The 72089-nt window shown below is 37.3% G+C and overlaps 2 protein-coding genes across 2 annotated transcripts; both read right to left on the reverse strand.

Annotated features, from left to right (window-relative positions):
• Positions 1–766: 766 nt before the first annotated feature.
• LOC126809808 (uncharacterized) lies at positions 767–24550 on the reverse strand. Its single transcript, XM_050534600.2, has 13 exons — positions 23974–24550; positions 21567–21635; positions 20851–21020; positions 13456–13600; positions 12486–12536; positions 11970–12068; positions 10887–11036; positions 9915–10031; positions 8595–8669; positions 7440–7466; positions 4483–4627; positions 3746–3858; positions 767–2880 (listed from the first exon to the last, which is right to left on the reverse strand). The coding sequence occupies exons 2-13, from the start codon at positions 21627–21629 to the stop codon at positions 2167–2169; spliced, it is 1869 nt and encodes a 622-aa protein (XP_050390557.1). The 5' UTR covers positions 21630–21635; positions 23974–24550; the 3' UTR covers positions 767–2166.
• A 15335-nt stretch (positions 24551–39885) lies between these two features.
• LOC126809811 (serine/threonine-protein phosphatase 6 regulatory ankyrin repeat subunit A-like) lies at positions 39886–45337 on the reverse strand. The gene is made up of 3 exons (XM_056098880.1): positions 44925–45337; positions 42638–42723; positions 39886–40909 (listed from the first exon to the last, which is right to left on the reverse strand). Exon 3 carries the CDS (start codon positions 40831–40833, stop codon positions 39886–39888), a length of 948 nt encoding a protein of 315 aa, XP_055954855.1. The 5' UTR covers positions 40834–40909; positions 42638–42723; positions 44925–45337.
• Positions 45338–72089: the final 26752 nt, after the last annotated feature.

The following is a 72089-nucleotide window of genomic DNA, read 5'->3' on the forward strand; positions in this document are numbered from 1 at the left end:
ATCGCGCGATAGTTGCAGCCGATATCCTGTGCGAAAACATATGGTGGATGGAACTGGTGTTTTTCAGATGCCAGAAGCATTTTCTACACAGATCATTAGTGCTTGTGTTATTATTCATTTCAGCATTCCTAGGAAATGAAATAAAATGAAATGAAATGGGGTTTAACGTCCTACTGTTCTGCTCCGAACTGGGCTAATGAAGACGGGCTTAAGCCATACAGTGTGCTATGAGGGAAGGTTAGCCCGGACAGCGGCACTACGGCCTACTCTTATATCGAATTCCAAATGTCAAGGGATCTTTTACGTGCAAGCCAATGTGTACACGGGACCTCGGGTTTTCGTCCCATCCGAACGACTAGAGAGCTGTCCTAGTCCTGCATCACTGACAAAATGCAAACCACGCCGGAAAATCGGGATGAACTTTCTCGGCCAATGCAGGGATCGGACACCCGACCTCCAGGTTAGCGGCATTCCTAGGAACAGCCATTACGAGTTGTATACCGACCCAGGTGATCCCTGTATTATTTGATTAGGTTAGTGCGGGGTTCGTGCCAGTCACCATGTAATGCCTATTTCGTCTTTGTTCCTTTTATAGGAAATATTGTGCGGCAGTGTCATGGTCTATTGCTTTAAATTTATTTGTTAACATAGTCGCGTGTTGATGGTTTGTGTTCAAGCAAAGAATACACCAAATAAGCATATTAATTTAACCTAACCAATATGTAATAATTTATTTGTTTATAGACACATAACAAACATTAGCAGTATAACCAGATGATTGACATATGTCACTCACAAACAACAATAAATACACGGAGTCTGTACTTCAATCCTTAACAACGGTAACTAAGGAACAACAATAATTATACAATAAACAACAAATAAAGTCAGTGGTCTCGTTCTAAGGAAGCAGATTTAGACCATAATTACGGATGTCACACACAACAATAAGTTACACTGGGTCCTTTTCCCTAATTTAAAAAACAAATTAAGACAGTGGTCTTGTTTTCCATACCAATATTTCTTTCCCGTATGTGCATTGGAGTGCACGTAAAAGAACCCTTGACAGTTGGAATTTAAAATAGGAGTAGGTAGTAGCGAGGCTATCCGGGCAAAATTTCACATATAGCACACTACATGGCGTTTGCTCGTTTTCTTTTTAGCCCAGTGGGTACAGAAAAGTAGGACGTTAAACCCCTTTTCTTTTCATTTCACATAAATTTATTATTAAAATTCCAGTGCGTAACAACGGTAACTAAGGAAGTAGACTTAGACCCATTTAAACATCTAGTGCGTAACAACTGTAACTATGGAAGTAGATTTGGACTCATTTAAACTTCCACAAATAATTGACATAAATACACAAATGAATTTACAATAATAAACAAGTAATATTTGGTATTAAAATAAATTAAAAAAAAATATCTTTGATTTTGCTGCATTCATTTAAGATTATCACATAAATGTTTGGACGGATTGCTCGACATTGCACATCATGGCAGATGAAACTGAGGGGGTGGTAGATTGTCAACTCTTCAGAATGTTCCGAATGCACGGAATTGCAATCATATCGCACGGGACTGGGTCCTGACACAGTTCTATCATATCTGGAAACAGGTGTGGGCGTGGTGTTTGGAGAATTGTGAAGTAATCAAAGGTTTCAGCTATGATGTTTGGTCGAGATAGCCATCGCATGCCTTGTCGCCTGAAATTCTCGTGTTTACCTAATTGGCATGTTCTGTAACATTCAATCGGAATATACACCGAATATATTTTATAATAAAGAATACACGTTTATGTTTGAAAGGGGATCGTCTATTTAACGTCCCGGAATTTAATTCTCTTAATCACTCGGGACTTTTGGCCCACTAATGACAAGCAAACGACACTATCTTAACCAATCGCCATAGGTTAATTATCTGATTCTGCTCACACAACACTGTAACAGGACTCAATTCCTTTAATTCAGAACGTTCCGGATGGACAGATGAGCACCATTATAGTGTTCCAAGCACTCACAACGACGGTGCTACGAAAGTTCCACAGATGATGAGATTAGGATGAATCATCAAAGATTTTCTTTTAATGAAAAAGATGAGTAAGTACAATTAATGTAATTGTTATTAAAATAAATATCTTTAATTTTGCTGCGTTCACTCTCGATCATCACACAAACGTTATCGTACCAGAAGGAATATAATCTGGTTCTCTGGATGACCGAGTCTTCGGTTTTGCTTCATGCTGATCGAGCATTTTATCAAAATCATTTAATAGCTTAATCGCCTCACTGTTGCATTTCGCCATTGTTCCATTTGGTGTTACATCCGGTGAATAATCTGGTTCCGGTTCAGGCGGAGTTCGTGGGGAGCGATCGGCACCATCCGGTTGTCCAACCCGTTCGGTAAGAATGACAGGGTACCTATTGGGTTTTCCATCGCTGGCCCCTGATCCATCGCCTCTGATTTCAGAAGTTGGTCTTTCGATTGTGTTGAGAGAGGGCATCGATAAATGGGATTTTAAAACCCAGTTGCCATTTAAACTTCCTAGCGTTTTAACCGATGCACGTCGTTTCTGCACTTCAAGGCCACACGGGTCTATTAGTTCTTTAGTTCTCACTGTCGACGGGTGTGTGTTTAAAGTTTCATAAATGTTTTCATTATCCGGAACCCTGTTCTTGCGCAGTAATACCATACCTTCGGAATGGCGACGGATTTGATCAAGATTAAGGAGGGTGTTGTCTTTGGAACTGTCGCTGAAACAGTCATCGGTATTTTTATACACATGCGCAATATAAAGTTCTTGGTCGGTATTATAATCTGACGTCATATCATCATCGTCGTCATCATCATTACTGTTACGTCTACTGTCATTTAAAGCTTGCTGAAATGAAACATTAAAAACATGTGATTATTCATGGAAAAGGCGTATAAATGAGAGAGAGGGGGTGATGTGGTTTAATGCCCACTCGACGCAAACTAGGTCATTTCGAGACTGACATATGGGTCAATTTTATTTCAATAATTCACTTGCTCGGAGGAGTTTTTAGCAGTGGGAGGAAATCAGAGGACCCGGAGAAAACCCACGGGGTTGGACAGGCGACCCTACTCCTTGTCACGTACAACCTTGGAATTGAAACCACACCATTTGACTCATCAACGACAGACCTTATGATACACCGCGCACATGCTACCCCCCTCCCCCCCGTTAATAAATGGATTATCATAAAGTTTTCTTGCTTTAAAAAACCCCCAAAAAACATGTTCCCGAAGAGTTTTACAGCATCTAGACGTTGCTAAACTGGTCTTCAATTCGCGAACTTATAGCTACGTTATCTCCCTTTAACACAGACACCCGAATGATAGCGTCCAATCAGAGGTTGTGACACACTCAAATCAAACATGGCGGAAACCTTGACATTTAAACGAACCTTGAACTTTGCAACTCGATTATCACAGGTAGACATTTTAGCTGGAATGTGCGAGACTTGGTATTCGCAATGATGGAGGAATCCGATAGGCTCCACAGCTGGGTCAGTATCCAATCGAAATTAGTGGCGAAATATGCAGTGTATTACGCGGAGGGCTTGATCGTACGGAGTTAAAGCGAGATCACGCCTATTGAAGATGGAGCCAGGCAAGCAGGAGGCAACCTATACTTCTTCCCGTCTTATATTAAAAACCAAATTGAACACCAAAATGTCAGAAGGCAATGGATACTAATAGATTTGATTAAAAGTATAACTCACCATGATGTCATTTTTGGCTTCCTGTTTCTGTTGATGAATCAAAGACATCAGCAGCTGGAGGGAATTGGCAGGAATTTCGGTGAAATTTGGAACGGGAGGTAATTCTCGTGAAGCTGAAAATATTATACATGTACAATGAGTCACTTATTGAACGATGTTTAAAGTCTTGCGTGGGTACTCAGAGTTTTTATTCACTGTTGTGTCAATGGCCTCCTAAAGTTACCACATGTGTGTTCTGCACATCGGGTCTATTTGTAATTAAGATTTAGGCCTATAGATTCTAGAACGAGGCACAAAGACACGGTAACTTACAGCAGGTTATGACGATCGATTATGAACAGATTTCGCAAGGGGATCATAGTAAAGTCCTACAGCAAGTCCTATGGTCTATAGAAGTTGTGTGAGGTTCTCGATCATGTCATGATTTATATTCAAAAAACGACCTGCGATCAAACTGGAAGATGACATCGCAGACAAAACACACGACCAGAATTGACAACAATAGGTTGCACGACAAGATAGTAGGTAGCCTCAGGTTGACATGTCTAGGACATTCAACAATGCGAGGAGTTTACTCGGATCCCGACATCAACTACAGTACAGTGTGCGTCACATATAGTCTTGTTGGAACAGAGCTGCAGGGGGAAATTTTACTACAGCGAAGTAGAATGTTTGGCATTAGGATAATGTCATGTTTTATTATACAAGAAACAGATATTATAAGAAATATTTATTACCATTAGGATATGGCTTTGGTGGTATAACCTGGTTGTCTTGGTAAGTATTTGGTGGTATAACCTGGTCGTCTTGGTGAGTATTTGGTGTCAATCTTGAATCCTGATCACTAAATCTAGGCCGTTCTTCTTTAGACCAAACATCAGGCTGGAATTAATGTAACGTATTTAGTTATAAGTGTGACGTATTTAGTTAAAAGTGTGACGTATTTAGTTATAAGTATGACGTATTTAGTTATAAGTATGACGTATTTAGTTACAAGTATGATGTATTTAGTTAGAAGTGTGTCGTATTTGGTCATTAATGTGACGTATTTTAGTTATACATCTGACGTATTTAGTTATACATGTGAGGTATTTAGTTATAAGTGTGATGTATTTAGTTAAAAGTGTGTCGTATTTCGTTATAAATGTGACGTATTTAGTTTAAGTATGGCGTATTTAGTTTAGATTGTGTTGTGTTTAGATATAAGTGTGATGTAAGAGTGACGTATTTAGTTATAAGTGTATATAAGAAGTACAGTGATCCTAACAAGTAGTCAGCAGACTCGACCCTATGGTAAAATGAAGCTTGTGGATATTCCAGACCCCATTTGAAAAGTTCGATCAGGTCCCCCAAAACAAATTAAAGTATGAAATCCAATGAAGTAGATTTTTGAAGCAGGCCAGTTTAATAACCAGTGAATTATTCAAATCCCGAGACGTTACCCACCATTGTAAAAATACGGTATCACGCTTTACCAAGACCATTCCCCACATCTCCTGTGACATGAAGTTGGCTTTAACGTCATACTTTTCGACACCAACCGGGCGAATGAAGACGAAAATGCTCAATACATGAAATGAAATGGGGTTTAACGTCCTACTGTTCTGCTCCTATACTGGACTAATGAAGACGGGCATACGCCATACAGTGTGCTATGAGGGAAATTTTGCCCGGGCAGCGGCACTATCGCCTACTCTTATATCGAATTCCAACTGCCAAGGGATCTTTTACGTGCATACCAGTGTATACACAGGACCTCGGTTTTTCGTCTCATCCGAAGGACTAGACAGCTGTCCTTGTCAGGCCCTCCGTTCTGCACCACTGACAAGGGGAAACCACGTCGGAAAATCAAGATGAACTTTCTCGGCCAATGCAGGGATCGAACACCCGACCTCCAGGCTAGCGAGCCAGCGTCTTAACCTCCTAGCCACCGTAGCTCCCAAAATGCTCAATACAGTGAGCTATGTAGGAAATGTTGCCTGGGCCGATCTCATGTAATTCATGGCTAGACATTTAAACTTGACTATCGTTATACGTTTATCCGACTCACCATACATTCCACCACCTTGACAAAATCCCCTAAAACAACTTGAGTCCGAAGCAATCGGCAATATTAGTGAAAGTAATGTATAATAATATAGAGAGTTCTGTAAGTTTATTCACGAAATCTTAAACTAAGTTACAACCGAAATTTTAAGAAATACTGCAACTTCTTTGGATATATGCAAATTGATTTTACTGGTCAGCCAATCGAATTGCAGTATTTCTTAAAATTTCGATTGTATTTTAGTTTAAGTTTTCGTGAATAAGGGCCCAGTACGTTTCATAATCGTTTGAATATATTACTATGGATCTATATTACCGTACTAATTACTAGATACGACTAGTTAATCGATATATCAATATTATTATTCAAGTGGTTCGTTTATCCAGGTTCATTTAAACAATAATCATACATATACTGTATCTAATAATCTTATTAAATCGTTATAATAGTCACACGCACCAAGCAGCACTAACATCATATATACCATATCTGATTAAATCGTGTATAGAAGTCACGCGCTACCAAGCAGCACTAACATCATATAAATACCGTATCTGATTAAATCGTGTATAGAAGTCACACGCTACGAAGCAGAACTAAAATCATATGAATGGAAGCTTTTATATTTCATTTATTGATGTAAATATTTAATGAATAATAACCATATTTATTAATTCCATATAATGATTAACGCCGGTCAAACCAGGGGCGTAGTGACCCATTATTTTGCAAGAGGAACATGTTCCGGCCCGGGCCTCCCAAAAAACAATTGTTATATGCGTGTGCGGGGGGAGGGGCGGGTGGGCGTCCCTCCCAGTGACACCGGGTAATATTGGGCCGTGTGGAACATGCTAGAGTCGATTTGTAGCATATCTGACCCACGTAATATGTTTGACACTGGTTGAATATTATGATTATAATGTTGAAAACCGCATTGAAATGGCATGATTTGGTGCCATTTGGGATGGGGCGCGAAAACTCGAGGGGCCGCAAAAACTTTAAACCATGACGCAAAGCTCGTCATTGCGTCCCTCTCACTTAGCCCCTGGTCGATGAAAACTGGCCTAAAAGAATACCCTTGTACAAAATATGAAACATATAGGAACTTACAACTTAACACGAACCAACTACCACCCAATCTACTACCACCCAACTCACTACAACCCAACCAACCTACTACCATCCAACCAACCTACTATCACCCAACCTACTACCACCCAACTTACTACTACTCAACCTACTACCACCCAACCAACCTACTACCACCCAACTTACTACCACCCAACTAACCTACTACCACCCAACCTACTACCACCCAACCAACCTAGTACCACCCAACTTACTACCACTCAACCAACCTACTACCACCCAACCAACCTACTACCACCCAACTTACTACCACTCAACCAACCTACTACCACCCAACCAACCTACTACCACCCAACCTACTACCACCCAACCAACCTACTATCACCCAACCTACTACCACCCAACTTACTACCACTCAACCAACCTACTACCACCCAACTTACTACCACTCAACCAACCTACTACCACCCAATCTACTACCACCCAACCAGCTTACTAGCACTCAACACTACTAACCCGTTACCACCCAACACTAATTAAATCAGAAAATCACCTTACCTTGGGTTTCTTCAGTAAACTATCGACCTAAAACATGTGAAACAGGTAAAACATTTATATAGGATATGTAATGATACTTGTACATCACACGTCATATATTTGAAGAGTCCAGGGGAAGAACGACCTAAGTCACATTTTTGTCTTTTTGCATAAAAAGCAAAACAGACTTTTGGACGAGAATGCTTGATGCGAACAGAACAACGAGTGGGTTTAATTACAACTTTAAATTGATGTTTAATACGAATCATAATTACCAGTTCAACAACTGACTTCCACTTTTCAGCCAAATTATGTTTAAAATAAAGGGTACGATGGACGTATTTGTCCGGGAGGCCATTTCAGAAGGGCCTTGGTTGGATGTGACTCCGATCATTTTTACCTGAAATTGATTGTTCCACAGAAAGCTTATACAATTTGCCACCAGATGGCACCATTAACTGAGGTTCAGTTGAAAAAGTGACTTAGATCGTTCTTCTCCGGGTTACTTCATGTGATTTCGTTCTAATTAAAGTGCTGAATTGAGTTTATCATAGAAAATATAATTACAACGTGTTAGTCTCAGAAAATCCATTCAGGATAACTGCACAACACATTAATGACAGAACAAACGATAGAGTTGTTGGTGATGTTACAATTAGATGCACATTCTCACGGCAGATATAAAAATAAACATCCTGATGAACTTATATTAAACGAAAAGTGAAAGAATTCGTGCAGTCATTAGACACGTTAATAGTAAGTGCAGGGAGACAGCACCACATATCACAATTACACAAGACAAACCCACGGAGCTGACACAATATACACAGACACTTTAAACAAAAATCCCACATATTTATACCACTTCCCTTTAGGTCTTATAATTAGCATGGCGTCACTTTGAATGCCTTATCGTCATAGTATAACAATATGGCGTCATTTTAAATGCCATATCGTACCAATATGGCGTCATTTTAAACACCGCATCGTCACAGTATAGCAATAGCCGCCATTTTAAAAGCCATTTCGTCACAGAATAGCAATATGACGTCACTCTGAATGCCATATCGTCACAGTATAGTAATATGGCGTATCATAAGAGTATAATAATTAAAGTATAATTAAAGACTAGAGTTGTATGTCAGCCTTCCACTGTGATATATTTTATAAACTTACATCTATATATCTAAACTTCCATTCTTCTACTTCTCGTCTCAAATCATCAAATTCTAAACCATCGCCTCTTGTAAACTAATAATACAAAACATAATAATATAAACCCCGCCCCTCGCCTCTTGTAAACTAATCACACAAAACATTATAATAAAAAAACATGTCCATATTGTTTAACAACGGGTCTATTGAAATGGATAAAATGGAATATATAACATTTAAACGGATGACAATTTTTGACAAATAAATTGTAAAAATGGTAACCGGAGAACTCAGAGAATACCCATGAGATAAGCCAGACCACTCGACGTTTTGTCACGTGTTAGAGTCGGATCGAAACCGCGGCATTTGTATCAATAACAGGCCTTATGATCCAAAGCGCATGCGTCAGTCTATACTTTTATTACACATTAGGTATTTTTGCGGAGTCTTAAATTTTTGAACCATGAATGGGTCCATAGACTAAAACTCATCAACATGGAACTTGGTTTGCCCTTTCTTTGGACAATTGCACATCCATTGACACCCATGACGTCACGGTTCCAAGATGGCTGGCCCCTGGTTGATAGTACAGTCGTATTTATTATACTGTTAATTTGACGTAAATAAAGAACTGTGCAAAGTTAACTAGTGTTTTTCTGATGGACATTCGTATACTTTACTGCACTTCTGTCTGATAAACTAATTTATCACCCAATAATACATTCTACAGTAGATATCGCTTGTGTGATATATTTCATAATCTACTGCGATATCTCCTTAGGATGGTCAGTTGAAAAGGAACTACTTTTTTTTATTTTCAAAGAACAGTTCATTTCTTATTAAAAGTGACTTTTTTTTTTATTAAAAATGTGAACTATTGTTATTCAATTGACTTTGATGGACACACTGGGTCAATATAAAGGACTTTGCAATGGTTGAATTCCTGTCAAAAAATGATGTATCACTACGCCGTAATGTTCAGTAAAAGTGAAATCTACAGCAAAGAATTATATTTATCTATTTGTGCATGTAAGAAGGGATTGGGTGATAAATAAAATCTCCTACTCGTCTTTTTTGATATCAAAAAATATCAACACTCGTTGATAAAGTAAAAAAACTCGAGCCTCGTTTTTTGTTACTTTATCAACTTGTGTTGATATTTTTTGATATCAAAAAAGACTGGTAGGAGATTCTCTATATATTATGATAATGGACGAGTCAACCAATGCTTGTGGGCGAGTTGCCTAGCTTCCTATATGTGGACGAGTCAACCGACCGATGCTTGTGGACGAGTTGCTGCCTAGCTTCCTATATGTGTACTATGATAAACAAGTTACCTACCTTAGACAAAATATCAATATCAAGTCCCGCCATTTCTAGCTCTTGTTGTAGATACACTTTAAGATTACCCGATCCACTAGCTGCTATTAACGTGTTTAAAAACCTCATTGCTGATACCTTAAATAGTGTGGACAAATAAAAACCTTATTGCTGATACCTTAAATGGTGTGGACAAATAAAAACCTCATTGCTGATACCTTAAATAGTGTGGACAAATAAAAACCTCATTGCTGATACCTTAAATAGTGTGGACAAATAAAAACCTCATTGCTGATACCTTAAATAGTGTGGACAAATAAAAACCTCATTGCTGATACCTTAAATAGTGTGGACAAATAAAAACCTTATTGCTGATACCTTAAATAGTGTGGACAAATAAAAACCTCATTGCTGATACCTTAAATAGTGTGGATAAATAAAAACCTCATTGCTGATACCTTAAATAGTGTGGACAAATAAAAACCTTATTGCTGATATCTTAAATAGTGTGGATAAATAAAAACCTCATTGCTGATACCTTAAATAGTGTGGACAAATAAAAACCTTATTGCTGATATCTTAAATAGTGTGGATAAATAAAAACCTCATTGCTGATACCTTAAATAGTGTGGATAAATAAAAACCTTATTGCTGATACCTTAAATAGTGTGGACAAATAAAAACCTCATTGCTGATACCTTAAATAGTGTGGATAAATAAAACCTCATTGCAACAGGAGATTCCTAGGCCACCATGCAATATGATTTCCGGGTAGCAAAAAACACGATATGGTTTTCAATGGCCGTTTCCGGAACGTAGTGAAAACTAGTTTGGTGTAACAAGGGCTTTAAATAGTGCGGAAGAACAAAAATCTCTATAGAAATATAGATTCATTTATAATATGAGCCGATTCTCACTGACAAACAATGATGGGCGTGTTTAAAAATCCCATTGCGTTTTAATAAATATAACATCGAATAGTGTAATGATTACCTGAAAGACGATCTGACCATAGCCATGTGTAAACAACATGCTAATCAGGAGTTTAAATCGTACAGATTCACCAAACTTTAATCTCATATAGGTAAAGGTCTCAAATACACGATCAAAGCCATCTGGAACACTCAGCGATAGGGTCATTATCTGAAATAGATAGATATACTCGATCAATTCCAGCTGGGACACTCAGAGTTAGGGTCATTATCTGAAATAGATAGATAAACACGATCAGACCCAGCATGAACACTCAAAGATGGTGTCGTCATCTGAAATATAAGGTGAAGCCACAAAAAAAAACAACAACAAAACAGAATCCATAATTTTATTTATTAAATCCTACAAAGGTCCAACAAATTTCCTCTTTGGGGATTTTGCAAGGATAATGTGTACAAGAACAAGCCTCAAACGATTGGTGAATTGAAGGCAGCAATCACAGCAAAAATCAGGGAAATCCACAAAGAGTTCTTGATAATTTTGCGCAACTTATGAAAGTTTGCCTCCAATGCTGCGGAGGCCACTTGGAGTATATTTTAGAAAGAACATGACTTGTATGCAAAGCCACCAAGATAACTGAAACTTTGGGATATGATCGTATTCAGACTTTGCTGGACCTTTGTAGGATTTAAAAAAACGTATGGGTTCTGTTGGTTTTTGTTTTAGAAAATTTCGAATTCAGCTTCTAATATAGATTCATAGAGTTTTAATTATATCAAAAACGAAATTTAAATTAATTTAAAATTCAATATTGCATACAAAATAGAATTAAATAATTAAGTTTTAAAAGTGTCCCCAATACAATCGAGACTACAATACTGAAAGGAAATGCTCGATTGTCAGGCCAGAACCTCCTGTATTGACCGAGTTGCAATCGAGTGACGCGGAATTCAGTTCTGTCATAGTTCAGTCAGTCCCGACAGATGGGGTGGTGTGAGTAGAATCGTAACGTAATTAAACTCTACGAATACGTTTCAGCTGTCGTGGTTCGTTGAGATATTTTCTTATTCAGTCGACGTATGTGTGGTATCCCGAAATACCCCTTTTCACTCGATTGTCAATCAAGTACCCCCAATTATTTACCTCAAGGGTGACAACTCTTGATTTAATGGTATTACTTAATAAACTTGATGATATAATCTGCAGATGATCCATTTCTCCAACCAAGATTCCTACAGCAGACTGAAAATGATAAAGAATTAAAAGTAATAACCACATAATTCTACCAAAAACACACAAAAATGTTCATATTGACCCGAAATGGGTAAAATGTAGAAAAACTGGATTTAATTTCCAACACAAAATAACATGCTGGGTTATTTAGTATCAGGACGACAGGCGACCCTACCTTTTCTTCCATCAAAGTCTAGGATCAAATAAAATGAAATGGGGTTTCCAACCTCGTGGGTTATCTCCGGGTCCCCCGGTTTGCTCCAACTGTTAAGCGTAAACGCATTATTGAAATTAAATTAAACAACGTGTTAGTCCCAAAATGACCTACTTTGTTTCGAGTGGACGTTAAACCCCCTCCCCCTCTCATCATGTAATCATTTTAGCGAAGATTAACAGAGGTTGAAATAACACTTGTAACGAACTGACCTGACATCGTAAAGTAAACTTTATACACAGTAGACAATCATGTTCATCAGCCTGAAATAAGAAACAAGGCCGAATCAAGGAAAGAACCTGGAAATAATGAACACATCAGACTGGGATACAAAACCCGCTAAACATTTATATGACCAGAAAGAAGAATGGGTTAGGAAAAATGACAGATGTAGAAATTTAAATAAATAAGAACATGATAACACACATTGATAAGAAAAAGGTGTACAGGTAGGTAGATTGGGAATAACAATACATTAGAAATGCCGAAAAGGTAAGAATAATTCACAGGTAGGAGAGAGAATGGATCAGAAAAGACAATCGGTAGAACACATATCTCTTCCTGTGTTACGTACGTAACTAACGTACGAAAATTAAATGGTAGCTGGCTATTTTGCTCAGTAATCCCAGCCAGAATTTGGCTATTATTTTAAAATTGCGTTAAAGTTTTAAATTTTTGTTTAGAACTGAAATAAATTAACTTTTAGTCAATCTCCACGCTAAAAACATTAACAGAATTGATTGTGTATATCTGAAATAGACACGACCGAAGCACAAAATAGTGCCAATATGCCGACGTCAAATCTAGAGTTGTAGATGATGTTATTTTTGTGAAAAATCATTGGAAGAAGCGATAAGACGTTCTGTACGGATTATACAGTCCTAAAGGCTGCAAGAAGGCTATTGTTGACAATGTAACATTGTGTCTTGTAATGTTGATAATGATCATAATGATGGTGTTTACATTTGTTTGTTGATGTGACCTCATGACCTGTGACGTTTAGATAACGTCATATGGATATCATGGCTATTCACTGTGTCAGAGTCACTTCTCTGCAGGTAGGGTGAGTCTGTCGTTCAGATTGCCTGTGTTAATCTGTACAGACAAGTTATCTTTTAATAAAATAAAAAAATGTAAAAACAGTTACATAATATAAAGTGAATTATAAAATTAAGGCCGTACCAACTGTCTCTTAAATTCTTCTAAGCGAGATTCTTTACTTGCTACAGAAGCAGATTTCTGACGTGACGTATTTTGTAGTTGACGTAATAACTTTATGAGTAGATGCAGTCCGTTGTTTGGCGTCTTGATAAATTCACTGACGAAACTGAAATGATCAAATTAATCGCAACTGACTTAATGTTTCGGGAATTTGTAATTACTTTTTATATTCGAAAAATGGGACACTATAGAATCCAAAGAGTTATCGGGCTCAAATAGTCATTAGAAAAATTTAATGGACCTTAGGTATAGGAATATATTTAAAAATAGCCCAACCACAAATATTGAAGATGTATCAGGAGTTACGGAGAGTTCCATCCACCCGCTACCACTATGAAACTCCCCATGCTGCAAGCGGTCGACAGTCGAAACTATCCGCGACATACACTATCAATGACAGGCAACATTAACGGAAATGATATAGAACGTAATAGAAAATACGGTTCAAGTCTATTTATTCATTGATTTTTGGATAATCTTTGTTGGAATTAATAAATAAAATGGCAGGCATGAAATATAAAGATGTATATCATAATTGATCATAAAATCAATTTATAGACAGGGTTATTCTTTGGGTGCATTATTGTCATCAACTTATCCTAACATAGAATACTCTATCATTTATGTTTGATTACAGGGGAGGAGATGGAGGAGGGGTGAGGGGTGGGAGGGGTGAGGGGTGGGAGGGGAGGGGAAATGGGAGGGGGATGGGGGGGGAAGAGGGTGGTTGAAAGAGTAACGCGCTTGTGTATTAACCAGGTGGTTTGGACCCAGCGTGGTTTCCCCATTGGGACAAAAAACCAAGGTCCCGTGTACGCATTGACGTGCGCATAAAAGAACCCTAACCCCAACCCTTGCGCGTAGGGGTTTCAATAGCAGTGGGAAGAAACCGGAGGACCGGATAAAACCCACGAGATTGGACAGGCGACCCTACTCCTTGTCACTTACACCCGGGGCACACTGTATGGCGTATGCCTATCTTAAGTAGGACGTCAAGGTCAAACCCCAATTCATTCATTAATTCATTCATTTATTCATTTATTCAGTCATTGATAGACAGAAAGATGTAGAGATAACTAATTAATACAAATGATCATGGTACAATAATTACTTCCTATATGACTGGGGAATTAAATTATTTATCGTGTATAGTAATTATCCGTGATGGATTGATCGGATGTATAGACCAATAACCATTTAAAATACCGAGCCCTAACCCTGACACAATACACCGAATAACCCGATTACTATACACATGGAATACTATTCACGCGCTACGTCGTACGTTTAGTCTAGGGGGGTTGGATGGCCGAATGGTTAGCACGTGCGTGCTGTATCATAAGGCCTGTCATTAAGTCAACTGGCGTGGTTTCGAATCCCTGGTCGTACGTAACAAGGTGTAGGGTCGCCTGTCCAACCTCGTGGGTTTTCTCCGGGCCCTCCGGTTTCCTCCCACTGCTAAAGACCCCTAAAATTAAACCATATGTTAGTCCCGAAATGACCTAGTTTGTGTCGAGTGGACGTTAAACCCCATTTCCCCCTCTCTCTCTCTCTCTCTCTCTCTCTCTCGTTTAGTCTAGGCTTCTCTACCCACTGGTCTGTATTGAATGGAAAGGTCGCCCAGTACATGTTATAAACAGTAATTGAATTCCATAGAATTGTGACTGTTCAATTACTAAATGCCATTGAAGCAATTTATCTGATGGAACTAGCCATATAATTGACTCTTATAACCTAGACGATTTAATGATTTTTTTTTGATTGCTATTAACCACTTTGAATCGGGTTACATGAAATGGGGTTTATCGCCCAACTGTTCTGCTCCGACTGGGCTAATGAAGACGGACATACACCATACAGTGTGCTATGAGGGCAATTTTGTATCGAGTGGACGTTAAACACCATTTGTCTTTCTCTGTGGTAATTGTATACGACCACGAGATAAGGTGAGTTAAGAGACAGTATAACAATGATATTCTATAGATAACTTTAACACAAGTTTGTTAATTATTCATCACCATATTGTATCTATAGACTCAATGGAAGTATAATGAAGGATGTCGACAACAATACAGTTCAAAAACAATCTTAGTATACAACGAGATAACGTGGAATAAAGAGACAATGCTCATATAACAATGCTGATTATCCATTTTAATTATTTATCGCCATATTGTTTGTATTGTTTTAAAACGGTCTTATAATTATTTAGAGGACTACACAATACACTTCAAAAACAACGTTAGTCTAGGCAAGATTTCAAACACAGCACAAGGTATTAACCCTGTTGGTCCAGACCATTTGAACGTTAAACCTCATTTCTTTTATCTGCAGTCGAATGGGACGAAAAACCGGGAGCCTGTGTACATACTGGTGTGCACGTACAAGATCCCTTGGCTGTTGGAATTCAATATAAGAGTAGGCCGTAGTGCCGCTGTCCGGGCAAATTTTCCCCCATAGCACACTGTATGGCGTATGCCCGTCTTCATTAGCCCAGTCAGAACAGAACCGTAGAACGTTAAACTCCATTTCATTTCATTTCATTTTTAACGTCAGCATTTTTAATACTGTGGTCTTCATCGAACAGTTTTAAAAATGCTGAGTATGTAATGGGCTATCTTGGAAATTGTGCGTCGACAACAGCACCACCACCTACTCTTATTCCAATTTCTGGCAGGGAATCTTTAACGTACACACCAACCACTACAAGGATGGATCTCTCGAACGACTAGATGCCCACACCGGGATCGAACCCTACCCTTCTTGATTAGCTAGCCTGCGTTACATCCACAAATGCACATGCCCCAGCGACAATCTTAAAATTAAGAAAAATAGTTGCTATTTATCGTTTCAACAATATCCCGGTTTAATGAATATCGATAAAACACGTGTCATTGTATTTCTATCACTGAAAGGAAATGAGGATTCATCAACATAGGTATGAAATTGGGTTTAACGTCCAATTGTTTTGGTCCGACTGGGTTAATGAAGTCGGGCATACGCCATCCATTTTTACCCGGGCAGCGGCGCTACGGTCAAGGTTTCATTTACATGCACGCCTACCTGTACACACAGCCTCTAGTTTTGATCCCTTCCGAACAACTAGAGACTGTTCGAACCTCAACTGTCAAGGGTTCCTTAACGTGTACGCCTATCTGTACACACGGTGTTCCTTGCTAGGCCGCCGTCCTGCACCACTGACAAGGGGGAACCACATCGGAAAACCTCGAACATCGAACCCAGGACCTTCAAGTTAGCATTCCAGCGCCTTGGCCACTGAGTCAACGCGTTTTACTCTCTCAGCCACCGTGGCTCCTTGTAAACTTAGCCTATGCTGCTTATTTAAACATACATTATACAAGAGCTAAATCTGTCTATTGCAGGTCTTTCTTTAGCCCTTAAATGTTATATAAACTATTAATTAGACATTAATTAACATGACAAGACCATAATCAACTCTAGATGGCATCGAATTTCCCCGATATTAAATAGATTAGAACAGTTCAGCCTTATTTTGATTTAAGTTAAAAATGAAGGAGGAGACTTAGCTTTGAACAACCAATACGGTGGTTGAAATTATTGCACACGTCTTGTCAAACCTTCCAAGATTAATATCTTCGCTCGCAATAGAGTAATTTGAATGAATTTTTCAAATTATTTATTTTACATTATCTATTTTTTCATATAAACATATTTTATTCACTATAATTGAATGGGAAATTAGGGAAACATTATCTATTTTCGAACTATTATAGCAAGAATGGCTAGCTCTTTATTTAAATCTTACATAATGTATCTTTAAATATGCCGTAAGTGATTTCCGCGACAATATAATAATTATCTTCCAAAACAATAGTACACATACTGGCTACCAGGTAAACAGGATTCCAAAAATAGATAATACATCGATTTTACTTCCTTCATACTGTGTGTCTTATGTAAATATCTTTTATTCATTCCTAAAAAAAATAACCTTTTCTATTTTATATTTGCACTGGTTTTATTCTGTATAGATTACCTTAAAAACAATGGTTTATTGCTGTTATCACCATGGTAAACATGGCCGGCTTATTGATTAAAATTTTCATGTCATCTTCACCTATCTATGACATTTTTTACAAGCTCGTAAAATTGTTGAATAAGACGGGAAACATCAATTAAATATTCGTAATAATTTTAATATGGTAATATATTTTAAAAGAAAAAAAGAGGAGTCAGATCGGCGAATGAATCGGTGTTTTTTTTATTACAATGTGGCAGAGTACCGGTACTTTGTTTTGATTCTCTTTTTTGGGGTTAAACAATAGAAATACATAGGTGAGTTCGTTTTGCCAAATTGGCAAACAGCTAAATTCCCAAAATTGGTCTTTTGGATCGAGATTGAAGGCTTCTTTAAAAGTCTGGGGCCTGTTTCACGAAATTTTACCTAAGATAAAATCCTAATTTTAGTAATTTGATTGGATAATATTAGATTGATTTTAGTGCTTAGCCAATCAAACTTGAAGTATCTACTAAAATTTGGATTTTATCTTTAGTTAAGATTTCGAGAAACAGGGCCCTGATGTACACAGATCGGCACATGAGTACTTTGTTTAGATTCTCTTTTCTAGGTTAAAAGATAGAAATATATAGGTGGGTTCGTTTTGCATAATTGCCAAAAGCCTTCAATCTTTTTGATCGAGATTGAAGGCTTCTTTAAAAGTCTGATTTACCGAAACGAAACAGTATCCGATTAAGGTCAAAATCGTTTGATGGAATGTAAGTCTAAAATCTCAGAAATTTCTTGGTACAAAACGATTATTGATATGACAATCCAAAACCACATCCTTGGTATTACGGGAATTAACGATCAATATTTCTAACTAGAAGGGGAAATTAAAAAAAGGTGATTAGGCGACATACGCACCCATCAGAATTAGGTGAAACATTAAAAAAAAAAAAAAAAAAAATATGAATATATTCTATTTCGTTCCAGTTATTCAGAACGTACATTTCTGAATTTTAACTTAGCTTTTAATTTCGATAGAAAAGACGCATTCTTGGCATTTGGTCGTTTGGGCATATAGGGCAAAACGAACCTACCGAAATCAATGTTATACATCTACAGAATCAAAGGTCTAACCGGTTGTAGTGGAAGTTCGCGTCAGAGGTCATACGAGCGGCTTTTTACTCTATGACGCCAGACATTTGATTAACCAATCAGCGTTGATGTTTCTAGTGTGTTACTAACAGATGGATGCACCTCACGCTAAAAACTCGCCGTAACGAACCGTTTCATTGGCTAATCCCTCACATCATCCAGAACGCGTGTTATAAAACAACTCTTCCAGATCCTAGTCGTATTAAAGACAAGTAAAACGAAATTTTGAACTATAAAAACGAAACGAAATAGGATCTGTGTTTTAATCAGATTGTAGAATCAAAGATCTGATGAGTGGATGTTTATTAATGAAGTATGGGGGGAAGGGGGGTCTTTTGCTCTGTGCATTTTCTATGGATAAATTAAGGCACCTCTCACAATGCCTGTATATGATTAGATTATTGTATGAATTTAAACGACCACTTTTACAATTATGATATAGCAAACAACAATCACGTGCGTTTAAAATTTAATGAGAAATATTACAGAGTACCACTTGATGATTGTTCTATTTTGTAATGAAACAGACCATACAAGCCTGTATTGGTTCTCTAGTTCAACATGTATATTTGTTCACGAGAGAGAGAGAGAGAGAGAGAGAGAGAGAGGGGGGGATGGGATTTAACGTCCACTCGACCCTACTTCTTGTCACGTACAACCAGGGAATTAAAACCACGCCAAAGACTGACCTTATGATACATCCAATCCCCATAATATGTTAAGAATTCGGCATTTTCTTTGGCTGAGAATTACAATTAATTAAAGATACATTATGTAAGATTTAGATAAAGAACTCGCCATTCTTGTTATAATAGTTCGAAAATAGATGATGTCATTCAAATTCTCTATTGCAAGCGAAGATATTAGCCTTTGAAGGTTTGACAGACGTGTGCAATAATTTCAACCACCGTACTAGTTGATCGAAGCTAAGTCTCGGTCCTCCATATTTGATTAAATCAAAGTATCGCTGAACCATTCTAATCTATTTAATATCGGAGAAATCTGATGCCATCGAGAGTTGATTAAGGCCTGGATCAGTTAATTAATGTCTAATTAATACTTTAGAAAACATTACAGGCCTAACGAAAGACCTACAATAGGCAGATTTAGCTCTTGCATAATGCGTTCCACATATATTTTAGATTAGGATTTTGTATTGTTTTACGACAAATGACCGTATCGATAGAATGTTTAAACCGATTCCGGTCCAAGTCTATTTACTCATTGATTTTTGGATAAGCTTTGTTGGAATTAATAAATAAAATGGCAGGCATGAAATATAAAGATGTACATTATAATTGATCATAAACTCAATTTATAGACAGGGTTATTCGTCGGGTGCATTAATGTCATCAACTAATCCTAACATAGGATACTCTATCATTTATGTTTGATTACAGGGGGAATGGTAGGAGGGTGGGGGAGTAATGCGCTTGCTTACTAACCAGGTGGTTTGGCACCGGCGTGGTTTATTCTTTGGGTGCATTAATGTCACGAATTGCTTCCTTACATATAAAAATAAAATTATAAAATAAAATTCCCGTGAACGTAGAAGTATTGTACGGGGATCTATACAGGCATACCCTGCCTCTTATACTTCACCCGTCATTAATTATACGAACGTTAATTGTTATTGTGCCCCCGCCTATTTACGAACAATGTTTTTTTCCCACTACAACACTGCTTTTTGTTTAAGAGCTTGATCTGTATTGTGTTCCGTGGTATTAGTATTATATTTTTTTGCGCGGGGTTGGGGGTCTTTTTTCGATTTTCAACTATCACCTGATCCTTTACACTGACCTTTTTCGTCCCATCCGAACGACTAGACGCCTAGTCTTAAAATGATTGTGTTGACAAGGCCCCTTTCTATTTGTCCCAGACCATTTCGTTAAAGCCTACAATTGTCATCTGACCAGACGAAATGAAATGCAATGGGGTTTAACATCCTACAGTTCTGCCCCGAACTGGGCTAATGGAGACGGGCATACGCCATACAGTGTGCGATGAGGGAAATTGTGCCAGGGCAGCGGCACTACGGTCTATATCTTATATCGAATACCAACTACCGAGGGTTCTTTTACGTGCACGCCAATGTGTCCTGCACATATACTAAGGGGGGAACCACGCCGAGAAATCAAGATAACCTTTCTCGGCCAACACCGGGATCGAACACGCGACCCCACTGAGCCACCGCGGCACCAAACTACATAAATTACCTTTCATAGGACATCTTCAAGTCGAGTTTCAGCTTTCGAAGAAGATATGACAGCGGATGAATTCCATCTTTTAATTTTTTGGTTTTTTGTTTGTGACCCTTTTCATTCTCAACATGTTTCTTTAAATATGTTATATAATGACCAACAGCAAATAATGGTGCCCGGGTTTGCTGAAAAATATAAAAATATAAAAACACAACACAATTTATATGGAATACAATCACTGGTTTATACACATATAGCACGACGTTTCGACAAGTATTCTCTTATCGTGCTCAATCACTAAATGCCACTCTAGGATTATAAATAAAATATAAATAAAAAAAAATATAAATATGAATGAAAAAATAAATAAAATACGTTAAAATGATCTAAGTAAAGTTTTAGACATTTTCTGATTTAGAAAAAAAATAAAATATTTAGGCCCAAAAATCATCTAAAAGGATCAATTTTAATTAAAGTTTTTATAAATGTGTATTTTTCAGATATGCCGAATTACATAATAACAATGAGTGCATTAATATAATACATAATATTGACTTTTAGGATATATAGATCTGTATGTTAATAAGATTTTATTAGAACGTTATGACTTGTAACTGTAAAAGTATTTTATTGATTTTAAACTGACAATAAGAGATTCCAAATTGAGGAGTCTGTTAGACGTTTTGAACCGATGAGCGCGATGAGCTTTCTGAATTAACAGAAAAACTTACCTCACTGAAGATGATTTTCCATTTTTCGTCCATCGACATTAACTCGGAATTATTGATCTCCATTATTTTCTGAAATTATTATTGCTATTATTATTATTTCAGTCTCCTCCTATCTGTATTGGTATATCGACCTGGGCGCAGCCGTGGCTCGGAGAGTAAGACGCTGACCCAATCCTGGTATTGGCCGATAAAGTTCATCTGGAATTTACGGCGTAGTTCCCAGTGCTGCAGGACGAAGGGCCTGACAGGCCACAGCCTATAGTCATTAGGATGGGACGAAAAAACGAGGTCCGTGTACACATTGGCGTGCACGTAAAAGAACCCTTTGGCAGTTGGAATTCGATATTCGAGTAGGCCGTATTATCACTGCCGGGGCAAGATGTCCCTCATAGCACTGTATGGCGTCTGCCCGAATTCATTAGCCCAGTCGGAGTAGAAAAGTAGGACGTTAAACCCTATTTCATTTTATTTTATATGGATGTGAATACAAACCGGAAGTCCTTCGGCCTTTTAATGGTTATTTTTGTGGTAGGAACAAGTAGGCTGTTTTTGTGAAATGTTGAGAATTTGTACAGCTATGACACATCTTATTGTAGACATTGATGCTTTCTTCGATTCGCTTATTGATAGTTTTATACAATACAATAAACTTAACGCCTGGTGGTTTTTACATTACGTGAAATCATGGTACATCTACATTGTTCATTGATAATATTAATTAAATTTCATCTGCTTTCGGGGTTTGTGATTATTAAAACCAGATCAAATCATTGTGGTAAAGATATCCATTAATAATTTGTGTTAATTACAGTTAAAGTGGTCTGTCATATTGTAAGTTGTCTTCGTATTGCCCTTATCAACCTTGATCACTTTTATAATTACATTATTTTAATTAGCTTAGGACTTTTTAAGGGTAAGTAGAAGGGTGTCTCTGGATGGTCTAGGGTTTACATGTATATATTGTCTCATTATATTTTATCATTTCTTCCTAATAACTTCTAGTTTGCGTCGAGTGGACGTTAAACCCCATTTCTCTCTCTCTCTCTCTCTCTCATAATAAATAAAGAATTCTAGTAGAAACCTCGCCCAATAAAAAGTAGTAATTGTACTCCATAGAATTGTGACCTGTATAACTCCTACTTATATTTCCTACGTATAATATTTCACATAATTGTCAACAGAAATGGAATGGGGTTTAAAGTTTAATGTTCGCCCCCCCCCCCCTCCCCCCTGTGAAAAGGTTGTCGACCATAAAAACAATAGATATACTTTGTCCGTCAATTTTACAACACCCCTGAGAAAACTTCCCACCGCCCTCGTTGCTCTGAGCTAGTTACGGCCCTGAGATGGGGTAGTTAGATAGAGCTATAGTATGGACTAATATTTAACCATGGCAATAATATGTAAGTACGTGAATTATGTATTGCACATCTGTTGAAATATTAATGTAAACCCTCAGTGTCAGTAATAATTATATAATACTAGACGATGACCCAGTGGTGCCCGGGTTGTGTCCGTAACTCCGAGACCAACGCCACATAGTCTATATTACTACCCGGTCCGAGCTATCCCTAAACACCAAATTCCAGCTCCGGGGCAGTCCTAGTGTAGCCGCAAACCCTGAACAAACAAACAAAAGACAGTCACAAATATTATTATAGATAATACGTCGGGGTTCTAGAAACTTAATATATTAAGTCAAATAGCCTAATGCAATAAAACATGCAAAAGTAATCCGGAAAATGTGGGTTTTTATATATGTACGAGAAGCGGAAAATACAACAATTCTGTCTCAAAACATATTGGTTTCCCTGGCAAAGGAAGATAAGTCACCAGCTGTATTGAATTATGTGAACAGAACCTGTTTAAAGCATCTGAATAATTTACATATTGTTTTAAAAAAGCAGCTGTTGAACAGATACTTTAATAGGACTAATAAATGCTGCATTTTGTCTTCAAACTAAGCTCAACAGAAATTTGATTCCATTGTTTCTAATCTTAATTTGGCCTGATTGTTGCTGACTGTCATTAAACGCCATTTTATTGCCGTTTTTATTTAAAGGATAGTTTGATAAAGCGTAACCCTTTCTTACCATTAATAAAATAAATCACATAAACTAGCTAATTTTAGTTTTATCCATTCGGTTTCTTGCACTAACTGTAATTTAAAATTACCTTCACACTTTTCTAAAATAAATAATGATAATTCGAAGAACTAAAACTCATATTACCCATGTGATGTCAGATTGTTTAGTTTTAATCCTAAGAATGAACACATCACTATATATCGCACACTTATGGAATACAAGTTGCCCAGGAGTTTATTTCATCACAGACTCATCAATGCCGGTTTTGTTTTGTCATGTTATGTGCAGTGTAATCCAAAGAAAAAATACAAAGTCATTACCTCATATAAACTACCAAAGAATCGTCAGTGTCGATTTAGTTTTGTCATCCTTTGTGCAGTTTTAATCCTAAGAACAAATACATAACCATCATTCCATGTCAACAACTATCGACTCATCCATGTCAGTTTTATTTGTAGATTTCATCATCAATATGGATTGACAGTTATCGCCATCGATACCCGCTACAAGATTATATCGAATCGTTCAGGGAGATCAAGAGAAACAAACCAGGAAATGAAAACCCTAATTGGATGCTTACGACATTTAATCTCACTGGTATGCCTGTTTTTCTTGTTATTGGGCTAAGTGTGACTTCCCCGTATTTACAACTTCAGAAACATAGTTAAACAAAGATAGTTTATTATCGAAGAATGGTGAAGCACAAAAGACAACAGTCATGTTTCTGTTATCCAAGAAAATGTCAGCATTATCCAAAGCTTGAAGTGCACAAAACACACAATAGTTATGCTTCATCGTTGTCTTTTATTTCAGACATGTTAAACTAATATTCAACCAGTTCATATGAAGATGTGTCGTCAATCTCACATGATATAAATAAAATAAAACTCATCAGTTGAGACAACCCACTTGATCAGGCCCGATTGTCTTGTGTGAAAACTATTTTTAAAGGCCGGTATAGTCAGCACTGACAGACCCTGACGCTTTGCTATAGCGATATCAACACAACTTCTAGTTCTTCAGATAGCACATCGACACATTTCCCAATGATGAAATAAATTACTTTCAATAAACTGCAACTGTTATGACAACTGATAAAACAAAAATTAAAATTCCTCGTAAATTATTACAGAGATAAAATCACATCATCCAGTTCCTCTGACAGTAGGTCTGGCAATTAGTCCGTGACGGAAATGCCAATTGAAAGAAACACAGCCAATAAACGACAAGTGTCGTGTGTGTGATTGATATACAATATGATAAAACAGTTAGAAGCATGGCTTAACATGTAGATGATCAATAAAAATAATAATGCTAGAGTATTGATTGCTTCCTCGTTTATAGGGAGTCACGATCTCAACCTATAAGTAGCTTTATTCTCTACAGCAGTCAACCAGTTTAGTCTTTTATTGAACGGGGACCAGTCCCAGAAAACACGCAGTCCACGTGGATATTTATACTGAGCGCTAACGCGACAACGACCGCGTCCACTGGACCTGCAACTTTGATCTCGCACTGTGATCGACTTGTAAAAATCATTCGAGCAAGTCATTAGTTTGTGTTTCTGGTGAATAACTCCGTTCGTTACATGGACATCGAGGTCATGATAGTATTTAGTCTAGGATTTTTTATTGAGAGAGAAAGAGAGAAGGGAGGGGGGGGGTAACGTCCACTCAACACAAATTAGGTCATTTCGGGTAGGGGTCTTTAGCAGTGGGAAGAAACCGGAGGACCCGGAGAAAACCCACGAGGTTTGACAGGCGACCCTACTCATTGTCACGTACAACCGGAGAATCTAAACCACACCACCGTTATATATAATACTTAGATAAAGAGCTTGTCGTTCTTGCTAAATCAGTTCAAACAGATAATGAAAAATTAACATATTGAGAATTTCAGTCAAATTACTTTAGTCTCAGCTACGATATGAGCGTTTGAATTTTTGACAAGATGTGGCGTAGTCTCGAATGTCAATTACCATTGTTACGGTAATACACAAAGTCTCGGTTATTCATTTTAACGTCAAATTATGAAATGAAATGGGGTTTAACATCCTACTGTTCTGCTCCAACTGGGCTAAGGAAGACGAACATACCCCAAACAGTGTGCTTTGAGGAGACGTTTGCCCGGGCAGCGGCGCTAAGGTCGACTCTTATTTCGAATTCCAACTGTCAAGGGATCTTTTACGTGCACATCAATGTGTCCCCTCTCGGGCCCTCCGTCCTTCACCACTGACAAGGGGGGGGGGGGGGAACCACGCTGGAAAATCCCAATGAACTTTCTCAGCCAACGCAGGGATCCAACACGGAACCTTCAGGTTAGCGAGCCAACGTCTTGCTCACTGAGACATCATCAAATGACGCGGGGGTTCTAATTCAATTAATATCCGATGGCCTAGATTAGAGGCTTGCCATGTACATAATGCATTTTAGATCTAGCCCTCCTTTTAGTATTATTATTATAGTCATGTCACCATCAACAATTTTAACAAGGACCCCAGGACCCTGGCATATGTAATCTGTACTTCTGTTTGAGAACTTCTTCCTGTTTCCGTTTGCAAATTCATGATGAAAATAATACGAATTTATAGTTCGTATTCACCAGAGAAACAACGTACTGCTAAATGAACTCCATTTATATGGTACGTAGCTAATGCAACGCATTACGATTAAATTGCCCCTATTGATCCACGATCGGAGTCTAGATACGTTCGGATACGATCAACGTGATTGCTACGACTGACATCAATATATGATAAGATCTGATAGGCTCACCACGATTACTCCACGTTTAAAACTACAATTTCAATCGTAGCACAAATCGTGATAGTGGGAACCTACCATTATCTAAGTTTTTGAGTCAGTGAAATCATAAGTCAAGTGCACTTATCTCCCTTGTAGCATATTAATAAATGCTTTGTGGTTAAAAATGTCAATTATGAAACGGGAGACACAGTAGCTAACCATGTGATTCTAGGCCCGATCCCGGTGTCCACCGATAGTTCCTAACAAGAAACATTGTCTAGTCTTTTAGATCGTATAAAAAAACCCATATAGGTCTCGTGTACAGGTTGGCGTGCGCGTCAAAGATGCCTTGACAGTGAAAATTCGAAATATGAGTAAACGGTATCGCCGCTGTCCGGGTAAAATATCCCTCATAGTGCACTTCATAGCGTATGCCCGTCTTCGTTGGCGCTACTCGACAGAAACTGCGCTATGTCAGAACTAACACATGGTGCTAGTTATTTTAATAGATCGTTTGTGCGTATGCGGAGGCGAGAGTGTAACGTTGAAACCGGACAAAACCGAAGAGGCTGGACAGACGAGCCTACTCCTTTTGTTAGTCCGTACAAACTTGGGATCGAAACGACGCCATTTCATTTAATGGAGGATCTTATATAAATAAAATGGGGTTTAAAGTCCTACGCCATACAGTGTGCTATGAGGTAAATTTGCGCTGTCAGCGTCTCTATGGCCTACCCTTATATCGAATTCCAACTGTCAAGGGATCTTTTACGTGCACGCCAATGCATACACGGGACCTCGATTTTTCGTCTCGCCCGAATGACTAGACAACTGTCCTTGTCAGGCTCTCTGTGCTGCATCACTGACAAGAGGGGAATCACGCCGGAAATTCTGGACGAACTTTCTCGACCAATGCAGGGATCGAGCACACGACCTCCAGACTAGCGAGCCAGCGTCTTACCCACGCATATAAAGTGCATGCGTCAGCCTATCGACAACTCAGCAGATTAGAAACTTTACATGGTTAATGTAACTTTGATTTGCGTGACTTATACGTTGTATCAGTTCATTTCTAATACTTCGGAATATCTGATGTATATCATAATCACCATAGTATCATTCTCTACAATGGACATATATCGTGTCGTGTTACATTTTTCATCTGAAAACTGTCCTTGATGAAATAAATTTTCTTAAAGTGAAGGTATGCTAAATTTTATTGAAATTTTACTAAATTTTGTGATTGGAATACTGATCTTAAAGGGAAATTATGCTGGAATACCTAAACTCACTTAAAATGATAATAGTAGGACGTTAAGCCTTATTTTATTCCATTTTATTTTCTTAAAGTGACACTCTACATCGAGGCCAAAAATTATCTATTATCTAAAGAAAGTTTTAAGTCCTTCCTTTGAAATTGTGACGTTATATCCAAATGGAAGTCCGGCAATTGCCGTAGGAATACGCATGCCAAATGTCAAATGGATCGAAGTGGAATTGGCGGAGCCTTAGACCTTTTACGAATACCCCCCCCCCCCCATGAACAACAAGATGAGTGGACAAAAAAGATCTCAATAAGGAAATTGGTAATGATCGTGTTGAGGCTACTGACGATAACACTCTATCGGTATAACTATAATTATATAATGTCCACGTCACGTACATCTAACACTTTAATTATATAATGTCCAGGCTACGTACATGTAACACTATAATTTACTTTGAACTGTCTCTGACACAATAAATTGATATATTCTTAACTGTCTTATTCCAAGGCCACGTGCACGTATTTACAATATGTTGGCCTCCCTTTAAAGCGAGAATTTTTAAATTTCCTAAGAAAGTCAAAACATAATTATTTCTATGTCTTTTGCTCAATTGGTTATCAAATCACTATTATACGATCATGGGCATTATTTCCCACCCTTAAAAATCTATGACACAGGAAATAACACAATTACCTCCCCTGTTTTGCTATTTACAACATGGGTCAGCCATTTTCCAACGTTGGAATTTGAAGTTAAAAATGATATTTTTGCCAATTTCTCAGCTGGCAATAGCGAATTATAGGATTAATAGGATTATTCTTTAACAAGGTAGGACTGTTTATGGATACCTATTTTAAGGCTTTATTTTAATACATTTTAAAAATATAGCTTGAAAATTTGCAATTGCAACTTTAACCATCTAATGTCCAGGTAACGTGCATGTAACATCATAAATTAAGTTGAACTGCGTGTTATCGTATTTACAATATGTCGGTTTCTCTTTAACCAGGTAATGTCCAGGTAACGTGCATGTAACACTACAATATAAGTTGAACTGCGTGTTATCGTATTAACAATGGTCGATTACCTGCTATTGTACGGGTAATCAAACAACAATCATTCATTCACTTCAATAATCAATGTCAGTCAAGCTAATTAAATAATCGTTTGTTACTGGAATGGTCATAAAGGAAGCTAATTCTAATTATTTAAATGTCCCACTCCTTTCCTATTATAGGATACTTACAGTTGAACAATCACAATTTAATTATCCTATATAAAAGAGAGAGAGAGAGAGAGAGAGAGAGAGGGGAGGGAGGGGGGGTAACGTCCACTCGACACAAACTAGGTCATTTCGGGACTAACATGGTTCAATTTTATTTCAATAATTTGCTTGCGCGTAGGGGTCTTTAGCAGTGGGAGGAAACCGGAGGACCCGGAGAAAACACACGAGTTTGGACAGGCGACCCTACTCCTTGTCACGTACAAGCGGGTAATCTAAACCACGCCAGTTGACTCCATGGCAGACCTTATGATACAGCGCGCACGTGCTAACCATTCGGTCATCCAGTCCCCCACATATGAACAATAAGACGTTAAACGCCATTTCATTTTATATTTACATACCTGTATAGCATCATGAATATCGTGTTTTATCATAGAGTTGTCGTCCGTTATATTCTCATTACTACCATGATACAGGTTAATTAAAGATAGATTGTCCATGGTTTGTGTTGTATCAACAATAGGTGCATCTTTTGAGGGTTCTTTAGTGTCCAGGAGATTACCTACATCAATGTCATTATTATCACAAGGTTCGCAGTTTACTTGTTCTAATGGCGTATATTTCCTAGTGGATTCGATTGAGGACAATCCTGAACTTGCCTCTACCATGAAATTATCAGTGTCTTCAACATCAATCCCACGTTCTTGCCCGTATGTCCTTTCTAGAAAGTCGTGGACTCTCCTCCTTGACATAACATTTCTGGATACTGACGTAGAATCATCGGACATTTCTCCAGCGAGTCCTGAAACCCAAGATTCACCCCGGACAAGTCTGGGTTGCTGCTCATGGTCATTTACTGGCTCTAGGGAGCAAAGATCACTACATCGAGTTCCACTGGATTGAGATGATTTGGAAATGGCGTCACCCTGTTCTTCGTGGACTAGTTCTTTATATACGTGGTTATCCTGAACACTGTGGTCAATGGACGTATATACATGCACTTGGGTTTGTGTATGTTCCGCCATTTCTTGCCAACTGTCAACAATAATCTATCACACTCAGTTCTGTTAACATCGTTGTCTGGTGACAAAACTTCTAAACCCACACAATATCACCAGCGTATATTATCTGAACAATCTAAAGTGGTTTCAACACTGAACTCTTTCCATATTCTCTTATAGTAGGTGCAGGAGGACCACACTACACACAAATCAAACGATAAGACAAACCTCCGGACAAGACATACACAGATTTTGCAAGCAATGGACAATAAATTTCAAATCAAGTGAATTGATCCGGGGCCAGCCGTAAGCGTCCACAGCGGACCTTTAATACTACAGTCTTATGTTATCTGAACACAAAACTTGCAACATCCATTTATAAACGTTTTATAATATAAGTTTCATAATATTTTACATAAATGGATTTCGTTTCTATATTTCATTTAAATCCAAACACGGCACATATAAAGCCGCAGTCGCGCCTCACAACTAAGGTTAATCCAGTTAACACATGACTTGCAACATCTATATATAAACGTTTTATATTATATGAATCATAATATTTTACCCAAATGGATTTCGTGCCTATATTTCATTTAAATCCGCAGTCGCGTCTCACAACTAATGTTAATCCAATGATATTATTGAAAACATGGAAATCGAAGGTACATTGAATTTCGGTTGTCTTATTATAAATTATCTCACAACTTGACTGCACGGAGATTTAACTGTATTATATTGAAATCCATGCAATGTTTCACAAAATGCACTCCGATTGAAAATGTGCATTTAATGTATGCCGGCAATTAGATTTAGATAGAATGACCTCACATAAACATCCTTGTAACAGTATGACCAAAGACACAGTTTCGTATTAAAATGTTCGTGGTCATCTGCCGTTTCTATTTGTATAATTAACAATTAGTGTAATTGTTACCTGGATTATATATTTCATACAATAATATATAATTGCCTTGATAAGGGTTTATCGTACCGTAGTAAAAGGGTACGATTGTCTAATGTAACGATTTAGTAATTGACCCGTTTAACACTATACATTCAGGTCGATCTATGAAGGCATTGTCATGGGGTTTAGCCCTCGCGAATAAATCCGATTATATCAGCCAGATTATACTGTTTATTTCTCACAAAATTATTTGCTATTAAATCCTTTATACAGCTCCATTTCACATACGTGTTCAGGGGTTGTTTTACAATGTTACAATTAAAAGAATACAAATAAAATAGAATTGAATATACATAATAACAGTAATTAAACGATTCTAAATTATACAGTTATATTTGGTTCTAACTTACATAAAATAGAAATTTGTCAGAAGGCCAAATTCAAATTTGAAAAGAAAAATAAATAAAACGTTAATACGTAGGCTTTCCAATGGAAGCAATTATTGCTTGGAAAGAAACAAAATGAAACAGGATTTCTATTTTTTTGCATCAACCGCCAACCCGGTGTTGGTCCAGAAAGTTTCTAGATATTTTCCAGCATGTTATGGCTGGCAAGGCAAAGTTTCTAGTAGTTGTACGAGATTGAAACCGAAGATCCGTGTATATTATTGCCAGCGCGTTTAAGAGACCCTGTTAGGCTTAGGTGCAGTCATAATTGTGAGGCGGGAAGTATGCAGAAATGAATTAGGAAAATCGTGTACAAAAATGATGTCGGACCCCATGCCCTTGACCGGGCTTCGCAAAATACGAGATGGTCCACTACCACCTGCAATTTATAACTAAATGATTGCAACTTGTATGGCGCTTGGTGCAGGGTGTAACGCTTATGTATGTTAGGGGCCAGGAATGGCACGTGAGCAAGGGATTTTAAATTGAAGTCTATCGGGAGGAGTCTTGGGCCAGTGGTCCACGTTTGACGATATTTGACTGGATAACAAACTACATAAAAATAACAAACGTCCGGTTACGCATATGCAATGGGACTTTTTAGCTCAGGCCAAGGAAGAGGTGCGCTTATTTCCGAAACAAATCTTATAATTCTTGCATTATTATAAACAAACATAAATCGTAATGACGATTTAGGATTAACAAGTCAACCGTGAGGCTGATGTCCCCCGCCAAATTGAAAAAAGTAATTTTTTAATTGATTATTGAAACTATAGGAACTGCGCAGTATCGAACTTAGTCATGGTAATGATATACGTCAAGTTTCATCATTTTCACTCAATTAGAATCAAAGTTGTCGAGCTCCCTTAGTCAAGATATTGATGTAATAATAGAGGCACCAAGATATTGTTGTACTGAAACTATACACAAAGCTTCGCCACTGTTACTCAATTGGAATCAAAGTTACCATATCCCAAAGCATCGACACCGAAAATGTTAATTATTGAACTTAGTCAAGGGACGGATATAATATTATTATTTTTATTATTATTATTATTGTGTATTTATATAGCGCATCGTTCACCCAAGTGTCCAGATATTCTTTGCAGACTTAAAGAAGATACACAACAAATCAATAAAATACATGTAAATAGTCAAAGGCAAAAAAAATACATAAAATTACTGAAACGAAATGTAAATATAAAAACAACCAAGTTAAGAATTTGGATAAAAAGACTGTATCACAGTTCATAAAAGGCTTTGATAAATGCAAAAAGTCTTGAGTTGTGCTTTAAAAATTGAAAGTGATGCATAGTTTCTTAGACTAAACAATTTAGAAGCCTTTATTGAGAAAGATTTCTTCCCATCCGATACTTGTTTTGCAGTTCTTTCTATTAGCAAGGGGTTATCGTTACTTGAGCAGAGATGGCGAGAGGAATTGTATAAGCACAATGAAACTATAGGACATGCGATTTATTGAACTTAGTCAAGATATTAATGTAATGATATACGCTAAGTTTCATCATTTCCACTCAAATAAAATCAATGTTGTCGATCTCTCAAGTCTCGACCAATCAATTTGGTTATCACTGTGCTTATCCTGAACCGAAAATGCTCATTATTGAACTTAGTCAAGGTATTGATGTAATGCAACTATACATGAAGTTTCATCCCTCTGACGTAATCAGAAGCAAAGTTATCATGTCCCAAAGCATCGACCAATCAAATTGCGTATCGCCGCTTACATTAAGCAGGAAATTCTCATCATCGAAATCAGACAAGACATTTACCTTATTAACACATAGATCTACACCAAGTTTGAAAATTCCAGCTCAATCAGAGTTTTGGTCTCCCAAAATGTATGACGACAGACAGGCAGGCAGACAGACTGCTTTCTTCGAAAGGCGGGGGGGGGGGCAATAAAAACAATATGATTATTGCAGAAATACATTTTATAATAAAAACTGAGAGACTAATCTGGAGAGGATTGATAGTACTAGTCAGTAACCTAAACTCAGTTGTCTCCCTTCTATAAACTGCGTAGTCGTTCGATACATGTTTTACTAGTATGGTCATTGACTGGGACAAACACTAACAGCACACCTCTAACGTCAACTTTTGTCTGTTCGACCGGTCCAAACTTTCCCAAAGTATTCGTTGCGCTGAACGCTTTCTACCACAAATGCATCAATTTGTTGAAAGGTCTTGTCCAAAGGCATGTATGAGGTTCGCCATGGAAATATTGCAATAATATATACTATTAGACATGTATTTCAACGTAAAGCGGTGTTATCTTTCAGCCTCATAATCGCGAATAATCAATAAAATCTGACAGAAAATGAAAATTCAAACACTTTTCGTCGATTCTTGTCCAAAAGTCAAGGGACGACTCTATATACGCTACATACCGAAAGTGGGATCAATTTGTTACAGTAATGTCAAATTACTGAGTTAGTGAGAAATAAGATCAGGCTAGAGTCTTCATTCTTATTCTTGTTGTGTCGTCCTCAAAATTCCTGAGCACATTTGACTAAAATTTAGATTATTATCACCAATTCCAGGGTCACTTTAATTATCAGCATCTGCATTATCTATGATGATTTCGTGTATTACTATAAGTTGAAGACGGAGCTATTTTCCACGTCTTGTGTTTTTGCTAAAATTAAGTTTTGGTTTCCTACATTTGGACACATACCGAGTTAAAGAACTTTCTAAGATTTCAGTACGCTTTGCTTCATTTCAAATCAATTCGTTGACTGTGATGTTCAAGAGATCCTCCCTACTCTCGTGTGGTAAACTTAACCGCCTATCATTTAACAGTGCTGTTCAATGGCTGAAGCCAGACTCAACGACACTGTTACTAGGTCCCAAGCAAAGGAGTATTTCAGCTAATTTACATAGGTTTGAGAATTTAAATTACCCACTGTTCTCTTCAAATCCTTCCATTCTTGGAAATTTTATATGTCAAGTTTTGCATGCATCAAAGTAGTTTTAAATTGGTTATAAATCTAATCAAGAGAGGAAAGTTCGTTAGTTAAGTCACCTTCCTTCAAATTGGTAGGATCGACCCACAAAATGTTATTATAAACTGCCTGATTTGTAAAAGAAAAGAATCTTTTATCCAAACAGTTTCCAATAGATGGTATTGAAGTGCTAATTATAATCTTTCCATCACAGGGTTTCGAATCATCAACTCCTTTAGTACGGTTACTGATAAATGATAAGGCCAGCTCAGTTTGTCGTCATAGGTCACGAGATTTAAACAGGACTAGTCCTAATCCTAACTCTGGACCTAGCCCCAATGCTTATCTTAACCTACAATCTCGCCAACAATCACGTGCCCTAACCTCATTTACATTTCAGCGATCTTGACAAAAGTTGAGCTGGCCTTAACAAATAGATTTGGCCCTTTAATACTTTGTAAATATAGGTTCACATATCTTTCATGTTTCTTACCACTATTATGATGATCTGTAGAAATCTGATAATCTTCTACAACTGAAATATACAAACATCTCTTATAACAGGTCTTTCTTTAGGCCTGAAATGTTATCTAAATTATCAATTAGACATTAATTAACTTATCCAGACCATAATCAACTCTCGATGTCAAGGCTAGCCTTCGATGTTGGCTGGATTAGATTCCTATATGCCACTAACGACTATTGATAATTAAATCAAAACAGTGGATAATTGAGACTATGCTGTTTATATTAATGATTTTAGTAATGATGATCGAGACTATGCAAAAATGTCATCCGCTTCTTTCTCGGCTCATAGTGGATCAATTTGACTGAAATTTTCAGCAAATTACCTTTACACTATCTAGTTTTTAACTTTTATAGCGAGAACTGCCATCTCTTTATCTTATCTCCCATAATGTATCTTTAAGTAGTTGGATCTTCTTTTCCCCTAAGTTTGCATTTAGCAAGTTCACCTTTTTTACTTGTCAGGATTTCAAAAATATAAGTTGTTTAGAAAGAATATTATTTTTACAAACATTTCTGTATTATTTAGATTTTTTTTTTTTTTAAAAAAGAGTGAAACATAAGAGGGAGGCCAGTTGTACCAACAAATATAGTACCTATAGTACGAATAAAATTCTAGATTTCATTTCAATTAGCGATGCAAACGAATGCTAAAGGCACTGCGCTACCATTCTTCTTATCTACATGACTGACTGAAATATGGCGGGTTTGCATTTTCAGATTTTAATATTTACAAACATCAAAATTACATAACTTCGTTAATTTTTTATTATTTTTAAATTTTTATTTCAGTTTTGCAAATAATAGGAGGGGTAAAATATAATACAGCTTGTACAAATTTGGTGTAAAAACCCCCACCCTCTAAAAACACTTTGGATTGCTATTTAAATAGATATTAAAAATTTAACTTTCTTCTGGAGAGTCAAGGACAATAGATTGGACAGCATTATTTGTTGTTGAAAAGGCCGGTCTTCCTGTTGTTGCTTTCATTTCGAGTTTGATATTTGGCTAGTGTTAGCATGGCGATAAGGAGAAAATAATCTCCTAACCTTAGCTACTTCGAGCATGGACCTACTTGGTCATGCTCTGGCACTTGTTATTGTACTTGTAGAGGTACATCCGCTTCTTACGGTTTACAGCTCACTGACAGCTTTCCGTAACAATTCTGCCAAGTCCCCCATGATGAACATGTGCTATAAACAGAACTGACAAATTGAAAGTACGGGTACGAGTTACCTTTCCCTGGAATCGTTTATTTTTCTGGAAAAATATCGTATTTTAATGACATGCAAAAAGTCACGTAATCATATTTATTTTCGTAATATAAATTGAGAAGATCTCGAGTAGAAAATCTGAAGTTAAAAGTCGAATGTCAAAAGTTGATTATTGAAAGTAGAAAGTCTGTTGTTGAATGTCGACGAGTTAAAGTTGAAAAGCACAAGAGGTACATGTTTCCCTCATGACAATCTGATTAATAGACAGATCCTATTTCGTTTCGTTTTTTATAGTTCAAAATTTCGTTTTACTTGTCTTTACTACACTAAATAGTATCTGGAAGAGTTGTTATATTAGCGGCGTTCTAGTTGAAGTGAGAGATTAACCAATGAAACGGTCCGTTACGGCGAGTTCTTGGCGTGCGATGCACGGAACTGTGGGTAAACCACTAGGAACGTCAACGCTGATTGATTAATCAATGTCTGACGCCATAGACCGAAGGCCACTCTAACGACACCTGACGTGACCTTCCAGCACAAGTAGTCATTTTTTCATGCAGTGCAGGCCATCAATTATAATTTTCTTTGTTGCTTTTGATTTTCTACTTTCTATTGCAGATCTCATTTTAAACCTTATAAACCGTCATAGGAGACGAGGCTACGCACCGTTAGATAATCTCGTATCTGAATAATCTAATTTACGGGATAGTACGCTATCTTACCGAGATTTCGTCTAATGGTTTGGATGCAGCTATAGCGGGTCTGTTACCACTTTTCGTGCACGGTGAACAGTCAATTTGCTGATTACACTGTTTTGCCGATACCGTTTTTTAGGACTTCGAATTTTGTCTAATGGTTTGGGTTGTTTGTACTTGGGTTTATTTTATTCATTCGCAAATCAATATTCAGCCACATGACAGTCTAAACATTTTTTGGTGAGCTTATCCAAAGCCATATCCCAAGCATGAATAACTGACATATTATCTGTATAAACACCAACACAGCCAGTGGTTCCCAACCATTTGTTGGTCGCGACCCCATTCCAGAAACCATTCTCTGATCGCGACCCCGCGAGGAACAAAGCCACCGTTTATTATGAAACATCATCATTATTTACAGATCAAAATTTTGTAATGAGAGACTGAGGAAACAAATCGTGAGCATGAGATGTGAAATGAGGTAAATCGGTAAGAGATTTACGGGGGCTGGCTGAAAAGTTCCAAGTCTATCTGTGAAAGACCTGTACAAAGTCGATGGTTTCCATTTGACGACTGGCAAGTTCCTGTTTCATATTTGGAAACAGGTCTCATCCATGGTTACAAATCTGTATCAAAATGGCACAGACTGTCATAGGAGTACGGGTCCGATAAAAGTTAGGGGGCCAGAACACGAAATGCCCGAACAAATTTTGGATTACAGACGGCGGCGCTGGTCTTCTGCGAGAGCGGCGGAGCGGAACGTGCCGTATAGGGACCCCCGCAAGAGCGTTCTTCAGCCATTCCAAGCCCGTGAATACAGCAACTTCAAAGTGGTCTAATTATGATGGCCGACTCGAATTCCAATCAACCAATCAATCGTTTACAGTCCAGGGAGACGGGACCATTTGGAGAAAATTTTGAAAATTTAACTGCCTCAAACGCGTTTTCCTACTGTTCCAGCCCGCGAATACAGCAACTTGAGCGTGGTCCAATATAGCCTACCTCAGTCGGCTGACCTGAATCACAACCAATCAATCGTCGCGGGGTATGGGGGCCTTGCCCTCCGGAGAAAATTGTGAAACTTTAACTACGGCAAATGCGTTTATCTGCTATTCTAGCCCGTGAGTTAAGCAACTCCAAAGTTGTCCAGTGGTTTTGTAACCGAAATCACACTATATGCCCACCTGAATTCCAACCACCCAATCAGAGTCAGACTGTTGCAGCGGCATTCACAAATAATAATCGATGCCCGAAAAATATCACACAAAATAAAGTGGCTCCAGCCAAAATGTTTTAATCCGTGGTCAATTCAATACATATTCGTGGTATTCAATTAAAAGAAAACTAAAATTTGTGTTTTATTAGATTTCGGGCACTTTATTTTGCCAACTAGATGAAATAATAATTTTTTTTTTCACTTTACCCGTCTGCCCGAAAGTTAGCGTGGCAGCTGCCCCCTCAGATCCTTCTCCCGCCCCGCCCCGCCCCGGGGAGTACCGGGAGAAAACCCATAAGGTTGGACAGGTGGCCGAATGGTTAGCATAAGACCTGTCAATGAGTCAATTGGCGTTGTTTCGATTCCCCGGTTGTACGTGACAAGGAGTAGGGTCGCATGTCTAACCTTATGGGTGTTCTACCAGTACCCCGGTTTCCTCGCAACGCTAAAGACCCCCTACGCGCAAGCGAATTATTGAAAAAAAATTGAACCCGAAATGACCTGGCTTATGGACGTTAAACCCCATTTCTCTCTCTCCTATTTATTTCTAGTCCCTAAATTTAGCATTATATATCAGTGGATATGCCAAAGTGAACGGTTTAAACGTTATTTTAAGGTGTCCGATTTCTTGAGACTCATTCGTACACGCAGAATACTCTACTGAATGATACTCAAAAGACAACTTTTGCAGTTCAATTTGGACATGGACACTTTCGCGTCAAAATTACTGCCAGTGTTTGCCATTGGGATATTTCCAGGTTTTGCTACATTCGTTTCTAAGCTCATCATCAGTTAAGAGGGTAAAATAATGGTAGTTATATTGACTATTATCATCGTACTCATCTTTATCATAACCACCATAACCATCATCATCATCAAAATCATTACAACCATCATCAATATTATCTATGTCGTAATCTTTAGGATGAAGAACATCTGTTAATAGAAGAAAGTCGTTTAATTCTCTGGGCAGTTCTAGATCCATAAGCTTCTCCTTTATACCCAACCCTAGCTTCTGTCTGATGATTCTCCTACATTGAGACATGAGGGATATATTACAGCAGTAGTTAATGAATATCTCTCGGTGTCGAGAGTGGAATTGATCATCTGGATCATTTTTATCTTCTTCCTGGAAATTTATTTCTTCTTCTGGTGCATCTCTCAGTAGTAATAGTCTTCTCATCTCATCTCTTTCTAAATTTTTATCTTCCTTCTCAAAATTTAAAGTTGCTACAATTTCGTTTTCAGGAGATCCACTAAGATATAACAGTTTTCTCAGTTCATCTCTCTCTTGACTGCTAAGTTCTCTCATATCAATCTGGTGATAACTTCTTTCAACTGAAGATGTAACAATAGACTGAAGACAGCAGTTTTCGCCGACTAAAGATTTAATAAAACTAACAGCCGTACGTGGATCCCAAAAACGTGGAAAACACAAGGTCGCTTGGATCAGCGTGTTACCATTAATACATGGTAAATTGAGAAGCATATTATCTCCAGCAGATACGAGTAATTTGAAACTTTGATCAAACACACTCTCATAAATATCAACATAATGTAAAGCAGATTTTCCATTGCAATTAACCATTGCACCAGTATCAAGTAATTTCCTTATGAGAAACCTATCGTTCTTCATTTCCGCCATCATTAAAGCAGTTCTACCTCTTCCATCTGGAATATTGACATCAATACCAGCAGCCAGTAAAATATCAACACACTCCATGTATATTGGATATATCTGTCTACAGTAATTCTCAACAACGTCATTTTCCTGTCTGTTATTCAATCCATCTTTAACCATAGTAAATCCAATGATGCATAAATGAAGAGCTGTATGACCTTGGTTATTCTGTGCATTGATATCTATTCTAGGGTGACGTGTGATTAGTTCTAAGTATTTACTATTCAATAAGAGGGCAGCTATCATAATAGGTTTGTTGGTTTTAGAACATGGATGGTTTATGTCTAGCTCTTTATTAAACAACCAGTTAAATTTCTTTAGAGAATAATCATAGTTTACTCTAGCTAACAGATGTAGAATATTTTTCCTTCGGTTGTAGGACCATTAATAATCAACTTTAATCCCATATAATAATTGAACACCTCTAACCTCTTACACGCAAGAATCTGGTGAAATAATTTCACTCCGTTGTTAGGAGACATCAGTACCCCGCGAGAATATAGTTTAAATATATTATGAGAATTTAACAAGGGATATTGAAAACAATAACTACACGCTGTATCACCATTATTATCTGTCAGATTGACATCAGAATATTCAATTAACAGTTTTAAGATACTGACATCAACTTGTTTTCTTGTGTAGTACATTAATGGCGTCTGTCTTTTTTTATTTTTATGATTCACATTACAACCAGCAGAGATCAATGCAGTGATCAACATAAATTGTAATCTAATGATATTTCTTGTTGTGAATAAAATTAAGGTTAACGGGACTCTGTGTCTTGCTATATAGAACAAGGGGATATTACCACGATTGTCGGGTTTATTTACATCTATTCCCATGTTTATCAGAGTTTTAACAACCTGAATACAATCCTTTGAATACTGTTCAACATCTTCCTGGTCAATATCGTATATATTATATAATAAATGGTGCAGAATATCTTGGTCGTTAATATCAACATAATGAACATGCGCGCCATGTTCTAACAAATACATTACAACTTTATACAACTTATAACTATCAGCTATAACAATAGGTGTCTCGTTATAGTTATTCAGATGGTTGACATCTACACCAGCTTCAACTAACTTAATTACACACTGTAACAACTCATGTCTGTTCCCAAAAGTGATGGCTGGTAAAGTGTAACTGTGTAAAATTAGGTGTAATACATTTTCCTGCTTATAATCAGTATAGTGCAGAGCTAAATCACCACAATGTTCTATCTGAGATAACACAACTTTATACATTCCTGCCCTAGCAGCTTCAATTATAGATCCAGCCATTTCCTGGGGTGATAATGTTGCCAGTAAATCTGATATATGACCAATTTGGTGGACTATATTAAGGTTTTCGCCTAATCTGAAATGTATTAAAGAAGTTTTAGGTTTAAAGACCTATAGATAAGACAAAGTGTTTGGCCACCGTGGCGCAACAGTGAGAAAACCAGGAGCTAAACGTGACCAGATTGGGGTGATCCGTGGAGAGATAGTAACAAGACAATCGTATGTCAAAAAACCTGCACATGGTCGCATGTAGCTTATTGTGGCAAGGAGCCACTGTGGCTAGTTGGGTAAGGCGCTGGCTCGCTAGCCTGGAGGTCGGGTGTTCGATCACTGCATTGGCCGAGAAAGTTCATCCCGATTTTCCGACGTGGTTTCCCCTTGTCAGTGATGCAGGACGAAGGGCCTGACAAGGACAGCTTTCTAGTCCTTCGGATGAGACGAAAAACCGAGGTCCCGTGTAAACATTGGAATGCACGTAAAAGATCCCTTGGCAGTTGGAATTCGATATAAGAGTAGGCGATAGGGCAAAATTTCCCCTCATAGCACACTGTATGGCGTATGCCCGTCTTCATTAGCCCAGTATAGGAGCAGAACAGTAGGACGTTAAACCCCATTTCATTTCATTTCATTTATTGTGGCAAAAACCGTAGTAGTGACATGGGTAGGGTACAGAGTAATAAACCGTGGTGGCGCAGTAGTGAAGTCGCGATCTATATTGGATTCTCGGCATAATAGACCTGAAGCTAAAATTTCTAACGTCCAGTTCCGCTACAAGGTCCTCGAAGCTAAACACTAGGAATACAAACCCCGAGAGTTCTAAGAAAAACTTTGTAATAACTCGATTTAGGGCCTGTTGAAAATTGTCATAAATGTTATATTTATACTAGAACATTTTATCCAATGCCTTCATCCTCGGCATACGATATTGTGCCCCGTTTTTATAACTTTAAAAGCCTGACATTGCTCTGGAATTAATACCAGGGACGTACGAGGTTGGACGTACAACCGGGGATTCGAAACCACGCCAGTTGACTCAATGACAGGCCTTATGATACAGCGCCATTCAGTCGTCCCCCCCCCCCCGATAGTTTATTGGAGGGAATGGGTGATACAGACTGCCACTAACAAAAACAAAAGGGTATTCCTTTTACCCCATTTCGTGATACTTCCGGTCTGTCGAAGATACTAATCACCAAGTGATAGCACTTCACGTTTGATTTGTAATTAATAACGGTATAAAATGACCAATTTAATAACACTGGAAACTGTATAATGGTCCAAAAAACTCTCGTTGTCAATAAAAACGACGGTTAGTGTTAGAACTAGTGAGTATTGTGAGATGATAGGCTGTAGTAGATGAAATGTTTTCAACGAGTCAAAACAATTTCATTTGAATCCCCTCGACTTCCTGTGGATTGTAAGTATCTACAACCATTTGAGTGTAGGTTATAATTCGGTATTCTATATTTTAAGTGATTACAGATGGTTTTCAGTATTTTACTCACTTTAGACAGATAGAATCCCATGGTCGCTCTGTTTACGACTGACTGATGATTGGATTGGACAAATCGATAATGTTTATTATAATTTAAATATGTACAGATTTAATCTTTGAGTGGCATTTAGCGATCGGGAAACACATTAATTCTAAAAGCCCGACGTTTCGACAAGTATCCTCGTATCGTTATCAAGCACAATTTGTCGAAATTTCATGCTTTTTGGAATAAAACTAGAGATTGTACCCCATAAAAACACTGTCCTATTATTTAATATATAGATTTAGTTAATATAATATTTACGTTACCTGTCAAACAACAGTTCGACATTTATTGTTCAGCTCACATCACAAATATCAATCGTCTTGACTAAACTCACGAAGTCTATTTTTATCTAAAAAAAACCCAAGAAAATATTTATGACTGTGTCTATTAAAGATACCTTCCCAGAAAAGTAGTTATCGGGTGTTTATTTCCATAAAAGTATGGCAATTTTGGTATATATTGGAAGTAGAAACATCCAATCTTACTAGAAAGATAATGGATTCCATGAAAACCACCCATGGGGTGCATACAGGGCAAAAATGTAAGGGTTTCCCTAACCGGCAACCCGGCGATTATTGATGTCTGGTCGAGTAACGTCAAAGGTAGCACGTAATCTTCCAACGTTAGTGAGTGCTTAATGTTGATAAACTTGATGCTGCAATAGTTTCTGAGTTAAACAACCAAGGAAAACAACTTGGGCAGTGGATAACCCGAGAATTTATTGGGCTTTGATATTTTGAAATACATAGTCAGCGATTAAAGACCACATCGTCTTGTATATGCAATGAAATCTCCCCCGGCTTCGCACCCGTTGCTAGGTACCGAGAGAGGTAAGTCACGTAACACAAACATGACCTCTTTTGATCAATTTGTTATAGTAGGGGCATTCCCTGACAATTACAATGTTTTGAGAGGGATTTGAATCAAAATTATGGATTAATTAGTTTGAATATGTTTTTAGTCCTAGTCCAAATATATCATCAAATCACCAAGTTTGTACGCGGGAATGTATCTTTAATAATATGAGACAGCCAAGCTATATTTCATAGCTGTTTCTATTGATAATATCATCATCCATGATTGATAATTTAATAAGCCAATGATTGTATAAGTTAATATCAAGACAACACTTGAGCTAAATTGATCAACACTTGCTACTATTACACCGTTGTTCATTAATGGGTTAACATACTCTGCCCCGTGCTCGACACCCGCCACTGTCTTGGTGTAGTGTGATCATTAGGTTGAATCAAGCTGATCTTTACCCATAGACGACACGGTAAACACTGATGGTTAAGTTTTCAGTCACCGTATACGTTATACAAATGGCAAACTGACATGACATCAAACATTCAATATTGTTCTATATAATTAAATGTGAAGTAATCTCTATTGTCCTCTATAATTACCGGATACAATGTCAAGTAGGTATGATATATCGACAACTGTACTTATCATAATATTGTACAGTAATAATACACAGTAGTTTGACATACACGACTGTCGGTACACGGACTATAACTAAAGCTATTTAATGCGAGAGAGAGATGCGGTAAATTCGCGTGTGTCTAGTGGTCTTTAGTGGTAGGAAGAAACCGGAGGACCCGGAGAAAACCCACGGGGTTGGACAGGCGACCCTTCTCCTTGATACGTACAACAGGGAATTGAAACCACGCGAGTTGACTCAATGTAGAGAGAGATAGAGAAATAAGGTTAATTCGCTTGTGTCTAGTCACTAGTGGTCTTTAGTGGTGAGCGGACACGGAGAAAACCCACGTTGTTCTACAGGCGACCCTACTCCTTGCCACGTACAACCGGGGAATCGAAACCACGCCAGTTGACTCAATGACAGACCTTATGATACAACGCGCACGCGCTAACCATTCGGACATCCAACTCGTATTCAATGCGAGAAGAGAAGAATGATATTCATATGAGAGGGTGAAACATCCACTGAACACAAACTAGGTGGATTTTAAAATAACAATAACCATGGTACTCAGGATAGTGGCTGAGATATGAGGTTTGACGTTTACTCGACACAACTTACGTCAATTCGAGATTACGATATAATAATTATCAACACAGACAAAAGTTGTTGAATTAATATAACTATCCAATAACATACATTAGTGTGTAAACCTGTCATTTCAAATATCAAATTCAGTGCCACTATGACATAAAAAGAAATATAATTCATCGAGCTTCAATGTAAAAATAAATATATGAATCCGTGACATGGCATCTTTTTGAACGTAGATTTCAGATGCCGAAAGCCCCTGAGTTTAAGAAAAACCAGGGACCTATAACCACCAGTATAAAATAATTGAAGCAAGGAATTTTTACATAAGTATCAGTTGTTGTTATTATATCTTTAAGGTACGATAATATGTTCCTGATTTATTAAGTAATAGTGGTTGCTATTGTATCTTTAAGGAAGGGTAATATGTTCCTGTATCTTTTGGGTACGATAATATGTTCCTGATGTATCAATATGTATATTATTTACACCTGTAGAAGTTTACAATATCTGTGAAGGAATACCCTTACCTTAAACCGTAAATAATATGAAATTCCTTTTAATCAGTTTAAAGTAAAGTTTAAACACCAACGGTAGATACTTCCTTAATTAAAATACACTACTTTCGAACGAAACTAAATGGCCACAGATCACTAAACATTTGCCCATTGACTTTAATGTTAATTCTCGTCTCTTAGACCGGCTCTAACTTTTTCCCAAATTTTCGTTGGGTAGAACACTTTCTACCACAGATGGAGCAACATGTGGCAACCTCTTGCCCAAAAGCACGTATGAGGTTCACCATGGAAAACTTGAGATACACAAGCTGGAAGTAGAGACAAGAAAACATGCAATTTTGGACCCTACATTTCAACCTAACCAACCTCTCAACTCTTGTATCCTTCCGCCTCAAAATCATGAATATTCACCAAAACCTGGTAGAAAATGTATTTTCAAACCCTTTTTTTCGATTCTACACCAAAAAGTTAACAAAAAGTCGCCATGCAAAAGGGGGAAAAATGGAAAGGGAGAGAAAGACTAAAAATAACTTTCGCCCTACATTCGTGGGCTGTGGGTGACGGCGTAGAAATATTTGATGAGCTATGTCCAAATAAAATGAGTTGAATTAGAGTTACCTCCCATTGATAGTCATCGAAAATTAAATAACGTAGCTAATAAAATATGGTTATGAATGATACACTCCTATCTAATTAACAAGAGATGAAATGGGATCATAATCCAGTAAATTTCGCAGGCTAGCGATGCATCGAGAGTTGATTATGGTCTGGATAAGTTAATTAATGTCTAATTAATAATTTAGATAATCATGTGACTATTTATCAATTTACTATGTTTTAGTATGTATGTCATTTACCGTTTATATTTATAGAATGAAGTGTGTATTATACTGTTTATATTTATAGAATGAAGTGTGTATTATACTGTTTTTATTTATAGAATGAAGTGTATATTATACTGTTTATATTTATAGAATGAAGTGTATATTATACTGTTTATATTTATAGAATGAAATGTGTATTAACCTGTACTGTTTATATTTATAGAATGAAGTGTATATTAACATGTACTGTTTATATTTATAGAATGAAGTGTTTATTATACTGTTTATATTTATAGAATGAAATGTGTATTAACTTGTACTGTTTATATTTATAGAATGAAGTGTGTATTATACTGTTTATATTTATAGAATGAAGTGTTTATTATACTGTTTATATTTATAGAATGAAGTGTATATTAACTTGTACTGTTTATATTTATAGAATGAAGTGTATATTATACTGTTTATATTTATAGAATGAAGTGTATATTATACTGTTTATATTTATAGAATGAAGTGTTTATTATACTGTTTATATTTATAGAATGAAGTGTGTATTAACTTGTACTGTTTATATTTATAGAATGAAGTATATATTATACTGTTTATATTTATAGAATGAAATGTGTATTAATTTGTACTGTTTATATTTATAGAATGAAGTGTATATTATACTGTTTATATTTATAGAATGAAGTGTATATTAACTTGATTGTTAGTTTAGCTGTTTTAATGTATCTTCAACAAGATGTGAATGGGTTGCTGTTTAGGATCCGATCATCACGATGGGATGTTGGTAAACGTAACATATATGTTGATGAATTTGTCTACGATAAACCATCATCAGCAGACGATGTAGCCTCACTCCTAAATGTAGATAATAATGAAGCCAATGCCATTGTAGACTACTTTGACACAGACGGTAAGTTTTTGTTGAATCTCATGACAAGATGTATTTTCTAATTGACAACGAGAGAAAGAGATTCGCCAAAGCCACCTACATACGTGTATATCATAAAGTAGGTCATATTTATGGTACAAGTTACTAACAATATGTCTCTTCCATAATAGGCAACGAGTTGTTAGCTGTGGGAAGAAACCGGAGGAAACAGTAAATTATACATGACGATTTGTGACTAAGTTGTTGGATTTACATTCTTAAATTTTCGATCTGTGTGTACCATTAACTTTGTAGATCAGCAAAGTGATAAAATTGTCTCTCAAAATTTGGGTTTGAAGTGGAATTTGAAACCTAAAAACCTCTGATCTTGATTAAGTTGAAGACTTGAATTCCTTTGATATTCACTCAGAGGATTCATTAGATTTCAAGCTGACTAATGTATGTTAGTGTTTGATCATCATGATCACCTACTCACGAAAACAACTCATGGATTTACAACAATCATCTACTATAAGAACACTATCTCACAACGATTTTGTATGTCTTAAAGAAGTTGGTATCCTTAAAAGATTTAGAGGGAAGCGTTCTGGCACCCAGAAGCAAAACCAGTCTTACTCTCAGACTCTTCTAGGGTCTTTGAGAATAGGTCTTTGGAATGCTTGGTGTGTTAGAACTGTAATTTTTGTCTCAGTGTTTAAATACATGAGAACAACATCTGTACAATAATTATGTGATTACCATCTCCGAAGGATAGGCTCCATTCGTCATATATTAACAGGAGATGCCAATAGACTATTGTACTTCGTTACTAACTGGTATTACGAACAAACAGATTTCAAAACTCCAAAGATTACAAAATCGCGCTGCTTACATTGTCATAAAAACTAAATCAAGATCACACATCACCCCAGTCTTGAACAAATTACATTGGCCCCGTGTTCGAGAAAGGATCAGCTTTGAAATCTTATCGTTAACCCATCGATCGATAAACAAATCCGCACTAGGTTACTGTATCAACCTAAACGATCATTAATATCAGAAGGGAAACTATTATTTGATGCACCTGCCTATAATTGGAAATCATTTGGATCCAGAACTTTTCGATATAGCGCATCAATTGTTTGGAATACACTTCCAGAAAATATCCGACAATGTGAATCTGTGTCAGTTTATAAATCCAAAGTGAAAACTTGGTTATTGAGTCACTATCATTAACACTCCAAAGTGAGAACATTTTCGAGCGCCTAGTGAATTGAATAGTTGCGGGATACAAATATCATTATTGTTTATTATTATAACATTGATGAAACTTTAATTTTTTTTTCATTAAGTATATGTTGATATATTTCATTTTATATTAAAGGTGACGACCTGCTAAATGAAGAAGAATATGTTCAAATGGCTGAAGGCGTGTTACAGTTATTGGCCAAATTAAATAACTAATTGAACCTATTATAGAACTCTTAATATTAAGACCCAATCTCAGTCTACACAAATCATATTGAATTAATTGAAATATTTTCTTAAAATTAATAATTTATAATATTTATCTTGAATTAAGAAATAGAATATTATGGCAATATATCGGAATATTTATTCTCTATTTTATGTACGTTACCTCATCAGTTGTGTCATTAGGTCAGGGGTGTTTCGATTCCCCGGTTATACGTAACTAGGAATAGGGTCCTCTGTCCAACCTCGTGGGTTTTCTCCAGGCCCTCCGAGATCCTCTCACAGCTAAAGACCCGTGAACAAGTGAATTACTGGAATAAAATTGAATCACGTGTTATTACAGAAATGACCTTTGTTGACAAGTGGGGGGGGGGGACTGAATGGTTAGCACGTGCGTGCTGTATCATGAAGTCTGTCATTGAGTCAACTGGCGTGGTTTCGAATCCCCGGTTGTACGTGACAAGGAGTAGGGTCGCCTGTCCAACTTCGTTGGTTTTCTCCGGGTCCTCCCACTGCTAAAGACCCCTACGCGCACGCGAATTATGGAAATAAAATTTAACCATATGTTAGTCCCAAAATGACCTATTTTGTGTCGAGTGGACGTTAAACCCAATTTCTCTCTCTCTTGTTGACAAGTCACATGGTCTTTAAATACAGTGTTTTAAAAAGCTTCAACCGAAGTGAGCGACTCTTAATGTTAATTCCCGTCTCTAACCATTCCATTAATTTTCGATTCTACACCAGCAACACTAAAAATCGCGATGCAGAGGGATGGGCACTATATTCAGCGTATGAATTAATGGTGTTCAATGTCCATGTACGTGTTGAACCAGTGATTCTGAATGTCATTACCCAACACACACACACAGTTTATTCCTTCTTCCGTTAAATAACAGAACAAATTACAAATTTAATAGTTTTTGAACAAAAAACCCTCTTTGCACACTTTATCCATTCGGATTAAAAAAAAGATCCATCAAGACACGTTAACGAAGATTAGAGTGGGCACTGGCACCCTCCAAAACCGAAAGACAAAGAGTTGGCAAGTTGATTTTCCTCCAAAATGTCCTTATCGTCATGTTCGTAAGACCCTGCAAGGTATGCGAGCTCATCAAGCGTAAACAGAATAGAGGAGTGTGAGGGATCTTTTTGGATGGTCAAGAACCTAAGTTTTAAGCCGAGCACTTCTGGCTTCTCTGATTTACCAGATATACTAGTACTGGCCTGAAATTAACAACACACTCACAAAGAGACACATGCCTAACAGTAGAGATCCAACCTGGGGTTAGCTAAAAAAATATATATGCCCTTTGGTGGACCAACACATCATGTCTAACAGTAGAAATCCAACCTGGGGTTAGCTTAAAAGAATATATTCCCCTAGGGTTGCCCAACACATCATGTCCAACAGTCGAAATCCAACCTGGGGTTAACTAAAAAGAAATATATACTCATCAAAAAAAAGTAGGGGATATTCAGAAACAATTACGTGTAACCAGTGTATGTTAATACACATAAATAGTTCATATGGGCGGCTTATCTGACGGCCGCATTTCACTCGCAAAGAGATACACTGTCAAAAGTGAAAATGGACGTTTTTGATTTTTGTCTTAATAACGAGTAATAGCTCAACCAATCCTCAGACATTCAGCAATTCGTCTCTGCATGCTCCTAATCAACCGTCCAATCACGATCTGGGGCAATCTGACCCATTCCTCTTGTAGTGCCACGGCCAATTCTTGCAGTGTTGTCCGTTGACAAACACGTCTCCAGATCAAATTAAACGGAACACATGAATCGATAGGAAAGCAAACATGGATAGGATAAACCAGCAAGCGGCAGTTTTCATCAACCCTTCCTTGAAGTGTCAAATTTGACAATGACCCCCCTCCCACATGTATGGCGCTATTGCGAGTAGCACATGAAGCTCAGTGGTTCTGTTGGGGCGATAAGTTCTTCATCTGTGAACATACTCTCAAAGTATGTCAAGTGTCCATGACTATTTATCATATCACAACCTGCATAGGTTTTTGCATTTCAATATCCCCTACTTTTTGAAGGGTATAAATGCTCCCTTGGTTGCCCAACCTCGTTAGCGTACCTGGCGTAAAGAATATACAGCCTGGCTGATGCCTCATCTAACCCCTGTCCTACCATTCCAAGAATCTCGTCCAACTTTTTGCCCGTTTCCTTCCTAAAAGCGGTCTGTATTTCCTATAAATTATGAAACGAGTCTGTGAAGAATGGAAACTAGACAACATATTAGTAAAATAAAATCATCTTATAACATACGAGGTGAATAACAAATTTAACAAAAGATGAACTAATCTGAACATCAGCATCGTCTGTCCCGCTACCAAACCATGGAAGTCTGGCTAGTTCACCTTCAGTGTCCCCTTCTATAATATGTCTAACCTACGGAATAAGGTAAACTCCCTTCAAGGAATGTGACCACCATGATCAACTAACGGACTATATAAACAAAATAAAGGGGATCGCCAGATATTTGTAGGTGTTCACGAGCATTGGCGGTCGTTCAAGTGGCATTGCGAATATTAGGAACACGCTCCTAAAATTCGCCAAGAAAGCACCCACACATTGTTTTCGCAACATTTTCGTAAGCAATTAATGCAGGGCATTGTATATAGTAATCACAGGGCATTTGTGAGGATTTGCTAGCATTCGTCATGGCTTTCCTAAGAATAACATAGGTATAAAAGGAATTCGTAACATTCGCTTCAGATTCGCAAGAAATTAGACAAATTGATTGTGTAATCGTAAAGTTCGTAAGAAATGCACAAGGATTGATAAGCATTAGTACGGTCTGTTTTTATTCAGTATCTCTCCAGGCCAATTGTATTATTTTCGGTGAATTTCTCGCCATTTTCAAATTTGTATATTCACAAAGATGTTCTTCGGTGTGTGAGAGCAGCATAACATTAAGATTAAAGGTATAGCTATGGGTACTAACGTCGGCTCAACTTATGCTATCCCTACTCTCTTTACTACCTGGGGTTAAGCCTCGATCATAATGGTGAACCTGACGCCCACAAATTGGACGTGGTACAATCATATACAATTAATAATCTATCAGTTTTTATGACTAATATTATGATATAGATATATATCTATAATTACTTCGTCACGAAGATGGTGTTACTTTATGTTGGTGAACCTGACGCCCACAAATTGGACGTGGTACAATCATATACAATTAATAATCTATCAGTTTTTATGATTAATATTATAATATAGATATATATCTATAATTACTTCTTCACGAACTGGGGTTAAACTTCGGCCATTATGGTGACCTTGCCATCATCATGCAGAATATCGTACAATTCTATGTAAAATCTGTAATATCAATTATCGGATTGACCACTTGTGATAAAACCATTAATCGTATAATTATTTGGTGCTAAAACATTAATTGATTATATCACTCAGAACAATATAAAGGTTTGTTTGCGATTTATTTGAGAATCCATATTTTACAAACTACACAGTTACAGGTAAGACTAGCTAAACTTTTATTTTATGTGTTTTTTTTATGTGCAAGACTTCTTTTAGAATTTAATTTCCCCAATATATTTTTCACAACACTCAATGCATTCTATTAGATACACCGCATGATTAAAAAATTAAACGAACTTACCTTGTAAAATTTAATTTGGTTTTTACCGAATCTGTCTGGGGTACGTAGAGATTTGATCTTATGCGAGATGATACATAGCGCGGAGACTAGTCAGTCTTAAACAGCAAATAAAATGATCCCAGATAACCCTGCCAACAACGGATGGATACCAATTATATACCGCCTATAGACTTATAAAGGGATGGGCGCATAATCTATACGTACGCCAGCCAGATTCAGCAGAATCCCAGTAAGTTAGTTTAATTTTTTAATTCTACCTCACTGCCCTACTTCACTCCAAGATTTAGCGAGATCTTTAAAGCCTGAGATTATTTTAAAGCTACAATTTCGTATTTTTAAGTTATATTTTTAAAATGTATTAAAATAAGTGTAACATAATACATAAACTCATTTTATTAGAAATATACTTTAATGCTGGATAACATATTTACAGGTACATATGGTGAAATCTATCTGGCTCTTGTCCCTAGGTCTGCGAAGACCTTATTTCCGGGGTCCAAGGGCAGACCCCTTGCCTCATGGTCTGAGGGCAAGTTCTCTACGTCTCTCTCTGCCCTCGTCTTCTCTTGTTTTCCAAACTAGGCTTATTTATATCGGCTATGGTATGCCATAGTTAATACCATTAATAATCAGAACAACGAGACTTAATTATTAAGATTCACACATCCTATCTCTAGACAATATGTGTTAATGCTTGTTACCTAAATCTTATATCATAATATACTTGTCGGCTAAACATTGTTTGAACAACCCATCACATCTTACATAATACTATGTCATCAATCCCCACACATACAAATTAAATCTAACATGTACATGTACAACAAATAGTGCAAGTGCTTACATTGAATATGTAAAATAAACCTTTATCAAAATACCCAACAGTATTTTGTAACATAAGGCATTAAATTCGATGCTATGTATAAACAGTCCTACCTTGTTAAAGAATAATCTTATAATTCACTAATGACAGTTGAGAAATTGGCAAAAATATCATTTTCAACTTCAAATTCAAACGTTTTGGTCAATTTGGACCAAAAACACCCGATTTCCTTCTGTAAACACCCAGATGTACACATTGCTGTGCTCGTAAAAGATCCCTTGACAGTTGAAATTCAAAATAAGAATAGGCCGTAGTTCCGCTGGGAGGTAATTGTGTCATTATTTCCGGAGTGAAACATTTTTGAGTGTGAGAATGATACCTATGATCGTATAATAGTGAGTTGACAACCTATTGAGCAAAAGACGTAGAAATAATTATGTTTTGATTTTCTTAGAAAATATGAAATTCTCGCTTTAACTCATCATAGAAATATAACATAAATAAAGATACATATTTTTTATTCACAATTAACTTTATGTTTAACAATCTTTTCCTTATAATATCTCACAATCACAAATGTATTATCAGACTTCCATCCAATTGTATAAACCGTTTGAGAGAGAGAGATGGGGTTTAACGTCCACTCGACACAAACTATGTTATTTCTTGAATGAGCTGAAAATCGTTGAAAGAGCTGAAAAATTATTCAATTCAATTCCAGAATCTTTCAAGACTAATTTGGTCCATCTACTTAAAGCCACAATTTCATATTTTTAAGTTTTATTTTTAAAATGTATTAAAATAAAGCCCTAAAATAGATGGTATCTATAAACAGTCCTACCTTGTTAAAGAATAATCCTATTAATCCTATAATTCACTATTGCCAGTTGAGAAATTGGCAAAAATATCATTTTCAACTTCCAATTCAAACGTTTGAGGATAGCTACTCCGTGGTGGAGAATAGAAAACAAGTGAGGTAATTGTGTTATTATTTCCGGTGTGAAGATTTTTTAAGTGTGAGAAAGATAACCTATGATCGTATAATAGTGAGTTGACAACCTATTGAGCAAAAGACATAGAAATAATTATGTTTTGACTTTCTTAGAAAGTATGAAATTGTAACTTTAAAGAATCCATAGAAATAGGTTTAAAAGTTGCCAAACTCAACAACAATTTCGTCTCATCTTTTCTATTACTTTCAGTTTTAGATAAATATTTTTTCAATGTTTCGACAACACATAAATGATTTATCCTCAGAAAATGCTGGAAATGTTACTTGAGACAAGAGTGATCTAGGTTTACCAGTTTTAAGTAAATCACCTATTCTAAATAAAACTCTATTATCATTTAAATCCATATTCCTAATATCAAAACACTTCATGGTCTGACAAATCACCTTTTTTTATGTTAATTTTTTTTAAACATAACGAATGCAGTGGATATCACTGTTTAATTAATTCCAATACAATAGAAGCATCCCAAATAACTTTATGTTTGGGTAAACTAGGTCTCTGATTAAACACACCCCTTAAAAATCTACAAATTAAAAAGTGTTTACCAATAGCTTCTTGGTTATTTAAACTAATAGCAGACCTTGCTGTATTAATACTACTATACCCCAAACCATCATGATAAAATTTTGTAAAAAATTGCAATAAAAAGTTTACAGTAGGGTGAATTGTATTAGCCTCCTTTTCATTACAAAACTGCAACATTTCTTGAGATAGCTGTCATACTGTTTCTGAGTCGTATTTCTAAAGGACATAACCAAGAACTTTGCAGTGTCTTCTGAAACTCCATACAGTTAGAACGATTTCCTGAGAGCCGACATGCTATTAACCGTGTTTTCGGATACAAAGGATGAATTTCCTGTATTTTGTTTGGAGTTAGTAGATGATTCATCTTTGGTAATATTCTTGGAATGTCCACCAATAATTGCATCATTTTGGAGAATCGGACTTGTGTCGTCCATAGTGGCATTATTATAACTACTTCTATATTGTCCCGTTCTATTTTGTGCAAAATTCGACAAATCAAACTGAAAGGAGGGAATATATACTCAGCCAAATTAAAAACTTGACACTCGGGATTTTTTAATAATTGGTATAAGGCAACTGTTTTAGTGTTACGTTGTGCACAGACGACCTTGACATCAACAGAAAGCAAGTATACGTCTCGCCGAAAGTCCTTGACATTGATAACGTTCGTGATGTCACAGTACCCCCCAAAATGAAATTCACAGACTTGGAGAACAATCGGAATAAAGTGTTTAGTAACGGTTGTGGCCTCCTCTAGCGTCTCGTACTGCCACACAACGTTGAAGGTCCTGCAACGTCAGTGGTGGATTAACTTGCTGACGCATACTTGAGCGTAACGTTCACCTCGTCTGCGGTACACTCGGACCCTGCCATCGGCAAATCTCAAAGTGAATCGAGATTCGTCACTAAATACAACCGAATTCCACTGTCTTTGAGTAAATCTTATGTGTCTTGTGGCCCACAATAGTTCCAGTTTGAAGCACTCTCATTCTAAGATTAATTAGTCTGGCGTGAACAATTAAAGGCTCTTGCAACAGTGACCACAGACTGACCAGCATAGAGCCTACCTATAGCACGTAGACGTTCTACATTTGAAAGGCGCGGCATTTTCTAACAAAGATGAAAATAACAATTTTAATTTGTTTTTCCAGTTCAAGTTACGTGTGCGTGTTCAGTTTAAGCAAACTTGCATCGATTGACCTCACGAGTTTGTGTTTGCACGTGTTTTTCAGGTTTTTCATCTTTATATGCTCAAAAGTCACGTGATCCACATGACTTTACAATTTTAAGAAATTAAAGGCTACTTACTATCGTTAGAAACACTCTAAAATTTATTTGACTTACCAGAAAAAAAAAAATTGTTGAAATTCATCAGTGTCAAGTTTTTAATTTGGCTGAGTATATATGACAAATTAAATTCATGCTAATCAATACTAAAAGCATTTATAACAAAAGCATCAGGGTCTGGTCTCCAGCTAACATAATTATCTGTTTATTAACCCTTGTAAATAGTTCAATTGAAAACAATTCCGAATGTAGATTGTACTTTTTCAAAAATTATTTTATCTAGCATCCATTCAGTTTCACTTTTATACTTTCTTGATTCTCTATCGGCAACAGTATTCAAACTACCTTTAATATGACAAGGTGTCAAGAATATATCATGTTCTCAACACCATAACCAAATATCTCTAGTCAATGTATTCAAATCTGATTTGGTGCTATCCATTTTTAAACGCCCACAGTTTCATGTGGACGTATATTGTCGTCGCCTCTGTCCGTCCACAATTGTTTGTGGACACTGTACCACAATTTTTATCCGATTTCAACGAAATTTGAAATATAAGTTTATCTCCCAAAGATCTCGGTTCCTTTCGATATTGGCATGTATCGGACCGTAAATTCATGGATTATCGTGTTTTTAGCTTTTGGTCCCTATAGAAGTCACAATTGTTATCGGATTTTGTTGAAATTTGAAATGTAAGTTTATAACCCAACGATCTTGGTTCCTTTTGATACTCGGGCATATGGGACCGTAACTTCCTGAATTATGGCCACTGGTTGTACGAAAAATTAGGTTCTTAAGCTTGTGGACCCTATGGGGGTCACAATTTTATTCCGATTTAAACAAACGTGTGAATATATCACCGCTACACCCTAATGATGGTTGAGTTCAAATGTCGTGAAAATCGGACCAAAACTGACCGACAAAATGGTTGACCCTTTTATAACGCAAATGGTGTAAATATGTGGTATATCAAGGTTGTAGACCCTCTAGAGGCCACAAGTTTTTTTCCAATTTTGATGCAACCTTACATTTATGCTTATATCACACAGATTTTGGTTCCTTACGATATTTGCGCATATCGGATCGTAACTTCCTGCATTATGGCCCTTGATTAGATGAAAAATTGCGTTTTAAGCTTGGGGTCCCTCATAGGTAACAATTTTATCCAATTTAAAAATACGTTTGAATATATCACCGTTACACCCTAATGATGGTTGAGATTGAATTTCGTGAAAATCGGGCCAAAACTGCCGGACAAAATGGCCGCCCCTCATACGCTAATAGTGTAAAAATATCATATATCAAGGTTGTGGACTCTCTAGAGGTCAAAATTTTCACACGATTTTGATGAAACTTGAAATGCATTATTATAACCCAAAGATCCGCCCCTCGTACGCATCTTATGTAATCATCTGGTGTATCAAAAGGTTGTGGACCCTCTAAAGGTCACAGTTTTGATGAAACTTGAAATACATGTTTATGACCCACCGATCTTGGTTCCTTTCGATATTCGCGCATACCGGATCGTAATTTCCTGAATTATGGCCCTTGATTGTACAAAAAATCACGTTTTTAGCTTGTGGTCCCTTTAGAGGTCATGTTTATCCGATATCAAAAAAGTTGGAATATATCACCGTTACACACTAAGCTCTTGGTTCCTATGATAATCGCGCATATCCAAACGAAGGTTGAATTTGAATTTCGGGAAAAAAATTGAAATGAAACTGCCCAACAAAAAGGCCGTTCTTGGTACTCAAATTGTAATAGTATGTAAAACGAAGGTTGGGGAGACTATAGAGGTCACAATTTTTATCCGATTCTGATGAAACTTAAAACATATCTTTATATCTCAGTCCCTGTTGATATTTGTGCATTTCAGACCATAACTTTTTGGATTATTGCCCCCGATTGGAGAAAAAATCATGTTTGTTTTTAGCTTTTTATCCATCCCTTGCAAAATGTGGGCGTATCCTGTCTGGCAGCCTGGTATTAATACAAGCTACAGCTGTAGTATTTTCAGTTAAAAATTTTACATGAATGAATCTTTTGTCTTTATAAAATATAATTAAACTAATTTTAGCAGCTAACAGTTCAAGATAATTAATATGTTTTGCCAATTAAACCTGAATTGAATTGATCTGAATTGAATTTCCCCCCAATTAAATATGATCATAAATGGCATCGTGAGTCACCACACTTGGATTCTGAAGGTTTCGAAATATCCGAATTGAATCTGGATTACGTCAGAATCCTGCGACTATTTGTTAATTTACTATGTTTCAGTATGTATTTCTTTTACCGTTTATATTTATAGAATGAAGTGCTTACTGATTGTTAGCTTAGCTGTTTTGTTGTGTCTTCAACAAGATGTAAATGGCTGGTTTCTTAGGAGGATCCGAGCATCAGGGTTGTATGCTTTACATGGTAAAAGAGACACGTCATATTTTGATGGATTTGTCTACGATGAACCATTATCAGCAGACGATGTAGCCTCACTCCTAAATGTAGATATTAATGATGCTGATGCCATTGTTGACCAGTTTGACACAGACGGTACGTTTTTGTTGAATTTACGTAATAGATGTATTTTCTAATTGACAACAAGAGAGGGGGTGGGGCGTTAAATCTACTTAGCACAAAGAAGGTCATTTCTTATTGTAGAATTTCATTACAATAATTCGCTTCCATAATAGGCTAGGAGTCACATGGCGATAATATTATTGATTAAACATTGATTGTCATTTTCATTAAGTATATGCTGATATATTTCATTTTATATTAAAGGTGACGACCTGCTAAACGAAGAAGAATATGTTCAAATGGCTGAAGGCGTGTTAGAGTTACTGGCCCAATACAATGTCTAATTTAACCTACATGTATTATTGAATTCTTAATAATAGAGATGAAAATTTAATTAATAAATAAACAAACAATAGAAATATTTCCCTAAAACTTAATAATTTATAATATTGATATCTAACCACCAGTGTATTGAATTAAAAAATAGAATATTATGACATTCGTCCCGTATGTACTTTACGTAACGAGGAATAGGGTCGCCTGTCCAACCCATGGGTTGTTTCCGGATCCTCCGGGTTTCCCACACAGCTAAAGACCCCTTCGCGTGAACGATTTATGGGATAAAAATTGAATCACGTGTTAGTCCCGAAATGACATGTTCTTTAGATTCAGTGTTTTAAAAAGCTTCAACCGAAGTGAGACCGCGGACATCTGGCTATACGGCCACCATGTCTTTCCCAAATGACTCTAATGTTAAATCTCGTCTCTTTGACCGACTCTAACCATTCCTCAAATTTTCGATTCTACACCAGCAAGACACCAGAAATCGCGATGCAAAGGATTGGGGAGGGGGGAGAGAGAGAGACTTTATCTTTTGCACTATATTCAGCGAAAGAATTGATTGTGTCTAATGTCCATGAACTACTGTTTTGCTCCGAACTGGGCTAATGAAGACGGGCATACGCCATACAGTGTGCTATGAGGGGAATTTTGCCCGGACAGCGGCACTACAGCCTACTCTTATATCGAATTCCAACTGTCAAGGGATCTTTTACGTGCACGCCAATGTGTACACGGGACCTCGGTTTTTCGTCTCGTCCGAATGACTAGACAGCTGTCCTTGTCAGGCCCCCCGTCCTGCATCATGCTATCAACTGGAAGTCTGGCTAGTTCGTCTACATGAGTGTCCTGTTCTATAATCCGTCTAACCTATGGAATAAGGTTCATTAACTTCAAGGAAAATAAAAACAAAATAAAGGAGATCGCTAGATATTTGTAATATAGGAATAAAGGAAATTCGTAACATTCGCTTCGGATTCGCAAGAAATTCGACAAATTGATTGTTGGATCCCAAGGTTCGTAAAAAATACATTTGTACGGTCTCGATTTTTTTTGGGTTTTCCCCGGGCCAATCGTATTATTTTCGTTGATTTGGTAACGAATTTCAAATTTTTATATTCACAAGGATGGTGTTGGTGAACCTGACGCCCGCAAATTGGACGTGGTGCAATCATATACAATTAATAATCTATCAGTTTTTATGATTAATATTATAATATAGATATATATCTATAATTACTTCGTCACGAAGATGGTGTTACTTTATGTAAAATATTTGATGTCAATGACAGGACTGGCCACTTGTGATAAAATCATTTATTGTATAATTATTTGGTGCTAAAACATTAATTGATTATGTCACCCACAACAATATAAAGGTTTGTTTGCGATTCATTTGGGAATTCTACGAACTGCACAGATAAGACAAGTTATAATTTAATTTTAGGTGCTTTTTTTTATGTTCAAGGATTCTTTTTGTATAGAATAAAACGCACCTGTCATATAAATAGAATATAGGCTACTTATATATGTTGTATATAGAGTATCTCACACGAGTCGTTTTTGATATCACAAATATCATCACGAGTCGATAATGTAAAAAGGAACTAGGCTTTGATGATTTTTTAATTTATTTTATCGACTGGTGTTGTTATCTCTTGATGTTGTTCGAAGATGAGCTGTTTCTGCTTGGGGTAAGCAGAGATAAACAATTTGATTGGTTGATGATTTGGGACACGATATCTTTAGTTCTAATTAAGTGAGAGTGACGAAATTTGGTGAATACTTTTATTACATCAATACCTTGACTAAGTGCGATAATGAACATTTTCTGCTCAGGGTAAGCAGATCGATAAGCAGTTTGATTGGTCGAGACTTTGGAACACAATAACTCTCATAACTAATTGAGCTAGAATGTTCAAACTTGGCGTAGGTGTTTATTTGGATAATCCCTTGATGAAGTGCGAAGATGATAATTTTCTGCTTTGGGTAAGCAGAGATAAGCAATTTGATTGGTTGATGCTTTGCTACACGATATCTTTAGTTCTAATTAAGTGAGAGTGAGGACAATCGGTGTATAGCTTTATTACATAAATACCTTCACTAAGTTCGATAATGAGCACTTTCTGCTCAGGGTATGAAGAGCGATAAGCAATGTGATTGGCCGAGACTATGGAACACAGTAACTCTCCTTTTGATTGAGGTAGAATGTTCAAACTTGGTATAGGCGTTCATTAGGTGAATACCTTGATCTAGTGCGGTGATAAACATTGTCTGCTTAAGGAAAGCAAAGATAAGCAACCTGACTGGTTGATGCTTTGTGGCACGATAACTTTAGTTATAGTTTAGTGAGAGTGATGAAACTCCGATTATAGATTCATTATATCACTACTTGGACTACGTCCGATGATGAGAATTTTCTGCTTAGGCTAAGGAGAGATAAACAATTTGAATGGTCAAGACTTTGGAACCTAACAATTTTGCTTTTAATTGAGTTAGAATGTTTCAACTTGATGTAATATTCATTAGGTGAATGTCTTGACTGAGTTAAATGACTAACATTTCGAGCTAAGCAATGCCATTGGTCAATGCTTTAGGGCAAGAAAACTTTGCTTCTATTTGATAGAGGGTGATGAAACTTAGTATGTAGTTGATAATCAGTTTGATTGCTTGATACTTTTGAAAAATAGAAATGTGCGATAAATTAAAAAGGTGTCATCTATTTATTTGGGATTTCGGCGGGGGACCCAATATCGGTCTACACAAATCATATTGAATTAATAAATAAACAAACAATAGAAATATTTTCCTAAAACTTAATAATTTATAATATTGATCCCCAGACCACCAGTGTATTGAATTAAAAATTTGACAATACATTTGACAATAATATTATGACAATACATCGGAATGTTCATTTAATCCTCGTTCCGTATGTACATTAGCTCAAAAGGTGTGTCATTAGGTCAAGTGGGTTTCAATTTCCCACTTGTTCGTGACGAGGAATAGGGTCGCCTGTCCAACCTCGCGGGTTTTCTCCGGGCCCTCCGAGTTCCCCTCACAGCTAAAGACCCCCCAAGCGAATTATTGGAATAACATTGAATGACCTTTGTGGACAAGTCACATGGTCTTCAGATACAGCGAGACCGCGGACAACAGGCTAAACGGACAGTATGTATTTCCCAAATGACTCTAATGTTAATTCCCGTCTCTTTGACCGACTCTAACATTTCCCCAAAGTTTCGATTCTACACTAGCACGGCACCAAACATCACAGCAAAGGGGAGGGAGAGGGGAAGGGGGAGAAAGACTTTAACTTCTGCATTATATTCAGGTATGAATTAATGGTGTCCTTTGTCCATAATCTCGAAAAGGGTTTATAACATACGAGGTTACTAAGAAATATTATAAAAGATGAACCTACCACTTATCATAGATGAATATGTCTAACCTACGGAATAAGGTAAATTCCCTTCAAGGAATGTCTTTGATTTTCACAAGTTCACAACTGTGACCACCATGATACGGAAAACAAAAACAGAATAAAGGGGATCACCAGATATTTGTAGGTGTTCGTGAGCATTGGTGGTCGTTCAAGTGCTATTGCGAATATAAGGAACGTGCTTCTAAAATTCGCCAAGTAGGCATCCACACGTTGTTTTCGCAACATGTTCGTAAGCAATCGCTAGTCATTGCATTGTAGTGCTCACAAGGCACTTTTAGTGATCACAATTGTAAGGATTTGCTAGCATTCGTCTTGGCTTTCCTTAAGAATAACATAGGGTACTGGTTCTCAACCTTTCCCTACGAACAACATAGGAATAAATGGAATTCGTAACATTCGCAAGAAATTCTACAAATTAATTGTGTTATCGTAATGTTGGTAAGAAATACGCAAGGATTGATAACAATTTGTACGGTCTCTTTTTTTTTCAGTATTTCTCCGTGCCAATCGTATTATTTACGGTGAGTTTTTTTATATTTACAAGGATTTTCTTGGGTGTGTGAGGGTAGCATAACATATTAAAATTAAAGGTATAGCTATGGGTACTAACATCGGCTCCACGTACGCCGTCCCTACTCTCTTTATGACCTGGGGTTAAGCCTCGATCATAATGGTGAACCTGACGCCCACAAATTGGACGTGGTACAATCATATACAATTAATAATCTATCAGTTTTTATGATTAATATTATGATATAGATATATATCTATAATTACTTCGTCACGAACTGGGGTTAAACTTCGGCCATTATGGTGACCTTGCCATCATCATGCAGAATATGGAACAATTCTATGTAAAATCTGTAATATTAATTATCGGACTGACCACTTGTGATAAAATCATTAATCGTATAATTATTTGGTGCTAAAACATTAATTGATTATATCACTCACAACAATATAAAGGTTTGTTTGCGATTCATTTGAGAATCCATATTTTACAAACTACACAGTTACAGGTAAGACCAGCGATAATTTTATTTTGGGTGCTTTTTTGTGTGCAAAACTTCTTTTTAGAATTTACCTTGCCCATCTTTATCCAAATGGGTACTGACTTAGATTGTCCTGTTTTCCGGATGCCTGTTTTCTGAACGATGGAGAATCATTCTTATATTAAGTTGGTCATCAGTTTTCCCCAATATATTTTTCAGAACACTCATTGCACATTATTAGATATACCGCATGATTGGGTTTGCATGTCATTTTTAACTTCACATAAACTTTTTTATCTGCAGTGATCTGAATTGAATCGTCCTCAGTTAAGTATGAGCACAAATGGCATTGTGTGTCCCCAAACTTGGATACTGAAGGTTTTATCAATTTGCTATGTTTTAGTATGTATTTCATTTACCGTTTATATTTATAGAATGAAGTGTATATTATACTGTTTATATTTATAGAATGAAGTGTGTATAACCTTGTACTGTTTATATTTATAGAATGAAGTGCTTACTGATTGTTAGCTTAGCTGTTTTGTTGTGTCTTCAACAAGATGTAAATGGCTGGTTTCTGAGGAGGATCCGGAGTTTAGGGCTATATGCAATGGAGGGTAAAAGAGACGCGTCATACTTTGATGGATTTGTCTACGATGAACCATTATCAGCAGACGATGTAGCCTCGCTCCTTAATGTAGACATTAATGATGCTGATGCCATTGTTTACCTGTTTGACACAGACGGTACGTTTTTGTTGAATTTTCTAATTGACAACAAGAGAGGGGCGGGGCGTTAAATCTACTTAGCACAAAGTAGGTCATTTCTTATTGTACAATTTCATTACAATAATTCGCTTCCATAATAGGCTAGGAGTCGCATGACGATAATATTATTGATGAAACATTGATTGTCATTTTCATTAAGTATATGCTGATATATTTCATTTTATATTAAAGGTGACGACCTGCTAAACGAAGAAGAATATGTTCAAATGGCTGAAGGCGTGTTAGAGTTACTGGTCCAATACAATGTCTAATTTAACCTACATGTATTATTGAATTCTTAATAATAGAGATGAAAATTGAATTAATAAATAAACAAACAACAGAAATATTTTCCTAAAACTTAATCATTTATATTAATCGTCAGACCACCAATGTATTGAATTAAAAAATACAATATTATTGCAGTATATCCGAATGTTTATTCTTCATTTTCGGGTTGGGTGGCAAACGGTTTAATGTAAGCTCAGCTCACAAAGTCTGTCATTAGGTCAAGTGGGTGTCGATTCCCCGCTTGTTCGTAACGAGGAATAGGATCGCCTTTCCAACCTCACGGGTTGTCTCCGGGTTCTCCAGGTTCCCTACACACCTAAAGATCCCTTCGCACGTACGAATTGTTGCAATAAAAATTGAATCATATGTTAGTTGTGAAACGATCTAATACTGACAGAGCCTGGAGGTCGCGGGTTCGCTCCCGGTGTTGGTCGAGAAGTTCATCTGGATTTCCCGACGTGGTTTCCCCTTACCAGTAGGGCAGATGGCAGGATGACGTGGGGAGGGGACTGACAAGAACAACTGTCAAATCGTTCGGATGGGTCGAAAAACCGAGGTTCAGTGTATACATTATGTGCACTTAAAAGATCCCCTGGCAGTTGGAATTCGATTTAAGAGTAGGCCTTAGAGCCATTGCCGGGCAAAATTTCCCTCATAGCACACTGTATGGCGTATGGTCATCTTCATTAGCCCAGTACAAGAGCAAAACAGTAGGACCTTAAACCCTATTTCATTTCATTTTACGTTTTTACGGCATAAATTTCCCCGTTGACTGTAATTCTAATTCTAATTCTCGGCTCTTTGACCATCTCTAACCTTTCCCCAAATATTCGATTTGACACCAGCAAGTCACCATAAATCGTCTTGCAAAGTGTAGAAAAGTGGGTATCGATTTCATTAACCAACAAGAGGACATATTTTTTACAGTTTCCATTTTCCTGCCTCAATAACAGAACAAATTCCAAATTTAATACTTTTTGAAAACTCCATTTCTAACATGAGGCAAAAACAATATGTCGGTAGTTAATTGGAATTAACGTAAACTTGTCCCCTATAGTAATTGGCAAACCTGCTTGCTAACATAAGGCCCGCAGGATGGGAATATTAAGTGCTATTACCCGGCAGTCGTCCGGCATAGATTCCCTGAACGATTAAAATACTTCGACCCTCTTAGCAAGTACACTAAATTAGGAGGGCAGCTCCCATCTTAAAATAGGGGGTGGTATTATTTTAATAATGTTCAAATTCGGCCCCCCCCCTTCAAAAGTTGTAATTACCCTACCCATGTATGAACATATTTTTGGAGGGGGCGCCGAAAAAATTCATATTTAACACCACCCCCTACTTATAAGATGAAATTTTATTTTTCGGTACGGTTGCTCTGATAATAAACAAGATTAGACTGCCTATTCCAAAACTCATTACTTCGTTCAGAATGAAGTCATATGAATGAAATTTTAAATATATTCATCATACATTATCTATTATTAAACTATTATAGCAAGAATGGCCAGCTCTTAATCTAAAATTGTAGCCACGGTGGCTAAGTGAGTAAGACGTTGGCTCGCTAGTATGGATGTCGCGGGCTCCCTCCTGGTGTTGGCCCAGAAATTTCATTGAGATTTTCCGGCGTGGTTACCTCTTGTCAGTGGTGCAGGACGTAGGGTCTGACAAAGACAGCTATCTAGTCGTGCACGTAAAAGATCCCATAGCAATTGGAATTCGATATAAGAGTAGGCTGTAGAGCCGCTGTCGAGGCAAAATATCCCTTATAGCACACTGTATGGAGTATGCCCGTCTTCATTAGCCCAGTCGGACCACTACAGTATAGGACGTTAAACCCCCGTTTTATTTCATATCATTTCATTAGGGGGTTGGATAGCCGAATGGTTAGCACGTACGCACTGTATCGTAAGGTCTCTCATTGAGTCAACTGGCGTGATTTCGATTCCCCGGTTGTACATGTACATGACAAGGAGTAGGGTTGCCTGTCCTCCCACTGCTAAAGACCCCTACGCGCAAGCGAATTTTTGAAATAATATTGAACCATATGTTAGTCCCCGAAATGACCTAGTTTGTGTCGAGTTGATGTTAAACCCCTTTTTCGCACACGAGTTTGAAAGGGTAAATAGAAGTTATCAAATCGTAGTCAAAAACAAATACATTCGATAAGATGAAATAAATATAAGATAAATTTTATTGCATAAAAAAAAACATCCACGGAGAGCAGTATACAATTACACAAATTAAATTAATACAGTAAAATAAATACATGAAACGAACAAATCAATAGACGAGATTAGTCGCTAACATAATTCCTGAACAATGAGTTACTCGTGTAAAATGTGAATCACTAGTGTCTGAGATAAAGCGGGGGATTATGGGTCGATATAAACCACACAGGAAAGTCGAAAACGTAACCAATGCCAACAAAGAAAGTAATATAAGGCAATTTGGCAGCTATCGGATAACGGCACATGTGCTAAAGAAACGAATGTACAAGCAATAGTATTCGCCATCATCAGTGTACAGCTAGCCACCACCGAATTGAATTGATATAAACACATATGTAAGTAATAACTGGCGAGGAACAACTTTATTATCTATTATCGATAATAAATTTAACATGTATTTGTTAATATTGTTTTTGTAAATCGCATATTTCCAGCCTACATAAATAAACGTAGGTCTGTTATATGTCTTAGACTAAGTTATCCAGCCTCTAATAGTCTTCGTAGTTTGCTTGTTAATAGGCCGAATGGTTTAACGTGTGCGCTTTGGTTCACAAGGCCGGCCTTCATCCTACTGCTAGAGACCCCTATGCGCAAGCGAATTATTATATTAAAATTGCCCATGTGTTTCTCTCTCTCTCTCTCTCTCTCTCTCTTTCTCTCTCTCTGGTTATAACACTCGCTGATTTCAGTTTACAAATGTATAAATATAGTAGTTATGTAGTTTTATTTCGCCATAATAATTGTTACTTATGTATTATATGTATTTATATACGGGTGCAAAGTCGCTCGGATGTCCGTAACAAAATCCCGTGGTTCACTCGTATCCACACGGGAGTTGCTATTTGTAAGCCGGTTGGGGGAGGTTCGGGTATTTCCAGAGTCCACAATGACCGCGTTATATAAATGAGTATTTTTAGGAAATTTTTTAACCCCCCCAACCAGCCTACAAATAGCATTTCCCTATACACATACGTGTGCACGCGTAACAAAACATTTGCAGCTGGCACAATTCTCCCTCTCCCATTGAATACGTAACCACGAAATTTCCATTGTTAGTCTCGGAATGACCAAAGTATTGTTGTCGAGACTTTAAATCAAGGACAGCTTTCTAGTCGTTCGGATGGGACGAAAAACCGAGGTCCCGTTTACACTTTAGCGTGCACGTAAAATATCACTTGATAGTTGGAATTCGATATAAAATGAAATGAAATGGGGTTTAACGTCCTACTGTTTTGCTGCTAAACTGGGATAATGAAGACGGGCTTAAGCCATACAGTGTGCTATGAGGGAAATTTTGCCCGGGCAGCGGCGCTACGGCCTACTCTTATATCGAATTCCAACTGCCAAGGGATCTTTTACGTGCACGCCAATTTGTACACGGACGGGTAATCGGTTTTTCGTCCCATCCAACGACTAGACAGCTGTCCTTGTCAGGCCCTCCGTCCTGCATCGCTGACAAGGGGAAACCACGCCGGAAAATACGGATGAACTTTCTCGGCCAATGCAGGGATCGAACACCCGACCTCCAGACTTAGCCACGTGATCCCCGTAATTCGATATAATATAGGTCTTAGTGTCGCTGCCCCTCATAGCACACTATATGACATATGCCCGTCTTCATTAGCCTAGTTGGAGCAGAACAGTAGGACGCATTTACACATGAGTAGGCCGTAGCCGTTCTGTCTGGGCAAAACTTATCTTATACACACTGTATGACGTAACTCCATCTTCATTCGCCGAGTTGGAGCAGAACAGTAGGACGCATTTACATATGAGTAGGCCGTAGCCGTTCTGTCTGGGCAAAACTTCTCTTATAGCACACCGTATGACGTAACCCCATATTCATTCGCCGAGTTGGAGCAGAACAGTAGGACGTTAAACCCAATTTCATTTCATTTATTTTACAGACGATGGCGACTGATCACAAAGCTATTGTTAAGAATGCTGACATGTCAGACGACATGCAACAAGATGCGGTGAATTGTGCCACACAAGCTCTGGAGAAATTTAATATAGAAAAAGACATTGCTGCTTATATCAAGAAGGAATTCGACAAAAAATACAATCCTACATGGCATTGTATTGTGGGAAGAAACTTTGGATCGTACGTTACCCATGAAACAAAGCATTTTATTTATTTTTATTTGGGACAAGTCGCCATATTGTTGTTTAAATCGGGATAAAGAGTTTTAACGACGGATTGTGATATTCACAATATTATACCCCCATATGAACTGCAAGCCCATTACTGCCAATTGTTGCTGGAAGATATTTATTGCATATATTTTAGTTTTTAAAGATATATATTGTCGTCCATATATAACTGTTTATATGTGTTGCAATTCCAGATATCAGCTACAGCCCATGTCACACCATTTCTATTTTCCGAAACGATTTGCTCTTCTGTGAACAGTTTGGACAATCATGGATATTCGTAGTGCTTCGTGTTAATTAAGTTTTAACCAGGTCGTATTCGATATTACTGTGTTTGTAACTGACCGTAGGAGAATCTGACAAGATGGCTCGTTTCCCAGGAGGAAACCGACTTGAACAATCGTAATTGGTTCTTACCCCTGTCATACTGGATCTGGTTCTTACCCCTGTCCTGGACCTGGTTCTTACCCCTGTCGTACCGGACCTGTTTTTTGACCCCTGTCGTACTGGATCTGGTTCTTATGCCTGACGCAAAGGTATAATCTGGGGAGGACCCGCCGGTGTAGGTATATACCCTGGAACTGTACGAGCATCTCAGCAGATCAAGGACAGTTCGCCTCTCGTGGAGAGTAGGGTGTCTGAGGGTGCAGCGGAATATCTGGTCGGTAAAGGCGACCAGGAACGGCCACACCAAGCGGCACATGACGATCTGGTCGCCTATATTGGACTTGGCTGCCTGTTTCATTGCAGACAGTGACGTCTGGGTCTTTTGACACAGATGTCCATGCAGGATCTACGTAACGCTGCACCCAGAGACACCACCAAATTGTCAGCGTTTCAACCAGGGGACCTTTTGAAACATCCCAGCTATGTGTGCCTGATTTTCTGTATGGACACATGGTTACCTTTGCTGGGCTGTTAGAGGAGGCCTCGCTTTACCCTGACTTGACCGAGCTGCCGGCCCTTCATGCTTTCCAGAGCACACCACATACACTCAGTCAACTGAAATATTTGATAAGAACTAGATATGGGATTGTAGTGGGCCGGGTCGTACAAAGGTAGCAAGAGACACAGATTAGTAGGAACATTTTAAATCTTGTATCATCGTGGACACATTAATACAATGGTGTGACCGGGGCTTAACCAAAATGTTTCTTTATGTTTTTTTAAAGGTATTTATTTTATTTATATACACTGTGTGTATTTAAAGATACATTATGGGAGATTAAATAAAGAGCTGGCCGTTCCCACTATAATAGTTAAAAGCTAGATAATGTAAAGGGAATTTGCTGAAAATTTCAGTCAAATTGATCCACTGAACCGAGAACTAAGCGATTAAATCTTAGGCCTATTCTTGATCACCAATAGATAATACTTCAGGCCTAAAGAAAGGCCTGCAGTAGGCAGCTTTAGCTCTTTCATAATGTATGTTTGAATTGAGTCGCTTTATTTTGTTTTAAACAAAAGCTTATTTATATATATTACCTTATAAAGTTATAACATAATCAGCTTATTTATTTGATTTTAAGATATTTTTATTTTATTGAGTAAGAATGTTATTAAAAATTTTTAAAGTAACAAAATGATTTTTACCCCAGAATTGTCTGTGTTAGTGAAAATGTCTGTCATCGGCTCACAAATTTTATTCTGGAGCTATGGTGGATCAGTTAGTGAGGGGGGGGGGGCTTAACGTCCACTCGAGACACATATTTTGGGATTAACATATGGTTCAATTTTATTTCAATAATACACTTGCGCGTAGGGATCTTTAGCAGTGAGAGGAAACCGGAGGACCCGGAGAAAACTCATGAGGTTGGGCAGGCGACCCTACTCCTTGTCACGCACAACCGGGGAATCGGAAAAAAACAGACCTTATTATGCAACGCGCACACGCTAAAGATTCGGTCGTCGCCCCCACCACTCCGGTCTCAGTTAGTTTGACACTGACTCACCAACAAGGATATCCCTTTTATTGACCGAGATTTTTTAGTGCAGTACCGGGGGGGGGGGGCTAGAAAGAAAAACTGCCCAGTCATTCAGATGGACGGAAAACCGACGCCACGTGTACACGTTGTCGTGAACGCAAAAGTACACTTGACAAAAGGGGGAGGGGGAGACGACCATGTTATTTCCTTAACTCGCTTTAACAGTGGGAAGAAGCGGAGAAAATCTTCGAGGTGAACCCACGACAAGTGACATTCGATGAGGAGTAGGCGGAAGCGCTGCTGTCCTGGCAAGATGTCCCCCATAGTAGACTGCTTGACGTATGCCCGTCTTCATTAGAACACTTGTTGCAGAAATAGTAGGACAACATTTTTTTTTATTTAATTTGTACTCTGGCCGAGAAAGGTCTTCGGGATTTTCCACTCTTGTGACCCGTGGCCATAATTAAATTAATTATTTTTAAATTGAAAATGAACTTTCGTGTACAAGCAGAGCTACTTTCTCTTATGGCTGTGTACTAGGTCCTGTCTTGAGTCTTGGGGGGGGGGGGCGATTCAGGGCATCAACAAGCCTCTGCACACCACTGCCCCCTGGTCGCTCGACTACACCCCTCACCCCAACACCGCCCACGTATCGCTTTGTTTTATAAACAGAGATATATAAGACCATTCAGTATTTTTTATATAATATATTTATTATATATATACAAATATTTACATTGACAATAAATACATAAATATTATTGACAATAAATAAAACAGGAAATCAAATATACTAATGTCCAAAAGAAAGTATACACTGTGCATTTTGTGCTGCATCAACCAAAGTCGTTTTTCCATGGTATACGTATTTGGGTAGAATGTCAATTTGTTTCACATTTTTATTTTGCTTAGAAATGTTGAGTTTGGGGGCAAGAAACAAACACAATAATGCTTTATCAAATGTTTTTAATCTAAACAAAACTTAGTCATACTTTTAGTCAAATATGTATACATTCTTTTGGACATCAGTATACATTGATGAAGCCGATCAAAGACACGATAATTAACATTAAAGTCAGTAGGGAACCGAGTCTTATAACGAGCTTGGACATCGTTCACCGACTAGGTCGACACTTTAATTGTTTTTGTCGGCAGTATTTGTATCCATTTGTATTTGTATTTGTACCCCTCTCACCTGGCATTGCGCGTGTGGCCTGTCCGCTTCAATTAAAGCCAATGGAAAAATTTATGACAATAAGTGGCCATCATAATTACCGGTTTTGCGGATGGTCTCAGACTAGTAATTATTTAGTGCGAGTTATAAATAGACAACTTTTTCCTTAATTTTTTTCTCCCCTCTTCCTGCATTTTTGGGTTGACTTTTTGGTCTAGAATTGGAGAAAAGGGATCAAATTTGTAATTTCATAGCAGTTTTCAATAATACTGGTGATATTACAACGGAGGGATCGGGGGTGTAAAGTGTCTTTCTGCAGAGCAATCATTGTGTCGGAAGTGAGATTTTCACCCCAATCAACATCAAATCCCCGTAGCAAAAAATCTAAACGGTCAACCCCCTACAAAATTATGGTGAGGATATTGCCAAATGTGATCCCCATTGTGCCTATAAACATTGGAACCAACGGAATGTTGAGCAAAAAGCTACAGCCTGTGATGTTGCAGCCATTTAACATTAAAGTCAATGGGCAAATAATTACTAGTCTGAGCCCGGATGACAATAATGGAGTTGTCTCCCATTAACCTACTCTTAACACAGTCATATCTCACATTATTAGTGTGGGTGTAAACACGTATAACGCCCGTAAAGAGATGAATAAACAATGTTCTGGTAAATAAAGGATTAGGAGGCAATTCCTTAGTAACTAAGCTACAACATCCTGGCATCAGTTGAGTTTATACTATCCGGGATTTGTTCCTAAGTTTGACTCTTCCACCCACCCCTCCCTCTACTCTTTCCGCGGAAACCCCATCAAACATACCCCTTCTGTCAAAAGATAAAGGAACTTTT

Source organism: Patella vulgata, chromosome 2 (assembly GCF_932274485.2).
Source record: "Patella vulgata chromosome 2, xgPatVulg1.2, whole genome shotgun sequence".
NCBI lineage: Eukaryota > Metazoa > Mollusca > Gastropoda > Patellidae > Patella > Patella vulgata.

Excerpts from the sequence above, each read along its gene's own strand:
- LOC126809811 (XM_056098880.1), bottom strand. The coding sequence starts at position 40,833 with ATGGCTGGATCTATAATTGAAGCTGCTAGGGCAGGAATGTATAAAGTT.
- LOC126809808 (XM_050534600.2), bottom strand. The coding sequence starts at position 21,629 with ATGGAGATCAATAATTCCGAGTTAATGTCGATGGACGAAAAATGGAAA. Across the intron at positions 21,021-21,566 it reads GGAAAATCATCTTCAGTGAG|CAAACCCGGGCACCATTATT; the intron begins GTAAGTTTTTCT and ends TATATTTTTCAG. Across the intron at positions 7,467-8,594 it reads GGAAGTTTAGATATATAGAT|GTCGATAGTTTACTGAAGAA; the intron begins GTAAGTTTATAA and ends CACATGTTTTAG.